The 72,089-nt window shown below is 44.0% G+C and overlaps 1 protein-coding gene across 10 annotated transcripts; it reads right to left on the bottom strand.

The window, feature by feature from the left end:
- Positions 1 to 1,916: 1,916 nt before the first annotated feature.
- Positions 1,917 to 60,044, bottom strand: AP1S2 (adaptor related protein complex 1 subunit sigma 2). Of its 10 annotated transcripts, none has more exons than XR_012800412.1 (7): positions 42,355 to 42,541; positions 42,029 to 42,207; positions 35,753 to 35,861; positions 34,538 to 34,675; positions 25,096 to 25,191; positions 24,011 to 24,062; positions 18,967 to 22,416 (listed from the first exon to the last, which is right to left on the bottom strand). XR_012800412.1 is itself a non-coding variant. In XM_075594126.1 (6 exons), the coding sequence occupies exons 1-5, from the start codon at positions 42,370 to 42,372 to the stop codon at positions 34,075 to 34,077; spliced, it is 465 nt and encodes a 154-aa protein (XP_075450241.1). In that variant the 5' UTR covers positions 42,373 to 42,540; the 3' UTR covers positions 18,967 to 22,477; positions 34,063 to 34,074. The 10 variants fall into 10 exon arrangements, 5 of the variants coding, with proteins under 5 accessions (XP_075450240.1, XP_075450238.1, XP_075450241.1 ...); XR_012800409.1 differs by having other exon boundaries at positions 18,967 to 22,477; XR_012800410.1 differs by having other exon boundaries at positions 24,011 to 24,077.
- Between the last annotated feature and the right edge of the window lie 12,045 nt (positions 60,045 to 72,089).

Genomic DNA, 72,089 nt, shown 5'->3' on the forward strand with positions numbered 1-72,089 from the left:
GGAGGAAAGGAAATTTCACCAGCAACAAAGGAAAGGGTTCTTTACAGTAAGGGCAGTTAAAATGTGGAATTCATTACCCATGGAGACTGTGATGGCAGATACAATAGATTTGTTCAAAAAAAGGTTGGACATCTTTTTAGATGGGAAAGGTATACAGGGATATACCAAATAAGTATACATGGGAAGGATGTTGATCCAGGGATTAATCCGATTGCCAATTCTTGGAGTAAGGAAGGAATTAATTTTTCTCCTTAATGGGGTTTTTTGTTTGCCTTCCTCTGGATCAATAAGTAAGTATAGATATAGGATAAAGTATCTGTTGTCTAAATTTAGCATAGGTTGAACTTGATGGTCCTACGTCTTTTTTCAACCTCATCTACTATGTAACTATGTAAGGCCTCCAACAGGTCAGGTTTTAAGGATATCCCAGCTTCAGCACAGGTGGCTGTCGAAGACTGAGTCACCTGTGCTGAAGATGCGATAGCCTTAAATCCTGGCCTGTTGGAGGATCTTGAGGACTGGAGTTGAGTACCACTGCTATATATTGGTAGTGAAACTAGGAAAATGGTTTAAATGAGTTTGCCACATCACAGCTGGACTTATACAATGAAATAGCGTATTCCAACATTATGCAAATACTTGCAGTTTAAAGTAGCAAAACGTCATCTTATTTTTTATTTTATTTTTTAAATCTATTGGTGTGTGCATTTTTTGTTTTTTTTATTATTATTAGGTACTGGTTATCCTTTTGGTTGCTTCAGCAACCATTTAGAAAGTCACATCCACTTCTGCCTTTTGGTAACAAAGTATCACAGGCAGTCTGCTATCTATTACTCTAAAAGCTGTAACAATAATGGGTTACTTAGTAATATGGAACATTATATCAGCTGCAGCATTTCACTGACTGTAGCACAAAGTTATAAGGCGACCATTTCGTTAGGCACACAATCAGGATTTTTACAGATGTATCACAGGAGCACCAAACTATTGCCAGCTTAGGTAAGAATGTAGAATTATACATTGTCAGATGCTTTAAATATAAACATAATTAAAAAAAAAGTGTGTGTGTGGGCCGAGCATACGCATTTTAAGTGAAACTTCTTTGTCGTTTGTCACAGAAATTTTATTTGTAATGGTGATGTTTCTAATTAAGAATCAAAACGCAAAGAAGTTTGCCTTAGAATGCGTGTTTAAGCTATATTCACTTCTATATTTATTTTGTGTGTGTTGTCTCCGTGTCCTGCTGCTGGTGCGCCGATGCTTTCTGCGCATGCGCGAGAATGGGGGCAGTACCTATTAGGCTTGTGCACAATGATTCTGCCGTAGCAGCTCCCCCCCTCTTTCCTTTGCCTCCCCCCCCCCCCCCGGCGGGGACAAGGCCAGTCCCCGTCGCAACTCCCAGCTGAAGAGGACATTTCGGGGGAGCCAGGGCACAAAATCAGCTTTATAGCGCATGTGTGAGGGTGACAATTGGCTTCAGCGCATGCGCACCGCGGCTCACAACCCCTTCTGCACATGCAAGTTTAGTGTAAGGTCCGTGCAGCTTAGAATGCTGTTTTTGTGCGCATGCGCGTGCACGCCGGTCACGCGCGACGGGTGCATTCATTAGTACCGTGACGTCACTTGCGTTACGGTTTTTCATTACAAGGTAAGGATTTTTTCTGTAGGCGCCAGCAAAGAAGTTTCACTTAAAAAAAAAAAAAGGGGGGGGGGGGGCTGGGATATTGCTGTTTTATTACAAAGTGTCTTATTTTGGGGTTAACAGAATGTTGTTGGATTTTGGGAACTCATAATTAGCATGTAGTTGTGCTTGTGGCATAGTGCTGGTTAATAAGCATGGCACACTATATTTTATTTAATAAAAAGACAGATTCACCTTAAGCAAACTATTATATAGTAAAAATTGGGAGACATGGGACGTAAAAACCTACATTTATTACAAATGAATGGACATGTAAACACTTGGACAATGATTATGTGGAATATTCATGTCACAGTTACAACGAAGCTTAGTGCAGCAAAGCACACATGAAAAAATCCAAACGAATAAAGGCTTCCAAAACCAAATTTAGAGGTATAACACAAATTGCTGTATTCACATTTCAAAATGAGTGCCTGCTATGCTGCTAATACAGAACTGACATGATCAATATTTATCATTGTGCCTTCATTACGGTTTGAATAATGAACAGTTTTCCGAAGACAACATTATAGAGATGCTCATAAGGGCTGTGTAGAGATACTTATAGTACTACTAATAATGTCCTGAGGTTAATCAACCCCTTTCACTGGTGGAAGGAAGTGCAATCTACTGCTCTATAATGTACTGCACACTCATGGTCATTTAAAGTTTACTAATTTATGCACTTCCCTTAACACTTTCGGAAGATCTCACTACAAACTGCGTACACCCATTGTACAACTACTGATGACATCATATGGTACAGTATAAGTGGGTATAACTAATTCAAAGCACTACTTCTATTTAACGCCTTTGCTGACAATAAAGGAGTTAAGCCATTGAAAATGATCCCCACATTTTTTCTTTCCTATACACATTACATAGCTTTTTTTTGTTATGCTGGTTTAGCGATGTGTTTCAGATATTATCAAACTGGATATAATTGCAGGGACATGTAGATTTGAAGCTATGAATATGTACATCTACTTTACAATCCGTTGTATCACTTTCCTAGACAAAAAAAAGAGAAGCATGGATTTCTTATTACTGGTCCAGTATATGCAATTGTGCTATTCAGTTTCTGGGCTTTGTTTCTTGTCCCTTCCTTTCCACATGCACCATGCTAAGAAGATTAAGGACCATATTTCATAAGCGATGCTTTCCCAAAAAAACTCTTTATGGCTTATTCACTTGAATGGGTTGTAAGGGGCCTTCTGTTCCCATGCCGTGGGTGCATTACGTGATTGCACCAGACACTCTGGGGTTGCAGGACACCCGGCACTGGAAAGGTCAGTTATTATTTTTAATTTGTTTTACTAAGACAAGGGGAGATCTTTTTCTAGAAGTTTTCACTGTTCTAATGTTCACGTGGCAGCCTGAAGCTTGGAAGGGGTTTCAAACACATAGCTTCTTCCTTTCGTGTGATGTCCCAGTTCTTTCAGATCTTCCAACACAGTGTGCCTGCACAATTATGATGTTATAATTTCGCATTTTACTCTAAATCCAAGTGTACCTTAAGGTCTGCAGTCCGTATAAAAACCACACAAGTCATACGTAAGTGTGGGTGCAAGTATTAATTTTTTTTTTCCCCTCTAAAAACACGGAAACCAGTATTTAGTACATACATCTTTCTTTACACAAAGTACGATTCACTGTTTCTCTACAATGTAAAAAAAGAAACAATAGAGTAGACACATTTAGGGTAAGGAAGTACTGTATATATTGAAAGTTGTGGTGTTACAAACTCCATTTAAAGCCAACAATATATACCAGTCTTGCCACTCCTGTATTACATGCTCCTACAATGATTTGGTGTGTGACATTTTCCCCTAGATAACACAACATATACTCTCCGAATGTCAAAGCTCCAATAGGATTATGTGGCAGTGATGAGTGCAGAATATCATTACATTTCCCAACAGAGGGAACATCCCCAGCATCTGCATATTGAAACATCTCTGAAAGATTATTCAGCATTGGAGAAACATCGGGGAGGTTGTCATGTTTTTGATTTTAGGAATGACTGAAGCTTTAGTATGAAAACATCAATAAAAAAAAATTATGGTTCCATGCTGGACCTCTGTACTTTGAAGCTTTTCTTGTACTCAATGTACAGTAGCAACCCTATTAAGTAATAATAATAAGCCTTAAAGAATCACGCCCTATCAGTCTTTGCTGTGCAGTTTCACACACATTCTTTGGTTTGTTGGAAAAAAACAAAATCTGTGGTAAACAGTATCTGAATCCCTTTTTTTTTTTTTGTCAAACTAAAAATTGTCTCGTAAAGTACTGTACACAGGAATACTCTTATCTTTGGTGGCAAAAAAAACCCCAGATATTAAATTCTCCATTTAGCTGAAAAACAAAAGAAATGTTTAACCCTTTCGCTCCTGGAGTTTACAGGCAGTACTGAAGGCGTTAAAGAGCAGTAGATGTACTGTAGATTTTCCCTCATGTTATCAGTTTAGAATACCTAAATCACCTTGAAATAAACAGAAATGCAAATAGCAGTCACAATACACTAGTTTTCCTTGAAATGCACCACGGACATGCTTAAATTGAAATGTTTAACTCCCTTTATGTTACAGTTGTCTAATACTTATGTTTACTTCTAATTTAGTATGTTTCTTTGTAGATGATTTAACTAAAGCCGTTTAGCAGTACAGTAATACTGACAGACAGCATCTTACACTATTCGTTTAACACTGAGATGAAGGCAGTGAACATTGATTTGACAACAATGTGGCGTCCTTGACACGGGAGGAAGTTTATGTCAGCCCAATTTCTTCAAGCACACTCCGTGGTGTCTCTGCTTCCTGTGGAGGTAAAATAAGATACAGTGGTAATCAGTGCCAGTAATTTATAGAATGACAGTGTTTAATATGAAGACTTTGTATTTTCAGATTAAGAGAAAACCAGCAAGGGCCCTGTTAATGTCCGTAACCATACGGACAGATGCAAAGTTGAGGGGCACCTCCTCTCCTTCACCATGGCCCACCCAAACACTATGGGGGTGCCATGTCTGTACCTAGACACAACTCATGTTGTTATGAATGTTTGTGGATGCAAAATTCATTGTGCAGAAGTAAACAAGCTAAACACAATGAAAGAAAGCACTCGGAGCTACAACATTAGACAGTCATTCTCTGCCTCAAAAGCTTAGCATTGTAGAACTTCCCTAGAGTAGTCTAATCCTTCCAGGATACCTGGCACAGTTAGCGTTTGCAAGGGCCAATAGCAAACATTGCTACACACCAGCCAAACCAACTCCAAAGCAATGATGTCATAATGACCCAGGCTGCTCTTTTCAGATCATACTCTGTTTAATCAGTGTTGCCAACAAACCATTCAAAACCAGGGCTGGGTGACATTACTGACCTGGGAGTAATTGGCAGGTATGGTAACTATGAAAAAAAAAATCCCTTTCATTGTAAAATTAATTTCAATAATATGGAATCTGAATGGCAGAATGAAACATTACCCAGTTGCAGATGGATAAGCGGATGAACAGGCTCACTCAGAGTGGCATTGGGGAGGTGTGAATCAAATTAAACACTAGAACCGCTATTATGCAGTGTTTTGGTGGCCAGACAGTCTAAATATTAGGTACAGAACACCGTGGGTGACTGCAAGGTAATTACAAATTGTCCAGACTTGCCATCTGCTGACTAACAGAGAATGTGTAGTATGCTTAATCTCTTGGAGAAGGAGTTGCAGATTTGCAGTGTACTCAAATGAGGCAGCCACTAAAGGTCTACAATTTCCCAAACACTGGCTAGTTTTCCCATTTAACAAGTTATATTTTATGTTGGTTAAAACAGTACACCCCGGTATACTTTGTCAGTATTGCTCTTTCAGTTATGTACTGTACTCTTCTCCCGGTTATTGAGACATAGGCAGCAGATCAGTAGTTCAGTACATAGATGAATCTGAAGATTTAAAAAGTATATTTATTTCAAAGATTAAAGATGTAATCCAAAGGAATGGGTGCAGTACAGTGATACCAAAATACTTGAATGGTCTCAACACACAAATATTTAAGTAATAATTATTAGTAGGGAGTCTACAATTACCTCCTAGAAGAAATAGGCAAGAGTAGCGTAGAGTAGACTGCAAACAAGGTTCATTCTTTAACCCTCTACAGTAGTAACCGAAGCTACATTTCGGGTTGCTTTCCATTTTATTAACATTGTGTTGGAACAAAACTACGTTCCGCTAAAAAATGTCTGTGCACTGTAAAAATTATTATTTAATGCAGATATTTTTGCATTTGCTTCAGGTTTGAAAAAATTAAAAAATAGCAATTCTTGTATAATGCCAAGCTTAAAATTGGAGAATCTCTAACCTTACGGGATGTTATAAAATGAGGACAATATCCCTTTTAATGAGATACACCTGCTTTAGTGCTTTATTTATATTAAAAAAAAAACGTTTTTGCAATGGCTTCTAAAAGCAAAGGGCCGACAATGAATTTAATTCTCATAGTTCTACGAGGATATTAATAGCAGTGAATCACGTAGAAGAGGGTTTGCTGCAATGATTGTGGAGAGGATGGTGTTCCCATTTGGTTGAAAGTTGTGGGTCCCTCTCTCCTACATTGCTTGGTCTTTGTGTTTTGCCAGGGAAGATGTAATAAGAAAACAGAAGTCAAACTATTCTGCTTTAACGATGGCTAAAACTAGAAGTTGAATAGTTGTCAGTCTCCAAGTCAAATGCAATACAGCTCAACCCCCTTATAACGCTGTGCTTGGGGTCCAAAGAATCACATTGCGATATAAGCGGATCGCGTTAGAAATAATGTACAATTGTATGCATTGCACAATAATGTATTTAAGATACCAATAATCGTGTTGTAAAGTATTCATAAATACGAAAATTGGGAGCCATGCTTGCATCGCGTCATAAGCGGATTCGCGTTGTAACGGATCATGTTATAACGGGGTTGAGCTGTATTTGGCGGCTCGCAACGTATCGAATAAGGGCCGGAGAGAAAAATGGGTCAGTGAGACCAATTTGTTACACTAAGATAAGTATGAAGTTATATTCATGTATTACTTGGAAAGTGTTGGGTACAATAAAATTCAGTTGTTTTTCCCCATTCAATAACAATGTACAGTATATACACACACAAAAATAATTTCTTCTTACACTCTATTCCATACAGCTTTTATCCAAAGGGACAAAACTATAACCAACATGTTAATATGCACTGAAAAGGTACAACCCCACGTAATAGCAATTTGAACTACTGTAATCGCAGTAGTAGGCTTAAAAAGGTTAAACAAAAACAGGTGACTATAGCCTTTAAAAGAACAAAGTTTACAATGGAATCATTATAACCTGCAGTTTGTAGTGGGCTTCCCAGCCATGTTCATGGGCTTACCCTGCATCCTTTCCTAATGGGCCCTATTAAAATATGTAGATTTGCATCAATACTCTTTACTTTTATAACAATCCCCCACTGAGACTCATTGCTGTAAAGTCAAATAAGAAGAAAATGTTCCAGACTTTGAAAAGTTATTTAAAATGCTTGTGCCTTTTAAAAATGGCACAAATCACCTAATTCAATTGATAAATCAGTTGCGTATTCAATGTGGTCCCAAGTAGCACTGCACAATTAACCAATTTACTTGCAATTGAGTTTCTAGGCCCCAATGGCACTGAAAGGGTTATACCAAAAGTCATTGGTTTTAATACGTTTTTGTATTTGTTTGTTATAAGGGCCATATTATTTAACAAAACATTTTAAAACTGGATGATAAGCAGATGGAATATAAAAGGAATCAACAGGAATCAAAGGAATCAACAGAAACAGTACAGGAGAACAAGAATATACCATGGACAACACGATATGACAAAGACCATAATCAGACAAACACATTTCTATGCGAGTATGCTGCGCTATGCAGTTTAACCTGATAATACAGTGGTGTGAAAAAGAAAGTACACCCTCTTTGAATTCTATGGTTTTACATATCAGGACATAATAAAAATCATCTGTTCCTTAGCAGGTCTAAAAATTAGGTAAATACAACCTCAGATGAACAACAACACATGACATATTACACCGTGTCATGATTTAACAAAAATAAAGCCAAAATGGAGAAGCCATGTGTGAAAAACTAAGTATACCTTATGATTCAATAGATTATAGAACCACCTTTAGCAGCAATAATTTGATGTAATCGTTTTCTGTATGACTATCAGTCTCTCACATCGTTGTGGAGGAATTTTGGCCCACTCTTCTTTACAACATTGCTTCAGTTCATTGAGGTTTGCAGGCATTTGTTTATACACAGCTCTCTTAAGGTCCAGCCACAGCATTTCAATCGGGTTGAGGTCTGGACTTTGACTGGGCCATTGCAACACCTTGATTCTTTCCTTTTTCAGCCATTCTGTTGTAGATTTGCTGGTGTGCTTGGGATCATTGTCCTGTTGCATGACCCAATTTCAGCCAAGCTTTAGCTGTCGGACCGATGGCCTCACATTTGACTCTAGAATACTTTGGTATACAGAGGAGTTCATGGTCGACTCAATGACTGCAAGGTTCCCATATCCTGTGGCTGCAAAACAAGCCCAAATCATCACCCCTCCACCACCGTGCTTGACAGTTGGTATGAGGTGTTTGTGCTGATATGCTATGTTTGGTTTTCACCAAACGTGGCGCTGTGCATTATGGCCAAACATCTCCACCTTGGTCTCATCTGTCCAAAGGACATTGTTCCAGAAGTCTTGTGGTTTGTTCAGATGCAACTTTGCAAACCTAAGCCATGCTGCCATGTTCTTTTAAGAGAGAAGAGGCTTTCTCCTGGCAACCCTTCCAAACAAACCATACTTGTTCGGTCTTTTTCTAATTGTTCTTTAATGAACTTTAACATTTAACATGCTAACTGAGGCCTGTAGAGTCTGAGATGTAACTCTTGTTTTTTTTGCAATTTCTCTGAGCATTGCATGATCTGACCTTGGGGTGAATTTGCTGGGACATCCACTCCTGGGAAGATTGGCAACTGTCTTGTATGTTTTCCACTTTTGAATAATCTTTCTCACTGTAGAATGAAGGACTTTAAATTGTTTGGAAATGGCCTTATAACCCTTCCCAGATTGATGGGCATCAACAATTGCTTCTCTAAGATCATTGCTGATGTCTTTCCTCCTTGGCATTGTATTAACACACACCTGAATGCTCCAGACCAGCAAACTGCTAAAACTTCAGCTTTTATAGAGGTGGTCACACTTGCTGATGATCATTTAATCAAGGGCATTTGATTAGCAGCACCTGTCTGCTACTTAGCATCTTAATTCCTACGGAATCAGTAAGGGTGTACTTAGTTTTCACACATAGCTTCTCCATTTTGGCTTTATTTTTGTTAAATAAATCATGACACGGTGTAATATGTCATGTGTTGTTCAGCTGAGGTTGTATTTACCTAATTTTTAGACCTACTAAGGAACAGATGATTGTTATTATGTCCTGATATGTAAAACCATAGAATAAAAAGAGGGTGTACTTTCTTTTTCACACAACTGTATATTGGATACCTTTACACATTGGATAGGTTATAAAAAATAAATAAATAACGAAGATGTGTGTGTTTTTAAAAAGATCAGATAACATTGAGAAAAATACTTACTTTAGCATCCTAAAACAAGGAAAGACATACAGAAAAGGAAAGGGAAAAAAGAATATATTAAAGCAGTAATTTTGTAGACAAACAATTTTAGAATAATTGCTATAAACCTGTTCCAAAGACAGTTGAATTGTGTTGAGTAGAGTAAAATGCTTTTGCTGAATTTATAGACTAATTGCTATACTAGCAAAAATTGAAATCTAGGGCTGAAGGAGCGGTTCAGTGAGTGAAGACACTGACCTATAATAACAACACTAAGTTTGAAGCAGAGGAACCTGATTCAATTCCCTGTGTCAGCTCCTTGCGACCTTGGGTAAGTCACTTCATCTCCCTGTGCCACAGGCGCCAAAAACATAGATTGTAAACTCATCTGGGCAGGGACAGTGTCTGTAACAATTCCTATGTGCTGCTTGCTGTGCACTATACTATCATTGTGAAGCGCTTTGAGTTGCATTGGGAGAAAGGCACTATGTGAACCAGTTATTATTAAAAGTGCTATGAAATATATTTATTCCTGCTTCACAGGTCCATAATGGATACTTTCAATAGAAACCTATACATATCATTAGCAAAAGAAAGATAACTGCAAATCATTTTTTCCCTGTTATATGCATATACTAGCAGATAGTACAACATAGTAGTGAGGTGTGCAGAGTCAGGTGCCAAGAATTCAAATGACAAAACTAAATATGGAGCAGTGCATTACAGTACAGAGAAGTTTACTTAATCTCACGCAGTCACATTTTTGATCCTTAGAAAAATGTTAATCTGTCCGGCTATAGTAACGAAAAGTCTTTCATTATTTCCTTCAGGGTTACAGGAACCGCAATGAATGCACAAGCGATTAAAACTTTGAGGCTTCTGAAGATTTTAGCGGAATAGCAATAAGGTACTGCAGGAGTTTGGTCACCATAAAATAATCCAGCTAAGAAAACTCTGAGAATACTGTGTTATGTTTAGTGTGTAAGATTTCAATAACATGCTGTGCAAAATAAAGATGGAACATTAACTTAATATATATATCGATACGTACACACGTCAGGAACCGTGAAACAGCAATTCGTGCAGCTCGGTTATTTTCCGGGTGTATATATCTTTTTTGAGCGAAACCTTGACACTCCAAAGGAGTGAAACAGTATAGCCACTGGTGGCGAACTGAAAGCGGTGACATCATTGTCATAGGATATTGCAGATTCAGATTGGGTTCCCCCTAAACCATCTTTGTTTTCCATTGCAAGTATTGGGCAAATTTTTTTTTCCATTATTTACGTTCTTTAAAGTACCTTAATCATTTTTTTTTTTTAAACAGAAAAGAAAATATAGGACCCTTTCAGTGTAAAATTGGCAGGCTGATTATTGGAGATAAGGAAAAAGCAGAAGCATTAAATAAATTATTTGCCTCTGTGTTTACCAGGGAAGAATCAATTTCAATAGTAGCGCCGCAGGAGGAAGCCACAACCTATATATTAACTAACAATTGGTTAACTGAGGAAGAAGTTCAAAGGTGGCTTGATAAAATTAAAAGTAAATAAGGCACCTGGTCCCGATTGCATACATCCAACAATTCTTAAGGAGTTGAGTTCAGTAATAGCCAAACCATTGCATTTAATATGCAAGGACTCCATTTCCACAGGCTCAGTACCACAAGATTGGGCTAAAGCAGATGTGGTGCCTATATTTAAAAAGGGAGCTAGATCACAACTGGGGAATTACAGACCTTTAAGCCTTCAAGTAGCTTCAATAGTGAGGAAGCTACTTGAAGGTTTAATATGGGATAATATTCAGGAATACCTAATGGATAACAAAATTATTAGTAATAGTCAGCATGGATTTATGAAGGATAGATTATGCCAAACTAACTTTATTTGTTTCTTTGAGGCGGTAAGTAGGAATTTAGACCAGGGTAATGCAGTTAATGTGATCTACTTAGATTTTGTAAAGGCTTTTGATATGGTTCCACACAAGAAGTTGGTTTACAAATTAAAGCAAATTGGACTCAGTAAAAATATATGCACCTGGATAGAAAACTGGTTGAAGGAAATACAACAGAGAGTTGTCATAAATGGAACTTTTTCAGGTTGGGCTAAAGACGTGAGTGGAGTACCTCAGGGATTAACTTTTTTTATTAATGACCTTGAGGTTGGCATGGAGAGCAAAGTCTCCATCTTTGCTGACGACACTAAATTGTGTAAGGTAGTAGAATCAGAGCAGAATGTAATTTCTCTCCAGAAGGACTTGGAGAGACTGGAAACTTAGGCAGGTAAATGGCAGATGAGGTTTAATACAGATAAATGTAAGGTTATGCATTTGGGAAGCAAGAACAAACAGGCGACTTACAAATTTAATGGGGATAAATTAGGGGAATCCTTGATGGAGAAGGACCTAGGAGTGCTTGTAGACAGCAGGCTTAGCAAGAGCCCAAAGTCAAGCAGTAGCTGCAAAGGCAAACAAGATCTTATCTTGCATCAAACGGGCAATGGATGGAAGGGAAGTTGACATAATTATGTCCCTTTATAAAACATTAGTAAGACCACACCTAGAATATGGAGTATAATTTTGGGCACCACTCCTTAGAAAAGACATTATGGAACTAGAGAGAGTGCAGAGAAGAGCCACCAAATTAATAAAGGGGTTGGAAAATCTAATTTATGAGAGGCTCGCTAAATTAGATTTATTTACATTAGAAAAGAGGTGTCTAAGAGGGGATATAATGACTATATACAAATATATTCGGGGACAGTACAAGGAGCTTTCAAAAGACCTATTCATCCCAAGGGCAGTACAAAAGGACTCATGGTCATGGGTTGGAGGAAAGGAGATTTCACCAGCAACAAAGTAAAGGGTTATTTACAGTAAGGGCAGTTAAAATGTGACATTCATTACCCATGGAGACTGTGATGGCAGATTACAATAGATTTTTTCCAGAAAAGGTTGGACATCTTTTTTAGAAAGGAAAGGTATACAGGGATATACCAAATAAGTAAACATGGGAAGGATGTTGAGCCAGGGAGTAATCTGATTGCCAATTCTTGGAGTCGAGAAGGAATTTATTTTTCCATTTATGAGATATCACTGGATTATATGTCACTTGGGTTTTTGTTTGCCTTCCTATGGATCTATGTACTGTAAGTACTGATATAAGATAAAGTATCTGTAGTCTAAATTTAGCATAGGTTGAACTTAATGGACGCATGTCTTTTTTTCAACCTCATCTACTATGTAGCTATTCCAATTACCCATGTGTCTATCACAGATAGGCAGAGCACAGGGAAATGTCACAAGGTGAAAAGGGGTTATAGCTCTTGTACAGGTAGATGGTTAAAGTCAGTTTGGGCATTTAGATCAACCATCCCAATTTCAAAACCTGATTCTGAATGGACCTTTCAGTGTTATCACTAGGTATATCGCAACCTTACCTGTTGCTAAGTGGGCAAAAACTATGCAAGACTTCTGCTTGCTTATGTACCATACACATGTTAACACCAGTTTACTGTATTCACTCTGCCCACCGCATCTACTATTAATATACTTTACACTTCTCTGAAATTCTAACAATTGGCTTTAGAGCACCAATCCGTTGCTGCTCGTTTTGTGCGTGTGTTATTCATATTGGAGGCTCTGAGAGGTCCCAAGAGCTCAATCGTGTTGCACTGGTTCCCAGAGACTCCCCCAGTTACCCATCATTAGGAAAAATAGAGAACTACAAATTATTATCATTATCATCTTACTCTTAAAGAAGTAATTCATGCAATATCCTACTTGTGCATTTGTCTAAATAAATCAGTTCTGTCGTATTAGATAATACTACTTTTTTTTTAATTCAACAATTAATACAATTTTTAATGAGTTTTAATATACTGCACATCCTTTGATTTCAATAGCAGGTTTTAGCAGCCTTCCCTAGCAATGCAAGATATTTGCAACTTTCCTATATGTGATAATTTGTTGCCAATATTCCCTGCAGTTTTGAGCCGCTTTATGTAACAATAGATAATGTTACCGTGGTAATATAAGAATACATTGTAGCTGCTGAGTTACACTGACTGAACGGTTGATTGAAACTGAAAAGCAGCCATTAAGTGAACCCTGGGAAGCAGGATCTTTGCTTATCGATCTTGGGAGAACGAATCGATCTGGAGCTTAAGTAATTCGTTTTCAATCAAAGTTAATCAAAGGGTGCATGTACAGTATAAAAAGTAAAAAATAAACATTTTCTGTTGTGCCACTTCAACTGCCTATTTAATACTGAAAACATATTCGTGAGCTGTGCAAAGCCTGAAAATATTCAGCCACTGTGTTTCAAATGACAAAACTATGTATGGAGCAATGCATTACAGCACAGACGTTTGCTTCATCTCACACAAATCTTTGATCCTTAGAAAAATGTTTATCTGGCCGCTACAGTAACGAAAAGTCCTTCATTATTTCCTTCATGGTTACAGGAACCGCAATGCATGCACAAGTGGCTAAAACTTCGGAGCGTGTGAAAATGTTTATTGCTGTGCCACTAAGTACTGCAGGAGTTTGGTTACTAAAAAATAATCCTGCTAAAAAAGCTGATAATACCGTGTTATGTTCAGTTCAGACGTGTTAGATTTGAATACCATACTGTGCAAAATAAAGATGGAACATATATATAAAAATAGGAATTCCTTACCAGGCAGACCGGTGAATCCAAGACCACGCAGCAAGAAAAAAGCACTGCCTTGAGAAAGGTCCTGTTTAAGGACCGAAACGTCGGTTGTATGTGCCTGTCTTCAATACATCTTTTGATATTTATACTGAGTGCTGTCTTTTTTTCTTGCTGCGTGGTCTTGGATTCGCCGGTCTGCCTGGTAAGGAATTCCTATTTTTATTCATTGCTTTATGGGACTAGCACCTATCTTCAACATTTCTGCAAGTGCCATCTGACTCTGTATACTAATATATAATATATATATATAATCACATACACACACATACATACACACACAGAATAAATGATTACTTCAGTATTAGGTGATACCTTTTTTATTTGGACTAACACTTTATATCATAGGACAAGCTTTCGAGAGTTCTCCTCTCTTCCTCAGGTCAGCAATACTTGTTTACAAAGGAATCTATGGCTAAAACAGGTGTTAAGAGAGCAGAAGAAAAAAAAAACAGGTGTACTGTAGATAAGGTAGGGTGAGAAAGTGATGTTTGAAGATATATATACACTATATATAATACTTTGCTGTGGAGATTTTGTGTCCCTTTTTTACCCACCATAACTTAACTAGGTGTGGTGAAACCTATCCCTGCTTCATTTTGCAAAGCCAGTATAACCAACCCCACTGAGGAGACCCATTAAGGTCGAAACAGCTGTCTGTGGGTAGGTTTACTGGCTATGCATCTTAACCCAGGTTGTGCTCAAAGCTGTGACCATGCAGCAAGCCTAAGCTTTTAGAGGACCATGTTCAATGGTTTTGAAGCAAAAGGTGGCACTGTGTGCTCATGTGAATGTCATTTCCCAGAATCCCTTGCTGCAGTGGAAGTGGTGTGATAATGGTGAAAGGCAGGGTTGCAGACCTGTCTAAGACATGCAAATGAGCATACAGTAATATTTCCATTTTCTATATGCTTTGCTGTGGAGGGGTTTTGTCACTTTTTTTACCCACCATAACTTAACTAAGTATGGTAAAACCTATCCCTGCTTCATTTGGGAAAGCCAGTATAAGCAACCCCACACTGAGGATCTCCATTAAGGTCGAAACAACTGTCTGTGGGTGGGTTTACTGGCTATGCATCTTAACCCAGGCTGTGCTCAAAGCTGTGAAATGCAGCAAGCTTAAGTTTATAGGGAACCATGTTAAATGGTTTTGAAGCAAAAAGATGGCACTGTGATCATTTGCATGTAATTTCCCAGAATCCCTTGCTGCAGTGGAAGTGCTGTGTGATAATGGTGAAAGACAGGGTTGCAGACCTGAGCATACAGTAATATTTCCATTTGACACACACAATTTTTTTTTTTTTTTTTTTAAGACATGCCGGTATATATTTGTTTATCTTGGGACTCCAAGATACGGGATCCAGAGAGGTTTCGTTTTGAAAATTCCTTATAAGAAATTATTTTAAAATCGGAGAAACAATATGGCCACTGGGGCACGGCTCACCCCAGCATCAACAGACAACCATGACATTATCGTGAGATAACAATGCAGGTTTCGATTCGACAATGCCACAGCCATCTTTGTTTCTCCACGCAACTACAGTACTGCCAGAAGTAAAAAAAATGTAATATCTCAGCAATCAGAAACTTCCCGGATCTTGGTGTCGTGGTTCATCGCATAGGAACCCCTGGTTCATGCAAGAAACAAAAACCCTTTCTTTTTGGGGGAGGACTTGCTGCTTTAAAACTTTTTCGGTTTTATTTTTACTTAAGTGTGACTGATATTTTCTATACAAAATGTAAATATAATTAGCATTTATCAGGGCTTCCTTATTCTTATATAAAATATCATCCAGATGTTGGCAAGGTCATCAGAATTGCCCTCTCCGATAGTCACCTTTGCTGCTTACACAGTATGCATCCGTTAACTAATGAGGACAGAGCTATCATTTATTAGTATTTCATGCAAACTCAGCACGAACTCACGGTGAGGAGCCAACAGTATATAAAAAAAAAATGTGCCAGTCACTTAAGCACCTGTATTATTGTATTTTAGTCCTATGAGACGTTCCAATAAGTAGAACTCGGAGTCAGCAAGCTCCGTAAGTGTAATGAATATGTAGTAAAATAGCTTGCCTAATGGAATGGCAGTTTAATCTTTTTATTGAGGCTGTTTAGCTGTAAGAACAATCCCTTCAAACTCAAGCTGTGAAAGGATTCAACATGCAAGAAATCTGCAAAGCTTTGACATACAGTAGTGATGCTGTTTTGCAATGGATTGTGTTTACTGCTCCGAGTCAAAATCACCCCAATTAAATATTTTTCATACATAAGGGATTGTTTATTCACAATTATTGGCATAGTGTAAGCTGTATACAAACAACACAAAGGCACAGAATGAGACAAAAAGTACTGTGTAATGAATGGAGACAGAAGGGGAGCGCAAATAAATCCCTGGTATATGAAAAAATAAAAATACAATATAGTGCAACAATGTTTATGATGATATTTTTTTGTGTTGAAGATTTCTTTGAACTCGGGACTCACATTCTTTCAAATAACATAATGCATCTCCAAAACTGTGGCAAAATCAATGGTGCGGGATGTCCTGTGGCTCAGTCCTCTCTCAATGGTGTGGTGTCCCTCAGATCGGTGTATGGACAGTGGTACATAGATGTAAAACAAGAGCCCAAGCATAGTGCAACCCAATAGTGATAATATCTGCTTTATCTAGTAAGGCATATGGACGTACACTTGCATCATAAAAACATATCATGGACACGTACGTGATAAAAGCGAATACTCTCCGATTCTCACCGCCACCCTCCGCTCAGATCTCTCTCCCGTCGTGTCACTTCCGGTTTCGTGGCGCGCTTCTGGTCTACGATGCAGGAGGATCACGGGTGTGATCAGGTGCAGGTGGGGTCAGCAGGATTCTAGCAACGACCCTACTAGTTTCGCAGGGTTTTGCTTCGTCAGGAGAGATCTGAGCTGAGGAGGGCGGTGAGAATCGGAGAGCAGTGCTGTATTCGCTTTTATCACGTGCCCACGATATGTTTTTATGATGTAAGTGTACATCCATATGCCTAATTAGATACACCATTGAGAGAGGACTGAGCCACAGGACATCCCGCACCATTAATTTTGCCACAGTTTTGGAGATGCATTATATTATTTGAAAGAATGCGAGTCCCGAGTTCAAAGAAATCTTCAACACAAAAAAATATTATCATAAACATCGTTACACTATATTGTATTTTAATTTTTTCATATACCACCGATTAATTTGCGCTCCCTTTCTGTCTGCAAACACCTTACCAAGAGGAAACACCGCGGGACCTTTCCTAAAGGGTTTTGAGCTGCGTTTCTTTATTCACTTTTGCACTTATTCAGTCACTTGCATATTTGTATATATTCATTGAATGAAATCACCCCTGCCGAGGAGGAGGGTGAATCAGCAGGCCCGACCACGCAGCAAAAAGTTGCAAAGGCTGGACTGGGCTATAAAAAATCTTTATTAAAGCATGGATTAAAAAACAAGAGGAGGGGTAACAGCCCCCCGCGCTTCTAACGCGTTTCACCCAATATGGGCTTTCTTTGAGAAAGCCCATACTGGGTGAAACGCGTTAGAGGTGCGGGGGGCTGTTACCCCTCCTCTTGTTTTTTAATCCATGCTTTAATAAAGATTTTTTATAGCCCAGTCCAGCCTTTGCAACTTTTTGCTGCGTGGTCGTGCCCGCTGATTCATCCTTCTCCTCGGCAGGGGTGATTTCTTCCTGTGTCTGCATACAGCGAGGAGCACACACACCCGGATGAAACAAGGACTTATGTGAGTACTTTGTTACTATTATTCAAGTGGGAGCTTCCCCAGGTGCACTGGTTTATCAAGTTGCTGGATTTATGTAAGGGGTCTGGGTGGGTCTCAGGACTTCCCCCAGACAACCCTTCACATCCTTGCCGGACCGTGTTCCAACTAGGGGTTAATCTACACAGCTCCACACAGCACTTCATTACAATATTATGTGATCCGGATGCAGCAATTTATTTGAACAAGTGGATATAATGCTCTGTAGGACTCGTTAATTGAGGGGACCTTACCTCAATATTCCTTTAGTATATTCATTGAATGTTCACTGTTTTCACTAGTACTGTATATCACTTTCACTGGCATTACTTCCTCTGGGGAGCGCTGTTTAACGGTTTTCTTTCATTTTAATGAATGGAGAGACTGAATAATAAATGAAGTGAGATCCATGGTCTTGGACTGAGCCACCTGTGCTGAAGCAGGGATAGCCTGACAACCTGACCTGTTGGTGGTCCTTGAGAACTTGAGTTGTCCACCCCTGGTCTTAGGACAATCACTCCAGGTCTTTATCCGTGTATAAAGCAAACGACAATGACAGAACATACTGTCACAGCCCTCTGGCACTCTATGTGACATTACATATAGTCAAGATTAGGTCGGTGTGGGCGTTTGAGCTGGCTGGGATTGTGTGTGCTACTTTATCCATGTATATACCCCATGTCTATATTGAACCAATACTCTCAACTGGCTTGTGCTCTTGTTGAATCTTTTGAACAAAAATAGATCTTTAATTACTCTCTTTTCTGGGGTATTGAATGTACATGTCTCCTTTCAGTCTATAAAGTTATAATGTAACCCCTGCCAGAAGGGACTGCAGCAGATTACAAAAGGTGTATGGGTGATGGGGGCAGCCTCTCCAAAGACCAATAGAAAAGCATGGTAGTTATAGGTTTCACTTTCATGACAGGGAGCATGTGATTGCATGTGTAGTGATCACGGTCAGGCCTGCAATCTCGGGCAAACACAGACACAATCCCCCCCACCTACACACAGTGGAATAGCTGGCCCGGCAATCCTATGGGAGACTCATTATTACACTATTTTAAAAAACATTTTAGCCCACTTCTTGCGCTTGCCCCATTTCCCAAGGCAAACGTATGTAGTCGAATATTGCACCTCAACATGAACCACAACGAAAAGGCATTCAACTGAAACAGAAAAGCATGCACAAACAAAACTTTATTTTAGACATGCCAACAAAAAGTACCATATATTATTTGAAAGCAAGCAAGATGCAGATAACAAAGACGTCTTGCAAAGCTTAGCACATAGCACTGAAAGCAGGAAAATAGCCCAACAGGGTATTATATTAGTCATTTGGTTTTATATCCCTCTTAGTAGACACAGTATTATAAATGGCTAAAGGCTTTATAAACAGCAATAATGAAGTTATAAACTGTTAGTTTGTACAAGGAGTGGCCAACTCCAGTCCTCAAGAGATTCGAAACGTTCAGGGTGTCAGAATATCCCCGCTGAGCCACCTGTGCTGAAGCGGGAATATCCTGAAAACCTGACGGTAGCTCGAGGACTGGAGTTAGCTACCCTTGGTTTATACCGTTTGGATATAGACCTAGCTGTTACCATTGCAATAATCTCGTTTTAATGTGTGGATGGCAGTGGCCATTTTAACTTCATTGGATATATAATTTGCTGAAAATTTGCCTCCCGAGTGCAACTACAGAATTTAAAAAGGGTAACATTGCCAATTACAGCTGCGATAGGACTTTGCAATGATAACAAAACAATTGTATTATTAGAGTAGAGAGGATTGCTGCTTTATACGGTCAAGTTTTGTTGGCACCGCAATACTAGGTTGTGGGTACACACATGGATCAAACTAACCAAACCTGCGCACCACAGGTCAAAAGTTACGTATTCCCAATTTCTCTACAACCACACACAAAACAATTCAAAATACACCTGTGAACGTTAAAGCAATGTATCTGCACATGGGCAGTAGTGGTTTTTAAAGTGTTGATTTACCAAGATAAGATGGTGCTTTACTTCCAAACTCATTATGATGTTGCCTTAGGTATTTTTTCCTTAATATGAACTTCTTTGGATGGCTAAATATGGCCCATCACATACTATCAAATTATATACATATACATATACACACACACACACACACACACACACACACACACACACACACACGCACACACGTACAATACCGTTCGCACGGGAATCAGCAGACAGCACTCAGGTTTTGATTTGTAGAACAAATATTGTGGAAAAGAAAGACACAAATCACCAACGTTTCGTACCCACTAACGGGACCTTCCTCAGGGTTTTTTTTTTAACGAGGTCAAATAATTGTAACTACAACAACAAATTGCTCCAAGCTGATAGATGTTAAGTTAATTAAATTTACAGTTTACTATAATTCTTATGCATGCGTGTGTGCAGATGTAGCCATTGTTATTGCAGCCTGTGGCGTGCTGCAGTGAGACATACACAACGCTCCATGGTTAGAAGCGGCCATGGTTTTGAATCAGCCAAATGCAAGTCCATCACATTATTTCACCCACGCGAGAGCACCACGGGTTGCAGTAACGTTTGGTTTGTTTGTTTGTTTGTATGCATGTGCGCGCACACACACACACACACACACACACACACGAGACCTGAGCGTTGGATCACATGGGATTTGTTCATAACATACTGTACAATTAATGGCTTCAGTCTCAGAGGACTATAGCCTCCAGGTAATAAAATGGTTCAGTAAGGGTACAGTATCTTATCACTACCTCAGTGGTGCTTAATTCCACTTCTCTAACTGAAGAGGTCAACTCCAGTCCTCAAGCCCCCCCAACAGGTCAGGTTTTCAGGATATCTCTGCTTCAGCACAGCGTGGCTCAATCAGCCCCAGCATCAGCACAGGTGGCTCAATCAGAGGCTCAGTCTGATTGAGCCACCCTGTGCTGAAGCTGGGATATCCTAAGAACCTGACCTGTTGGTGAGGTGGGGGGGGGGGGGAAGGGGACTTGAAGACTGGAGCTGCCCCCCTCTTGGGTTAGTACATCGGCTCACACATGCAGAGGTTAAAATGAGAGGGGGGGGGGTGGTCTTGAGGACTGGCGTTGAGCTCCCCTGCTCTACCTCACACATATTCCAAGGCCTCACTACTCTTTTTTATTGGTGTGTGAATGGTGGCTGTGGTAATGTTTCATGTCAGACCTTGTAGGTGGACGTCTAACTGTAGTGCAAATGCCACTCGACAAAACCATACATAAAGGAATCTTCTTTGAAAAACATTACACGCCAGAGACCAGACTACGAGGACTTATTTCTCACGCTAGTACAGCTGCTTTAAATTCCAAACATTGTGTAGTAAGCAGCTAAGGTAAGAAGGTGTTAATAGACCTGGCTGGTGCACACTTAAAATGCATTGCCTCATGCATAATTATGTCAGGATCATATGCCTACAGATACAGACTGCCATTTAGTGCAGTGGTGCTCAACTCGAGTACTCAAAACCCTCCAACAGGTTTTAAGGATATCCCAGCTTCAGCAGAGGAGGCTCAATCAGCGGCTCAGAGGTGTGGGGTCTTGAGGACTGGAGTTGAGCACCTCTGATTTTGTGCATTGTTAACCAAAGCCACTTAGGATGCAGAACCGTGTTGTCACACAGACCAAGATCTGTCAGAGAAATTTGGCGAAATAGAGAACTAATTATTAAAAAGTCAAATTGTAAAATGAATTATAAATCAGTTCAAATCAATAGCAGTTAAGACTGGATCAGGTGCATTACCCTGACCTTACTGAATTTACATTGCTAAAACCAAGTCCCTACACCTAAAGCTAATAATTGTTTTTGTGACAATACTTTTCATTGAAGCCAACACATACAAACAATATATAGATCTCCCCGCAGATTGCCTGAAACCGTTTGCATAACTTCATATACGGAATCCCCTGAAATGAGCAAACGTCATCCTTCGCTTTACTAACAGGACAGATGTGGTATTCACGCCGATGTAAAGTGTTGCGTGACATTTAATACATGTGAAAATCAGACAAAACAGGCATTAGCTCCTAGGGGAAAGCTATCCTATGGCAGAAACTGAATTAATACAAGAATAAAATAAACCCCTTTCCTGGCCACTGTGACTTTGCCATTCTCTCTCTCATTGAAACACTTTTGTTTATTTTAAAGAAGCAGCACTGTACTTACTCAGAAATGCATACTAGAGAACCAATGAGCTGAAATAACTTAATATCACATTTTTTAAATGTTCAGTTTGTTTTTCACAACAGAAGGATAGTTACAAATGGCAATGAAGCCATTACATAATTAAATAGTACTTTGGCATAACAACTTGCTCTCTAAACACAAGCAACAGCAATCCTAAAACCAGTAATGTCTATTTGGGTTTTAAAAGGAAATAAAAAAAATCAACTCTGCAATAAAGCTGAGCTGCAATAAAAGCTTTAACAGTGGGCTAGACTCATGCATGAAACAGATAAGACGGAATACATACATACTATGAATGAAACACAGAACATTTAACAGTTATGATAAATACTGCTATAAAGCGAGATGGACGGTTTCACCAATTCAAGGCCTTTTTTCCGCCATGTTGAATCCAAGTCAAACTCCTTTGATATTCTGCATGCATGGAGAGCGGAGTCATTTAATACACGGGCACATTAAAGTATTCATGACGTGGCTACAAAAGAAATGCATACGTTCACATACAATACAAATGAATGGACGTTTTCAAGACTACTCCAGAGATTCAAGTCCTGCTCGAAGCAAAACACACAGGTAATCTTATTATGAATCAACAGTTGTCTATGGACAAGTAAGCAACACTTTGTAAGTGGAATCAAAGAGGAGGATTACAATTCATTATATTGATTTTTGGTAAAATGGGTTGGTTAATAAGATTAATAGATTTGCTAAACGCTCTCCCTCTCTCAAGAAGTGTAAACTTGTTTTCCATATTTTTAAAACTATTGCCAACATTTATTCTTATATTATATAATGGATCGAACTACTGAAAAATAAATCTAACTTGCCGATTTATACCCCAAAAAACACACTGAACAAATACCCCCGCTTCAGCTTAAATGATGTGGTAGGTGTTGGTGCTTAAAATGGGCTAAATACATAGAAACCAGAGAGAAAAGACCCCTGTGTAGCACTATCACCTTGTGAGATGATTGATTAAATAAAACATATTTTTTATTTTTATTAGGAACAAGTTAAAACAATGGGGTTTAAAACAAGAATGAAATAAATTGTCAATTGTTTTAACTTGTTCCTAATAAAAATAAAAAATATGTTTTAATTAATCAATCATCTCACAAGGTGATAGTGCTACACAGGGGTCTTTTCTCTCTGGTTTCGGTTTATACCCCAGTAAATAGTATGATGCAATAAAGAGACAATACATTTTTTTAAAAATCATAACTTTTATATTATTATTATTATGCACCTCATCCAATCCACAGAAATGGCAAAGTGTGACAGGATAATACGTCTGATATTGTACAGTGGGAATTTCTTTATATGCTCAGACTAGATCAAAAATATGTATTTGAATCTCTAAAGAAAATCTGAAACTCATTCAATTTCTAAATATAGAATTAAAGAAAATATAGGTATCTAATATTATATCATCTTAATTCACTATATTATGTGGCTGACGCAAAAGCAAATGCCTATTGATAGCAAGTAGGATCATCAAAACAGAGATATGACAGATTATGCTATACAGGACCGTGATGGTAGCAGAAATTCTTCAGAACCAAAAAACAGCTATTTATTGGATACAAGTTCTGGTGAGTGACAAATTCCACCCGAATTATCCCCTAACTATTCATATTTAACAGCTTAAAGTGTGAAATCCCTACCAAATGCATATACTTAAATAGGCCTACATATAGTATAGTACATAATATACAGTACATGTCTACATAAAAGTTTTTTTTGTTTCCAAACTACAGTATTTTTCTAGATTCAAGATAACAAGTAACCTCCCAAATAATAGTGTTTCGAAAGTTGATGCTACTAAAAAATATTATGTAACCCAGATGCATAATGAATTAAAGGAGAGATCATGTATTTTAATTAGAAATAAGCAATATGACAGACCATTCTCTGCTACCGACTGCAACTAATGGCAGAAAACTCATCTGAATTGAGCTACAACCAAATACATTACAGTGAAGAGATTCCTAGTGGTCTCATATCTTACCTTTGAGGCTTCTGCACCTTTGCATACTGTATGTTTTCTTCAATATGCATTACTTAAGAAAAAAGTGCTAGAGAAATTCAATTATTTTCATTTGTCATGCAACATCCATCACCATTGGAAAAGAGCACCCAATAAAGCAAGTACATTTTTCAAGTATGCCACCTGCTTGCAGATTTTCTATTTTAAGATGCATTAAACAACAAAAAGTTTATTGATTTAAAAAAAAATATATATATTTTTTTTACACACACACACACACACACACACACACACACACACACACACACACACACACACACACACACACACACACACACACACACACACACACACACACACACACACACACACACACACACACACACACACACACACCAAAATGGAGAAGTCAAACATTAAAGCGGTTAGTGGTAGGCCCTGTCCACACCAGGATTTTTGTAAACCTTACAGGAGAAAAAACAGCTTTCAGGCTGGTAACGTTACACAAACATGTTTCAAACCAGTGCTTACACAAGGCGTGGGCAACTCCAGCCCTCAAGGGCCACCGAGAGCTCAGGTTCTTCAGGATATCCCTGCTTCAGCACAAGTGGCTGAGACTGAGCCACCTGTGCTGAAGCTGGGATATCCTTAACACCTGGCCTGTTGGTGGCCCTTGAGGACTGGAGTTTCCCACCCCTCACCTACACCCATATAGACCTGAAGGCGTATATCTCCGTTCTGACTACAATGTTTTTAATTTGTGTGCATGGGGGGGGGGGGGGGGAGATTCAAGCTATGTTTCCTATTCATGACATTCGTAACAAACTCCAGGAAATTGGAGTAGTAGAGTAATTGCTTGAGGGATGGAAGGAGAGAAGAGAGGCTTTGCTTTAAATCCAAGTGTGGACAGGTCTTATTTGGAATACGGAAAGTCCCACTCGCCAAATATTGCCATGCCAATGTTAGGCCCGGTTTCCCATATGCCCATTTTATTGTTACTTCTTTTCAACAGGAAAAGAGCAGTACTGTATAACTTTCACATGCAGCAATCTCTGCACGCCACCCAATAGTATCCATGCCACCAAAGCGGTACGTTTTGTAGTTACCGATCGTTTAGAAGGTGGTTGAACAAGGCTAAACCTTCCGAGTGTTCTTTATCATATGATATCCTCTGACAAACCTCCCCAGTCTTCATTCTGAGTCTATAAACACAAAACCAAGCAGCACGTTGAAAACGGTTCCTCATTAGATTTATGGTTCATCGTCCTCTCAAAAGATTGTGAACACCACAAGATAGAAAAAGAAATCGCGTTGCAAATTTAAAACCAGCGACCTTGACGTTACTGTGGACTGGAAGAATGTGTTAACGCCTTCGCTGCCAGAGGACCCAGCAACGTATGTTTTATGGCATCTCGGAGTCCGGAAGTCAAAACGAAGGTAAACGTGATCTGGTAAGAGATGGCCTCTTACCAAATTATCCTGCCAAATACCCGTGTTCAAACAAACATGTTCTCTTGTGAATTAATTAGTACCGGGGTGCTCAAGTCCAGTCCTCAAGACCCCCAATCAGTCCCTGCTTCAGCACAGGTGGCTCAATCATAGCCTCAATTAAGCCACCTTTGCTGAAGCTGAGATATCCTGAAAAATTGACCTGTTGGGGGAGGGGCTTGAGGCCTGGAGTAGAGCACCCTTTGAATTAGTACATGTACATTAATTTCAAAACTTCAATATATTAACTGCTTAAAGCAAGATATTAGGCTTTTTCCAAACTTTGTCACTAATTTTTCATTATATTGCATTAGCGCTGTTCCCACTGCCCTTCCCCTTTTTCCAAACTTTGTTTTTTTTAACCTTAAATAGCATCCACAAGTATTTGTTCCTTAAATCAGAGATTTTGGACTAAGTAACCAAGAGGCCTTTAATTTATGACAATTAGCAGCACAGCAGACATACTGTATATGCTGGGAGTAAATTGGTTTTAGGCCAGATCAACACACAACCACAAAGCAATAAAAATCGAAAAGTACAAGTCCCACATGTTCATTTTTATAAAACTAACTTACAGTACTTGGCAACCTAAATCAGAGATCCATTAAACCAGTAATACTATTTAGGCACTTGCAAAGGAGCAACACTTTTATGAATTAGTTGAAATATATTAAAATATATATATAATTTTCAAGTATGCCCTGGCATGGAGGGAACGTGTAAGAGAGCTGTGAGGACATCACAGGATGGGGTCAAAATGTGACACCAAACATCAGCAGAGATACCGCACGCATTTATGCTCAGTCATTTCCACAGGGAAGACAAGTATTACATCAAGTTGAAATATCTTTTTGAGGGCTGACAAAAATACAAGCTGGGTTCTGTGAGACTTGCGGGCCACCTAGAGAATAACGGCACTGCAGTTCGTTCTAAAACTATACAGTAGTGACTTAATGGTAACAAATGCCATTTCCTGTCACACCTCTGATTACTCATCGTAAAGGACATTGGAAGCAAGCTGGGATCATCGAAAAAAAAGCTTGAATTCTTTCGTGTCAAAATCACTGCTCTTTTTTGTTCTAGTGGAGTTCTAATGATTAGAAAAGTAGCAATATAAGCTGTTATATGAATATTTATGTTAGTCTAATAAAAACTGGCAAGCCACCAGTACAAAGACTTAATTACCTGGCATCACACCAGAAAATGTCTTTGTATCTCATACACAAATCGGAAAATAGAAATTAGGGGCAAACAAGTATAATCTGGCCCTTCTAGTTTGTCTATCCAACCAATTTATTCATAAATAGTTGGTGTAATTCCCCCCTCTGCTCATCTCAAATTGTCTGTGTGTCCTGCAATCCTCATACCCTGCTGTCTATTTAGCTAATTTTACTTCAATTTAGGTAAAACATCTCAAATTGTCTGTGTAGAAATCATCCCCCTATTGCCTTAATGTAATTCATCTTTCACACTTGTGCAAGACAACACCCACCTTTGAAAAACAATTTGGTTTAACTACGCTCACATGTGCTAATTAAGTTTGTTGTACCAACCAGGTGACTTTCTAAATGTATATAAGTAAACTTACAACAGCCATTGCTGCTAGCAGCCTTTGCTCTTAAGCAGAAATGCTTTTAAGTAGTGGAAGTTTAAAAAAGGAAGTTGTGGAAAAAGTGGACACACTCTACTGCTTCTGATTCCTGCATTTGAACTACGCTGGAAAGAAGGTTATCATCCCACACTGCACATCTCAACACATTACTATTGCTGTGATGCCACCTTTACTTTTTATATTTACTGTAACCTCACTTATTTTCAAATTATGCACTTCCTTCCACCAGCCTCATGTCTCTAACTCTATTCATATTTCGCCATCTCTCCTTACTTCACCACTTCTCAGTTCACATGAACTCCTCTCTTACCTGCGCCCTCTGTCACCACACAGTTATGCCGCCTGCACTAAAACACACCCCTACAAATCATCCTCACACATTCTCTTTCTGTCCATGCTTCTCCTCCTTGCTTCTGGGGATATCTCTCCCAATCCTGGTCCCTGCCTTATTTCTACTTGCTCTCGTCCTCGCCTTCCACATGCAACTTCTACTCCTTCTGGTGTCAACCCCTCTAACCTCATACCCATCCCCTGCCACCCTCCCTCCTCTCTCCCTTTCTCCTGTGCACTTTGGAATGCTCGCTCCCTCTCTAACAAGTTCCTCTCTGTGCATGACTTCTTTCTCTCTCACTCCCTGCTTCTCTTTGCTATAACTGAGACCTGGCTCACTCAGTCTGACTCTGCTCTGGAAGCTGCCCTCTCCTACGGTGGCCTTTCCTTCTCCCACACTCCACGCCCTGATGGCAGGGGTGGAGGCGTGGGGCTCCTGTTCTCCTCTCTCTGCCGTTACAGAACAGTTTCTATTCCCCCCTCTCTTGCTTTTCCCTCCTTCGAGGCTCACACAGTCCAGATCTTCTCTCCTCTCCCGGTTCATGTGGCGGTCATCTATCGCCCACCTTCCTCTACTCATCCCCCTTCTGCCTTTCTCTCTCACTTTGAATCCTGGCTCTCTTTCTTTCTCTCCTCAGACTCCCCTGTTCTTCTCCTTGGGGACTTCAATTGCCACATTGATGACCCCTCTCTCCCTTGGGCTTCCCGCTTTCTTTCTCTAACCTCTTCTTTTGGCCTTCAACAGTGGACTGCAGCCAGCACCCACAAGGATGGCCACTACTTAGACCTGGTTTTCACTAAAAACTTCTCTCTCTCCGACTTCTCCATTTCCCCTTTTCCTCTCTCTGACCATCACCTCATCTCATTTTCTCTCTCTCGCTTCTCTCCATCTCCATCTCCATCTCGCCCTCGTTTTTGCAGAAACCTGCGCTCTATTAACCTACCAGCTCTTGATTCCACTTTACGCTCCTCCCTCTCCTCTCTCAGTTCCGCTTCAGACCCTGACAACCTGGTCAGGAACTACAACTCTGCCTTATCTTCCTCTCTTGATCTTCATGCCCCACTTTCTCTCTGCCGTCCTCGCCCTTCTAACCCCAGACCCTGGCTAAACTCCCACACACGCATGCTGCGTTCCTCCACTCGTTCCTCTGAACGCCTCTGGAGGAAATCTCATACGCTCGCAGACTTCATTCACTACAAATTTATGCTATCCTGTTTCAACTCTGCCCTCTTTCAGGCTAAACAAACCTACTTTTCATCACTAATCAACACACACAAGTCTAACCCACGCCGTCTCTTTTCTGTCTTTGACTCTCTACTCAGACCACCCTCAGCTGCCTCCTCTTCTTCATCCATCTCACCTCAGGACTTTGCTGACTTTTTTAAGAAAAAGGTGGAGTCCATACGGCAGAACATCCCATCTGTTGCCTCCTCCCATCCCACAATGCTTCCCAACTCTCCTCCTGTCTTTCTTGACTCTTTTTCTGCTATCTCGGAGGAGGATGTATCACTGCTGATCTCCTCTTCGCCCTCTACCACTTGCCCACTTGACCCCATTCCCTCCCATCTCCTAAAACCTCTTGCTCCTTCTATAATCCCTATGCTCACACAGATCTTTAACTCTTCCCTCTACTCTGGTACCTTTCCTTCATCCTTCAAGCATGCAACCGTTATACCATTACTCAAAAACAGCAAGCTTGATCCTACCTGTCCTTCTAACTATCGACCTGTCTCCCTCCTGCCTTTTGCCTCCAAACTCCTTGAACGTCTTGTATTCTCTCGATTGCTACACTTTCTCAACACCTATTCTGTACTAGACCCTCTACAATCTGGCTTCCGCACTGCTCACTCTACTGAAACAGCCCTCACTAAAATAACTGACGACCTCCACGCTGCCAAAGACAGAGGTCATTACACTCTGCTCCTATTACTCGACCTCTCTGCAGCATTCGACACCGTGGACCACCCTCTTCTCCTTCACATTCTCCATACTCTTGGTATTCGGAACAAAGCTTTATCCTGGATCTCCTCTTACCTCTCCCATCGTACCTTCAGTGTCTCTTTTGCTAACACCTCCTCCTCCTCTATTGATCTCTCTGTGGGGGTACCCCAAGGCTCTGTCCTGGGACCCCTTCTCTTTTCTCTCTACACACTCTCTCTAGGTGACCTAATCACATCTTTTGGGTTTAAATATCACCTCTATGCTGACGACACACAAATTTACCTTTCAACCCCTGACCTTACACCTGCTATACAGACCAAAGTTTCTGAATGCCTCTCTGGAATATCATCCTGGATGGCCATCCGCCGACTGAAACTTAACATGGCAAAAACAGAGCTCCTTATACTACCTCCCAAACCTGGCCCTACTACATCCTTCCACATTGCTATTGGAAATACGATCATTCACCCAGTAGCCCAAGCACGCTGCCTAGGGGTCACACTTGATTCCTCTCTCTCATTCTCCTCTCATATTCAAAACGTTTCTAAAACTTGTCGCTTTTTCCTCCGCAATATCACAAAGATACGCCCTTTCCTCTGTTACTCAACTGCTAAAACTCTGACTCAGGCCCTCATTCTCTCACGTCTCGATTACTGCAACCTCCTGCTGTCCGGCCTTCCTACCTCTCACCTGTCTCCCCTACAATCTATCCTAAACACTGCTGCCAGGATCACTCTACTCTTTCCTAAATCTGTCTCAGCGTCTCCCCTGCTGAAATCCCTCTCCTGGCTTCCGATTAAATCGCGTATCTCACACTCAATTCTACTGCTCACTTTTAAAGCTTTACATTCTTCTGCCCCTCATTACATCTCAGCCCTAATTTCTCGCTATGCACCATCACGACTCTTGCGTTCTTCTCAAGGATGTCTTCTTTCTACCCCCTTTGTATCTAAAGCTCTCTCCCGCCTTAAACCTTTCTCACTTTCTGCCCCACACCTCTGGAATGCTCTTCCCCTCAATACCCGACTAGCCCCCTCGCTATCCACCTTTAAGACCCACCTTAAGACACATCTGCTTAAAGAAGCATATGAGTAGCACTGGATAATCATGGACACATGACACAAAGCTTGGCCTCCTGCAGACGCACTTACTAGTATTCCCTCCTACTGTCTCTGTACGTTCTCCCTACCTACCAATTAGATTGTAAGCTCCTCGGAGCAGGGACTCCTTCCTTAATGTTACTTTTACAGTATGTCTGAAGCACTTATTCCCATGATGTGTTATTTATATTTGTTATTTATATGACATGTATTACTACTGTGAAGCGCTATGTACATTTTATGGCGCTATACAATAAAGACATACATACATACATACATCCTGTGTATTTGTCAAATGATCTACTGTGTTTGGCCACATTGTCTTTGTGGGTAGACTTTCAATACTCTTTATACACCCGTAATATTTTCCAACTGATAAACAGCAAGTGCTTTTGTGAAAGCATCTTGTTTGTATAGGAGGAGACACAGGGCTTTGGAATTGAAGTTTGTATTGGCCAGTGTATGAAGGGGGCATATTTACTAGAAGATACTGGAGGTGCGGCTCAGTGAGTAAATGCACCAAGGACACTGACTGAAGCGGGGGAGTCCGGTTCAGATCCCACTGTCAGCCACTTGTAACCTTGGGCAAGTCACTGTTTGTGTGCAGAGGCACAGGGAGATAAGATTGTAAGCTCACTAGAGTAGGCACGGTTCCTGTAAAATTGTATGTACATCAGTGTACCGCTCGCTATATTGGAGAAAAGCGCTACATGCAATTATTACAGTTATTATAAAGTTATGATATAAAGCCCATTCACATGAATGGGCCACAAGAGGAGCTTCTGGCAGCTCCATGAGACCACATGCAGCAGCAAGAAAGAAAACAGCTTATCCCCCATGACCGGCAAAAACAAGAAGATCATGACCCCCTGCACCTCAATTCCTACCTCCTCCTGGGACTCTTAACCCCTTTCCCACCCTGGGACGACTCTCAACCCCTTGTGTCTGGGTCTGTGTCTTGTACCAGAGATACTCACTCCCCCTGCACAACACACCCCCTAAAGATCCCCCCAATCAACAATCCCCCTGCCCCAAATACTGCCCTGCTAAAAAAATTCTTGAATGCTCACCCCCCTCCAACACCTCTTCCTTTCCTCCCCCCTCCAACGCCTCTTCCTTTCCTCCCCCCTCCAACGCCACTTCCTTTCCTCCCCCCTCCAACGCCACTTCCTTTCCTCCCCTTCCAACGCCTCTTCCTTTCCTCCCCCCCTCCAACGCCTCTTCCTTTCCTCCCCCCCTCCAACGCCTCTTCCTTTCCCCCCCTCCAACGCCTCTTCCTTTCCTCCCCCCCTCCAACGCCTCTTCCTTCCCTCCCCCCTCCGCCTCCTCTTCCTTCCCTCCCCCCTCCGCCTCCTCTGCATCCCCTCCCCCTCCCGCCTCCTCTTCATCCCCTCCCGCCTCCTCTTCATCCCCTCCCGCCTCCTCTTCATCCCCTCCGCCTCCTCTTCATCCCCTCCGCCTCCTCTTCATCCCCTCCGCCTCCTCTTCATCCCCTCCGCCTCCTCTTCATCCCCTCCGCCTCCTCTTCATCCCCTCCCCCCTCCGCCTCCTCTTCATCCCCTCCCCCCTCCGCCTCCTCTTCATCCCCTCCCCCTCCTCCCCTCCAAACGCCTCTTCATCCCCTCCCCTCCAAACGCCTCTTCCTCCCCTCCAACGCCTCTTCCTCCCCTCCAACGCCTCTTCCTCCCCTCCAACGCCTCTTCCTCCCCTCCAACGCCTCTTCCTCCCCTCCAACGCCTCTTCCTTTCCTCCAACGCCTCTTCCTTTCCTCCCCCCCTCCAACGCCTCTTCCTTTCCTCCCCCCTCCAACGCCTCTTCCTTTCCTCCCCCCCTCCAACGCCTCTTCCTTTCCTCCCCCCTTCCAACGCCTCTTCCATTCCTCCCCCCTCCAACGCCTCTTCCTTCCCGCCTCCTCTTCATCCCCTCCGCCTCCTCTTCATCCCCTCCCCCTCCTCTTCATCCCCTCCCCTCCAAACGCCTCTTCATCCCCTCCCCTCCAAACGCCTCTTCCTCCCCTCCAACGCCTCTTCCTCCCCTCCAACGCCTCTTCCTCCCCTCCAACGCCTCTTCCTCCCCTCCAACGCCTCTTCCTCCCCACCAACGCCTCGTTCTTCTCCCTCCCTCTCTCCTCCCCCCTTTATCTATTTTGTTCATGCAATGCCTTTTGTTGCACATATTTGAGAAAAAAATCAGGAGCCCTTCCAGTGTACAAATATTGAAATTCTCATCACAAAATGCAAACATGCTCTGCATGATTTGCTTGTAAGTCAATTTTTCCTAAAACAATTAGCAAAACAAATAAATGGCTCAATTCTATAACAACTCAATTTCCTTTGTTGAACTGGGCATTACAACCACATCCATGTTTATATTCTGTACTGTAAGTTAGCAGCGAATGATGAATCACAAACCTTTTTATTTTTGCTGAACCAATACAAATCCAGGATGATCTATAATACAATACCTCAAGTGCTACTAAACCAGGGTTGGCAGACTCCAGTCCTGAAGAGCCACCATCAGGTCAGGTTTTCAGGATATCCCTGCTTCAGCACAGGTGCTTTTTGACCGAGCCACTGCTTTAGCCACCTGTGCCGAAGCAGGGATATCCTAAAAAAAAACCTGACCTGTTGGTGGCCCTTTAGGACTGGAGTTGGCCAACCCTGTAATAGAACAGCGGTGCGCAAACTGGGGGGCGTGGGATTTTCTAAAGGGGGCGCACAGTTGCAGAGCCCACGCGCTTTCCCCCCAGGCATGTAAATTAAAAGCCGGGGGAGGTGCGAGGCCTCTGCAACGTCACTTACCTGCTCTCAGCCAGCTCTTCCCTGACGCGTCGCCATGACAACGCGGCGTCAAATGGCAACGTGTCACATGACATTGTGACGTCATATGACGTGTGGAGCCCAAGAGCAGGTAAGGAGGGGGGGGAGGGCTTAGGCAAGGGGGAGCGCGAACTTAAATGTTTGCGCACCCCTGTAATAGACCATACTACATGAAGATACAACCAAGCAAACACAGCTATTTTCTTACTGAATCACTGCAAAAGCTGTGCACTACTTTTTGGCAGAACTTGACCTCAACATACAGCTCCTTACTGCTTCAAGTGACATTTTACTTTCAAAGGATTACACTCAACAAAAAGGCACATTTTTGCTGTATGACAATTTAACCAAGAAAATGAATACAAACTAGTCTACACAGTATTTCCTTCTCTGCAGGAGCAGAACATAAAGATGTGCTTAAGAGTTCCCAACTTAATAGGCCTGGCTATCCAATGGAAATTAAATGTGGCAGGAAACAGTCAGGACATTTGCCCACTTACACATTTCTTACAATACTCACAATTCATCCCTAATCCCTCGAAAGCTTGGCGAAAGGTTAAACTTTAGACTTATGTAAAAGTTATTCTCTTTGGACAGCACAATTTCATTGTAAACATTTAATTTATTTTAGATTCCGCTTCCTAGATTGGGAGGTCATTTGGGTTTATTTTATCATTCTGAGTCATTACAGATGAGGTTATTTGTTTTCTATCTATCATACTAGTTTAGTGTGTTAGCTGCATAGACAGAGTCTTAGAAGAGTTAGTGTTAATGAACTATACCTGGAAAAAGTCTCAAAGAAGAGAGTCTAGCTTCTGGAATTCAGCAATGGAACAGTAAAGAAGCACACACATATCAGAAGTAGACAAATACCAGACACAAAATGTAAAAAACAAACAAAACAAAAATAAAAAAAAACCCACATACTTAAAAAGGAAAGAATAATGGAAATGAACACCCCAGGATTAATGAAAAACACAAAACATTACTCTACTGTTAAAATATCTCACTGAAAAGAAACAGACACTTTAAAGCTCACATCACGAACTACATGTAATTAAACAAGTAAGCCATTTAAAACAGAACAATGGAAAGGTACAAGAGGGAACAAGTAGATGACGTTACATACTGTAGAAAAAAGCATGCAGTGCAGGCACAGTTTGGAAGGTTAGTAGAAGAGCACGGAGAGATGGTGGAGGGATCTGTATTCAGAGCACAACATGCTGCGACTCTGCTACAGCGCTCCATTTTCCTTACCTCCTGCAATAGATCAGCTTGCTCAATGGCTTTTAGAACGTTTTTCTTTGATGTCTCCTGAACTTCTCCTCCCAACAGAAATTCATCCAGAATAAAATATGCTTTTTCAAAATTAAAGATGATATCAAGCTCACATACCTGAAAAGCAGAATCCATTTATCAATGACAGAATGCATTGGAATACTTAATAAGAAGAGACTGCACAGTCTTTCACTATTATGCATGGGGAACATCTTCATTATTACAATGAAAACAGCCAAATGATTCAGAACCTTGTATCAGCTAAACAAACAGGACATCACCTACATTACAGGCCCTCTTATTAGGACTGTTTTACAACTGGTTTTATATATGTCGGATTTAGACATACTCTAAAACCTTGAATTCTACATGGGCCTGCTATGCAATGAATGCAACACAATGACTGGCTGCAGGAGCACAAACTGGACTTCTGGGCCATGCCCTGCAGCATGGGGAAACTAGGTCTCTAATCCGTTATGTTGATTTGGTGACCACAAACTACAGACTCATTAGGTGCTATGTTCGTATTACAGGCATACCCCGGTTTAAGGACACTCACTTTAAGTACACTCACGAGTAAGGACATAATCACCCAATAGGCAAACGGCATCTCACGCATGCGCCTGTCAGCACGTCCTGAACAGCAATACCAGCTCCCTACCTGTACCGAAGCTGTGCGCAAGCGGGGAGACTAAAGAGCCTGTTACAAATGCGTTATTTACCTCAGTTATGCACGTATATGACGACTGCAGTACAGTACATGAATCGATAAGTGGAAAAAAGGCAGTGCTTCCCTTTAAATACATTTTCGCTTTACATACATGCTCCGGTCCCATTGCGTACGTTAATGCGGGGTATGCCTGTATAGTGCAGACTTGTTACCCAAACAGCTTTTGATTTTATTTTGAATGCCTAAACATTAGGGTTGCTACGTTTTTTTTTTTCTTTTCTTGGGCACCTCTATTTATATGACACTATATAAACCCACAGGACAGACAGGAAAGAACCAGCATTTCCAAAAATGTGCGCAACAAAGACAAATCTCTTGTGAAAGTGAAGGGGAGCAGCCGCCTGCGGTTTTATGAGATTGAAGCGCAGGCCCCAAATGATGGGATTTACTTTCCCTCGTAGTTTTAATGAGAAAGTGATCCTTGCCATGTAACACTTAATTTGAAGGAGCAGGATATGACTCACACTGCCAAAATACTTGTCCAAAAGCTCCACGTAACGATGAATTATTTCCAGAGTAATCAGCTCATTGTCTTGATCTTCGATGGCACAGCAGAAGTACAGGCTGGCATATCTGGACAAGGACAGAAGGATTAAAAATTAATCTTCAAATTTAAATATAGCCCCTCCACATCCACGCTTAAAAACATATTTTGTTTGAAATTCCATTAAAAGGAGCAATCCAGCAATATCCTACATTTTTTTTAAAGATATCAGTTCTGTAGTATTAGATAATACTTAGAAAAGGGTTTTTTTTTTTTTGTAATTCAACTCTTAATGACATTTTTAATGAGTTTTAATATACTGAGCATCTTTTGATTTCTTTAACAGGTTTCAACACACTTCCCCAGCAGTGCAAGGTCTTTGCAATACTTTCCTATATGTAATCATTTGTTGTCAATATTCCCAACAGTTTGAGCTGCAAACTGTAACAATAGATCATGTTACTTTAGTCATTTAAGAATACATTGTAGCAGCCGAGTTACACTGACTGAAGTATTGAACTCTGGCAAGCAGGATCTTTGCTGATCAATTATGGGAGAACAAAATCGATTGGCAGCTTAGATAATTCGTTTTCAATAGAAGTAGTCAAAGGTTGCATGTATAAAAGCAGCAGTCCAAGCTGCTTTTTTATAGTTTTTTTCCCATTCAATATATGCATCAATGCAATCTACACACCGACAAGTGATTAACTAAGTTGCTGATCGATCTGCGAAGATTCGGTTCGGTGTTCACTAAATGGCTGTCAGTGCAGCAGAAGAGGACCAAAGATGTAGGGAAGATCATGTGACCAGACAGTCACTAGATACAATTGGTGCACTGCTAGAGAAGGTACAGGGCTAGAAAAGGGGTGTGCCAGAGCCCGTTTTAGAAGAGGAAGGGGATGTGACTTTGTAAATGGTTGTTATAGGAACAAAAAAATGCGTGTTACATTAGAATACATTAAAAATTTCTTTTTTTTTTTTTTTTTTTTTAAACTACTACACGTATTTTCTCGTAGTACAGAACAGATTTATTTATATAAAACACACACAAATGTAGTGAACTTTGGGAACTCTCTCTTTTTTTTGATAATTCTAACCTTCTGGGAAGTAGTGCTGTCTTTTTTGCTCCCGTTCTCTCTAATAGTGTGTCTGAGATCAGATACATTGTAAAGAACTCCAACCCTTTTTAATAGCGTATCTGAGATCAGATGCACTGTAAATTCTTCTGTATTTGGTAATATTTTCATACGACTAGACAATTGCAGGGAACCCTCTAGGGATGCCCGGGAAACCCAAGTGTTCCAAGGATCCCCTGTTAAACACTGAACTAGTTACTGTACATTCATTTTTGAGTCTCTGCCACAAAACTGTCAAATACACAGTAGCAGCAAGGTCCGTAGGGAAGTAGTTCATGGTTGGGAGGGATAAAGACAGAGGTCATTACACTCTGCTCATATTACTCGACCTCTCTGCAGCATTTGATACTGTGGATCACCCTCTTCTCCTTCACATTCTCCATACTCTTGGTATTCGGAACAAAGCTCTATCCTGGATCTCATCCTACCTCTCCCATCGTACTTTCAGTGTCTCTTCTGCTAACACCTCCTCCTCCTCTATTGATCTCTCTGTGGGGGTACCCCAGGGCTCTGTCCTGGGACCTCTTCTCTTTTCTCTGTACACACTCTCTTTAGGTGACCTAATAACATCTTTTGGGTTTAAATATCACCTCTATGCTGACGACACACAAATATACTTTTCAACACCCGACCTTACACCTGCTATACAGAGCAAAGTTTCTGAATGTCTCTCTGCTATATCATCCTGGATGGCCCTCCGTCGCCTTAAACTCAACATGGCTAAAACAGAGCTCCTCATACTTCCTCCCAAACCTGGCCCTACTACCTCCTTCCACATTACTGTTGGAACTACGATCATCCACCAGGTAGCCCAAGCACGCTGCCTAGGGGTCACACTCGACTCCTCTCTCACATTCGCCCTTCACATTCAAAACATTTCTAAAACTTGTCGCTTTTTCCTCCGCAACATAACAAAGATACGCCCTTTCCTCTGTTGCTCGACTGCTAAAACTCTGACTCAGGCCCTCATTCTCTCCCGTCTTGATTACTGTAACCTCCTGCTGTCCGGCCTTCCTGCCTCTCACCTGTCTCCCCTACAATCTATCCTAAATGCTGCTGCCAGAATCACTCTACTCTTTCCTAGATCTGTCTCAGCATCTCCCCTCCTGAAATCCCTCTCCTGGCTTCCAATCAAATCCCGCATCTCACACTCCATTCTTCTCCTGACTTTTAAAGCTTTACACTCTTCTGCCCCTCCTTACATCTCAGCCCTAATTTCTCGCTATGCACCATCGCGACTCTTGCGTTCTGCTCAAGGATGTCTTCTTTCTACCCCCTTTGTATCTAAAGCCCTCTCCCGCCTTAAACCTTTCTCACTTTCTGCCCCACACCTCTGGAATGCCCTTCCCCTCAGTACCCGACTAGCACCCTCTCTATCCACCTTTAAGACCCACCTTAAGACACACTTGCTTAAAGAAGCACTGTGGATATTCTGAACACATGATACATAAAGCTTGGCCCCCTGCAGACGCACTTACCAGAACTCCCTCCTACTGTCTCTGTACGTTCTCCCTACCTACCAATTAGATTGTAAGCTCCTCGGGGCAGGGTCTCCTCTTCCTTAATGTTATGTTTATGTCTAAAGCACTTATTCCCATGATCTGTTATTTATATTATCTGTTATTTATTCGATTACCACATGTATTACTACTGTGAAGCGCTATGTACATTAATGGCGCTATATAAATAAAGACATACAATACAATACAATAATAATTAGGAGCATTTATTTTAGCCATAGATTTAAAAATGTTGTGGTGCTTCTACATCAGATCTGCCATGCACCTACTTCTTAGGCAGAATATAACTTGTCTGACTCAGCTTTAGGATTAATAGAATTTTTAGAATTATATTTGAATAAAAAAACCGGGTGTGACATTTTGTCTCCCAATAGCTTGCCACTTATGCATCGGCAGCTGTGGTTTCGTGAGCTGGGTTGATTTCGGGAGAGAGGTGATTGCAGCAGAAGGTGTTTGTTTTCCGGCACATTGACACCAACGAATGGCGCCTGCCATCTCGCCCAGTTGCCCCACGCATCAGCTCTTCGTTATATGCTTATTGTAAGTTACCTTTTCATATCTGCATTTCTATACTATCCTCAGATGTGTGTGCACTTGATTTAGCTTAATGGTTTATAGAATTTAATATTTTGTGTTCAATTATGAGCAATACGTGTTTATATATTTGGTAAACTTTATCTAAATAAATTGCATTGATCAATAAATGTTTCTGATCCCCTGTGCGCCGTTTTTCCACTTTTTGTCTGACTTCTCTTCTGGGAGCTCTTGTATAGGAGCGGTGTGGAGCAGCAAAGGGAACAGATGTGTGAATTGTATCCTATCAGAGGGAAAGCACGAGCGCGGTCTCCATACTTTCTTTCAGCTTGCCAGTTAAACCTGGCCAGGTTACAATTTTTTCACTTTAAATAATAGAATTTTGAAATGTTTCCCATAATTTGCATCTTAGAAAATTAGATTTTTTTTTTAATACAATTTAACAATTTACTCACATAAGAATTGGAGAGGCCCTTTCTTCTCAGGCGTCTTAAACTGGAGTAAGAGAAGAGGTACGGCTTAATCTACCCCGTCCTCTGGCCGCTTTATTGGGCGGACGTCACTGGGAGGTAGCAAATCAGCTTACACTACAAAGGATCATAACTGGCGTCCTATTAGCAAATGACAGGCTGCTATTTCACAACGTGAAAACGAGTGGTTTACAAGCATGAACAGCTCCCAATTACAAGTTATTGATAGGTCAAATCAGGGCAACCAGGCTAGTTTATGCCTTATCCATCCCTCTCCCATAAAAGCTTCTATGATAACCAATGGGGTAGTTGGCACACACATTACGGACTCCCATGTTGCTACTTAGGAAGCAGCTGCAGGACAAAGCCGGAAAATATTGGAGATCAATGTATTAAAAGAGTTGAGGTTTGGAAGGTCAGAAGTCCATGGCATCGTCAATCAAAGTATTGTACAAACGCAGCTCTTGAAAAGGTGAACTGCAGTTTGAATAACTATTTCAAGCAGGCCAACTTGTTTAACCCTTTAACAATTGGATAAGCTAGTAACACACTGCATGTCTATTCTTTCAATCTCTTTTCTGCACTGAAGGAGATATCAACATTTCTACATGTATATGGAAAATTCAACCGGTGAACATGAATGTTAAACAATTATGTGAGGGAATCTCTGCAATACAACAAGTTGGAGTATTAGCTAAATATATAGTTGGATGAATTGTGTGTAATTCATTTGTAGCTATAACACACAAGTAATAGCATTTGGGGCAATTCATTGTCATCTGTTTGATCTTCATTTCACAGACTGCAGATAGAAGGATTACCAGTTGTCAGACTGGCTAATATTTGCATTATACCGTATTAAGTTTCAAAAGCCATCCAGCTGTATCTGATGAAAACCTAGGAGCTCCACGGCAAATCTGTGTTCGTATACACAACGATTGCAATTATGATGTGCCATAAATAATTTGGGCTCAGAGCAAATTCTCCCTATATTTACCAAAGATACAGAATCAAACCAATATTTGCAGGGCTGAAAAGCTGGATCGGAATCAGACTAAAAATAAATGATGTCGATGAGTAGTACTAAAAGGTAAAGTGCAACCCATAGAGGCATTACTTCTGTTGGGTAAGCAGGTGACAGGACTTCACACGGGGCATCTCAGGAAGCTTTAAAAATAATATGTTAGAGGAAAAAACTGTGCAAAAAAGATGAAGCATCTGCTGCCCAAAGTATCACAGCCAAAGTGACCACCTAATCCTAACTTCCAGGCATAGGCTCAGTTAGTCACGGTTATATACCTCCCATCCAAACAGAGTAAATAGAACTGTATGGTGTACAACAGCCGGAAAATCAGACCTGTGTTTAGCCATTCACATTGCCTAGTTTGAGCAATGCTGTTGAATTAGCTTGCATGTTTTATTACATTAATCCATTCAGACAAAAATGGATAGTAAGACCGTTTACTTGCACTTACAGTACAAAAAAAACCCCAACATCGTGCAAGTGGTTTTGTTAGAAATGCCACACCCAACTACTTCCCAAAGTTCACTAACTAACAAGTCATTGTGTACGTATGTTTTAATTCTACTCTTTTAGCACAACCATTAACATGGGGAGAAATAGCCTATGCTGAAGATTCCAATATGGAAGATCCCCGGGGTGAGACTAAATACCAGCTCTGTGTAGCATTGGGAAAGTCCCTTTCATTATATGAGACTCAAGTACCTCACAAAAACATTAACTTGTATTATCAGAGGAGGATCCCAGCTCTTTCTGAACAATATATACACTGTAATACACAAAGGTTACCAGTGTATCCTTTAAAGCTGCAGTTCAAGCAATATCCTGCATGTGTGTTTTTTTTTTTAATAAATCAGTTCTGTAGTAAGAAAAAATACTTTTAGCATTTTCTGTTTTAAAAAAAACAACTTTGAAAGACCAATTTTCTTGTATTCTATTTTAACAAGCATGCTTGTTACTATAGCAACCATTTACATTCCCCACATCTAAAGATGTCGCCAAACTTTGCCGATCAATAGACAGAGAACGAATTGACCGGCAGCTATGCAGTTCTTTAGGTAATTAGAGATTGCCCACATGAAACTATTGAAGTAAAAAAAAAAGAACTAAAAAAAAAAAAAAAAAAACGGGAGCTTGAACTGCAGCATAAAGTGTCTGTTTTATTGCCAATTATGTACCGTCAGACACAGCTTTGCATTCTAGTCCAATTAAGAGAATATACCGGTAAATTGATTAGCATAACATCCCATAGTGCATTTACTTGTGCGCACGTTATCGCAAATGTATATGAGCAATAACATTGCTGCCATAAACAGACACAAAGGCCAAGAACGTGGGGGCAGATGTTGCTAAGCGAGTGCCTTTGAAGGATAATGAAGCATTTGGAACTCAAAAGGTTATAACTACATTTTTTTAGAAAAACAAATCAGGGATCAGTGTGTTCCTGACATCAGTTTCATGCACTTCCCCCAACAAAATGCATCAAGAGGAATAGGTGCAGCAAGCAGAAGCGGTAAGGAAATCTGTGAATGCTGGCAGGGGAGCGAGGGAGAGTGAAAGGAGAGTGAGAACAACCTTTTGTAGACAATTTTCAGATCTCTCCATTCCAGGAAGCTGCACATTTTCGGCTTGCGGGCTAACACAGTCTGGACGAGCTCCCTGGTGATCTTCTTTTTCTCTTTGTCAGACAGCGGCACGTACCACTTCTGAAGCCGAAGCTTCCCCTGACGGCTGAACAGCAACATAAACTGCATCTGTGGAACAAGAAGTGAGAAAAGACACAATGTCAAACCACAGTACGGGGGAAAAAAATAGGATTGGGGAATAAGAAAGGACCCTTTGCAGGGTCATCAGCAGGTACGGTAAAAATCTATAAACAAAATCAATAAAATATTCATGACTTGTCTTCCAAGAGGCATCTCGATGCAGGCACCAATACAAGGACTGCTGCGGAATTCGATTTCGCAGAAGATCTAGGGCGTGCAGTGCGACTTTACATCACAATAGAGAGGTTATTCAGAAACAGAGGCTGATCTGCATGCATAGCTTTGGTACAATCTCAGTCACAACCCCGTGACACATGTGAGGAGAGGAATGGTTGTGGGAGTTACCAAGCAGAGAGAGGGGGGTGGAGAGGAGAATGCATCATCCAGATGGGGGTCAGGCTGGAAAACTTAACCTCTTAAGGACGTATGCACTACACTTTTCCGTATCAATGTATGCATGTATGTATATCTTTATTTGTAAAGCGCCATCCATCTGCATAGCGCTATACTGCAGTTATACACATGACATAATAATAGGAGACACAATAGAAATAAATACTACAGACATAAAAGTAACATTAAGAAAAAGAGTCACTGTCCCAAAGAGCTTACAATTGAAGTGTTAAGTAGGGAGAACTTATAGAGACAGTAGAAGGGTGTCTGAGATATATAATATCAGCCAGGGAAGCTACCCAAATGCTTCACTGAAGGTGTGTTTTAAGATGTGTTTTAAAGATGGAGAGAGAGGGTGAAGGGCCAGAACTAGTCTGAAGTTTAAAAGGAAGGACCTCTTATCCTAACAAGATCATCATCTCTCCTCAGGTAATATCCCACATCTGAATCCTGTCTCCTTCAACTCTTAATTGAATTAAGCTTTCACACCTAGGCAGGGAACACCCTGGGTGGAAAACTGTTTTAATTTGCCTCAGATGTGCTAATTAAGCAGACAGAACCAAACTGTCAGGTGACTTTTTAGGCCCATATAAACCCAGTCAGAACAGCTAGTCTGCTTGCAGCACATTGTAAGTGGCAGGACAGGACAGGGCAGGACAGGGCAGGACAGGACAGCTGAAGTTTAAAAGGCAGTTGTGAAGAAGTGGACAACACCTATTGGCCCAGATTCCTGTATTTGACCAAAGCTGGAAAGGAGGATAGTATCTATCCCAGACTGCACTTCCCAGAACTTAACTATTGCTGGGATGCTGCCTTTACAATTTATTTTTGCTGTGGCCTCACTTCTTCTCAAATTATACACTTCCTTCTACCAGGCTCATTATGTCTCTAACTCTATTCATATATCTCCATCTCTCCTTTCTTCACCACTTCTGAGTTCACATGAACTCCTTTCTTACCTGCGCCCTCTGACACTACACAGCTATATCCCCTGCACTAAAACCCAACCCTACAAATCCTCTCACATTCTCTTTCTTTGCATGCTTCTCCTCCTTGCTTCTGGGGATATCTCTCCCAATCCTGGTCCCTGTCTTATTCCTACATGCTCTCGTCCTCGCCTGTCAAATGCAAGCTCTACTCCTGGTGTCAACCCCTCCAACCTCATACCCATCCCCTGCCACCCTCCCTCTTCTCTCCCTTTCTCCTGTGCTCTTTGGAATCCACGCTCCCTTTCTAACAAGTTCCTCTCTGTGCATGACTTCTTTCTCTCTCACTCTCTGATCTTATTTGCTATAACTGAGATCTGGCTCACTCAGTCCGACTCTGCTCTGGAAGCTGCCCTCTCCTATGGTGGCCTTTCTTTCTCCCACACTCCGCGCCCTGATGGTAGGGGTGGAGGCGTGGGGCTCCTGCTCTCCCCTCTCTGCCGTTACCGAACCCTTCCTATTCCTCCCTCTCTTGCTTTTCCCTCCTTTGAGGCTCACACTGTCCAGATCTTCTCTCCTTTCCCTGTCCACGTGGCGGTCATCTATCGCCCACCTTCCTCTACTCATTCCCCTTCTGCCTTTCTCTCTCACTTTGAATCCTGGCTCTCTTTCTTTCTCTCCTCAGACTCCCCTGTTCTTCTCCTTGGGGACTTTAATTGCCACACTGATGACCCCTCTCTCCCTTGGGCTTCCCGCTTTCTCTCTCTAATCTCTTCTTTTGGCCTTCAACAGTGGACTGCAGCCAGCAACCACAAGGACGGCCACTATCTCGACCTAGTTTTCACTAAAAACTTCTCTCTCTCTGATTTCTCCATTTCCCCCTTTCCTCTCTCTGACCATCACCTCATCTCATTCTCTCTATCTCGCTTCTCCCCTTCTCCAACTCCATCTACCCCCCGGTTCTGCAGAAAACTGCGCTCTATTCACCTACCCGACTTTGAGTCCACTTTACGCTCCTCCCTCTCCTATCCCAGCTCTGCTACAGACCCCGACAACCTGGTCAGGAACTACAACTCTGCCTTATCCTCCTCTCGATCTACAAGCCCCGCTTTCTCTTTGCCGTCCTCGCCCTTCTAACCCCTGACCCTGGCTAAATTCCCACACGCGCATGCTACGTTCCTCCACTCGTTCTTCTGAACGCCTCTGGAGGAAATCTCATACTCTCGCAGACTTCCTTCACAACAAATTTATGCTATCCTGTCACAACTCTGCCCTCTCGCAAAAAAGGTGGAATCCATACGTCAGAACATCCCGTCTGTTTCTTCTTCCCATCCTACACCTCTTCCTAACTCTCCTCCTGCCTTCCTTGACTCTTTTTCCATGGTCTCAGAGGAGGATGTATCACTGTTTATCTCCTTTTCTTCCTCTACCACTTGCCCTCTTGACCCCATTCCCTCCCATCTCCTAAAAACTCTTGCTCCTACTATAATCCCTACGCTCACACACATTTTTAACTCCTCCCTCTACTCTGGTACATTTCCCTCCTCCTTCAAACATGCAACAGTTATACCATTACTCAAAAACAGCAAGCTTGACCCTACCTGTCTAACTATCGACCTATCTCCCTTCTGCCTTTTGCCTCTTAACTCCATGAAAGTCTTGTATTCTCTCGCTTGCTCCATTTTCTCAACACCTATTCTCTCCTAGACCCTCTACAATCTGGCTTCCGCACTGCTCACAACACGGAAACAGCCCTCACTAAAATAACTGACGACCTCCATGCAGCCAAAGACAGAGGTCATTACACTCTGCTCATATTACTCGACCTCTGCAGCATTTGACACCGTGGACCACCCTCTTCTGCACATTCTCCATACTCTTGGTATTTGAAACAAAGCTCTATCCTGGATCTCCTCTTACCTCTCCAATCGTACTTTGTGTCTCTTCTGCTAACACCACCTCCTCCTCTATTGATCTCTCTGTGGGGATACCCCAGGGCTCTGTCCTGGGACCTCTTCTCTTTTCTCTGTACAGACTCTCTCAAGGTTACCTAATAACATCTCTTGGGTTTAAATATCACCTCTACGCTGACGACACACATTTACTTTTCAACACCCGACCTTACACCTGCTGTACAAACCAAAGTTTCTGAATGTCTCTCTGCTATATCATCCTGGATGGCCCTCCGTCGCCTTAAACTCAACATGGCAAAAACAGAACTCCTCATATTTCCTCCCAAATCTGGCCCTACTACCTCCTTCCACATTACTGTTGGAAGTACGATCATTCACCCAGTAGCCCAAGCACGCTGCTTAGGGGTCACACTGGACTCCCCTCTCACATTCAAAACGTTTCTAAAACCTGACGCTTTTTCCTCCGCAATATCACCAAAATACGCCCGTTCCTCTGTTGCTCGACTGCTAAAACTCTGACTCAGGCCCTCATTCTCTCCCGTCTTGATTACTGTAACCTCCTGCTGTCTGGCCTTCCTGCCTCTCACCTGTCTCCCCTACAATCTATCCTAAACACTGCTGCCAGAATCACTCTACTCTTTCCTAAATCTGTCTCAGTGTCTCCCCTCCTGAAATCCCTCTCCTGGCTTCCGATCAAATCCCGCATCTCACACTCGATTCTCCTCCTCACTTTTAAACCTTTACACTCTTCTGCCCCGCCTTACATCTCAGCCCTAATTTCTCGTTATACACCATACAGACTATTGAGTTCTTCTCAAGGATGTCTTCTTTCTACCCCCTTTGTATCTAAAGCCCTCTCCCGCCTTAAACCTTTTCCACTGACTGCCCCGCACCTCTGGAATGCCTTTCCCCTCAATAACCGACTAGCACCCACTCTATCCACCTTTAAGACCCACCTTAAGACCCACTTGCTTAAACAAGCATATGAGTAGCACTGTGGATAATACTGGACACATGATACATAAAGCTTGGCCCCCTGCAGACGCACTTACCAGAACTCGAGAGAAAAAGAGAAAAAGAGAAAAAGAGAGAGAGAGAGAGAAAGAGAAAGAGAAAGAGACTGGCTAATTATAGCATATAAATAAAAGATGGATGATCAGAAAGGAAAATGCCAAACATCTACAACAATCCATTAACCCTTTGCGGTCCAATTAATTGTTTTACTAAGTGCGCCAGCAGGTCTAATTTAATTTTGAAAAAAAAAAAAAAGCCCACATATAGCTCAACCCCATTATAGCGCGTGCACACTCGCACCGCACGCACTCGCACGCACTCGCACCACACACCACACCCCTACGGTGTCAGCTGCTGGGGCATCGTTGGGCTGCCTGCGGGGATCGGTGCGGGGGGGGGGGGGAGACTGGTGCTGGGCTTGGGGGATCGGTGCCGGGCTGAGGTGCGGAGCTGGGGGGAGGGGGATTTTGTGCGGGGCTGTGGGGGGGGGTCAATGCGGCTTCTGGGAGAAATGTCCGGCTGCCAGCGACACACTCCAGCTCTTCCCCTCTCCTCCCTCCTCCGATCCGACATTGGACCGCAAGCAGAAAAATATTTTGTCGGATATATTCCGACATTCGACCGGAAAGGGTTAAAGATGTACAAGAGAGGGACAGAGAGCCCTGTGCAGAGGCAGATTTATATGGACAGACAACGAACAGTTCAGAGCTGGGTTTTTCAACCAGGGTTCCAAGTAACCCTTGGGTTCCCCGGGCATCCCTAAAAGGGTTCCCTGCAATTTTCTGGTCATTTGAAAATTGTATCAAATACAGAAGAATTTACAATGCATCTGATCACAGAATTGCTATTAGAGAGGGTTGGGGGTTCCTCAGAATTTCCCTTTGGCCTCCTTAACCAAAAAAAGGTTGGAAACCACTGGTTCAGAGAATGGACACAGTGATAAAATCTACTAGGATAGGAGCAACATTTTAATAGCATTAAGTTATGTTGGTATTTTATTTTATAGCAGTTTAAGCAATAGAAAATTATAGATTTTATTTTTTAAATTCTAATGTACATTTGATTCAAAAGTTCAATTAAATGTATGGGGGGTATAGAACAGCCACGTTATACCTACCTCCGTCTCCGGGTAAGGCCCAGCAACACAGGTAGGGCTCGGGGTTGGGGTCTGGAGGGGGGCTTTTAGATATTCCTTAATTCTGCTCTGGCACTTACTTTAGCAGCCGAACAGGGTTCCCCGCATGGAGGATGGGCCCCTAAATCTGGTGGTAGCTCCGCCACTGGGAAGGGCATTCCAGGTGTGAGGCCATAAGCGAGAGGACTTTAGATACAGAAGGGGGTAGAAAGAAGATATCCCTGAGCAGAATGCAAAGAGGTGACGGTGTATAGTAATAAATTAGGGCTTAGATGTAAGGAGGGGCAGAGGTGTGTATAGCCTTAAAAGAGACCGGGAGAGTTTTGTAAGTAATACAGGATTTAATCGGAAGCCAGGAGAGGGATTTCAGCAGGAGAGATGCGGGGACAAATTTAGGAGAGTAAAGTGATTCTAGCAGCAGTGTTTTGGATAGATTGTATGGGAGACAGGTGAGAGGCAGGAGGGCCAGACAGTAGAAGGTTACAATAGTCGAGATGGGAGAGAACAAGGTCATGTGTTCGTTTTAGCAGTAGAGCACGGGGAATTTTTTATTTACATAAAAACCATTGGCAGGTTTTAGCAACATTGAGAATGTGAGGGAGGAGTCAAATGTGACACCTAGGCAGCCTGCTTGTGATACTGGGTGTATAATAGGGCTACCAACAGTAATGGAGAAGGGGGCAGTAGGGCCAGGCTTGGACAGAAGTATGAGGAGCTCCATCTTTCATCTTAAAGTTTGAGCCGGCAAGGGGACATCCAGGATGATATAGTGGAGAGACATTCAGAGACTTTGGTCTGGGCAGCAGGTGTAAGGTCAGGGGTTGAAAGGCAAATGAGTGCGACGTCAGCATAGGGGTGATTATTTGAAACCAAGAGATGTGATATGGTCACAGAGAGTGTGTAGAGAAAAGAAAAGAATGAGCATCGATTGCAACCCTTAGCATTAGAAACATGTCATATGTAACCTGCCTAAATGAGAATTTCGAATGGGAATCTAATTTCTGTGGTGTATGTATGCATGTCTTTATTTATATAGCACCATTAATGTACATAGCGCTTCAAGCAGTAATACACATTACAATCATATAAATATCAAATAATACAAACAACACATAATGGGAAGACGTGCTTCAGACATAAAAGTAACATTTAGGAAAAGGAGTCCTTGCTCCGAAGAGCTTACAATCTAATTGGAAGGTAGGAAGAACGTACAGACAGTGGGAGGGTGTTCTGGTAAGTGCATCTGCAAGGGGCCATGGTTTATGTATGAGGTGTAAAGTATAAGCCATGGAGCTACTCGTATGCCTCGTTAAGTAGGTGTGTTTTAAGGTGGGTCGTAAAAAGGTGGACAGAGAGGGTGCTAGTCGGATATTGAGGGGAAGGGCATTCCAGAGGTGTGGAGCACTCAGTGCGAAAGGTTTAAGGCGGGAGAGGCTTTAGATACAAACGGGGTAGAGAGACGACATCCATGAGCAGAACGCAAGAGTCGGGATGGTGTATAGCGAGAAAATAGGGCTGAGAAGTAAGGAGGAGCAGAAGAGTGTAAAGCTTTAAAAGTTATGAGGAGAATTTAGTGTGTGATACGGGATTTGATATGAAGCCAGGAGAGGGATTTCAGCAGGGGAGACGCCGAGACAGATTTTGGAAAGAGTAGAGTGATTCTGGCAGCAACGTTTAGGATAGATTGTAGGGGAGACACGTGAGATGCAGGAAGACCGGACAGCAGGAGGTTACAGTAATCGAGAGGGGAGAGAATGAGGGTCTGTGTCAGAGGTATAGCAGTCAAGCAACAGAGGAAAGGGCGTATTTTTGTAATTCTGCGGAGGAAAAAACGACAGGTTTTAGCTACTGTAGCTTTCGAATGTGAGAGAGGAGTCGAGTGTGACCCCCAGACAGCATGCTTGTGCTACTGGGTGTATGATAGTGCTTCCAACAGTTATGTGGAAAGAGGCAGTAGGGCCAGATGTGAGGAAATATGAGCTCCGTTTTTGACATGTTAAGATTTAGTCGGCGGAGGGCCATCCAGGACGATCTAGTGGAGAGACATTCAGAAACTTTAGTCTGTTCAGCAGGTGTAAGGTCAGGGGTTGAAAAGTAAATGTGTGTCATCAGCATACTGGTGATATTTGAGCCCAAGAGATGTGATTATGCCACCTAGAGAAAGTGTGTACAGAGAAAAGAGAAGGAGGTGTAAGTAGGCTATGTTTATAAACAACAGCCAGCGAGTCTAAAGAAAAAGAAGTGCACAACAGGGGGTTCTCAAACATTGAACTTCTCATTTACAGAACACAAGAGAGAACATGAAACAGGATCTGATCATTGCATTATCAAAGCAGCATGAAAAGCAAAGGAAGAAAAAGAAGAAGCAGATATGTCCTTTTTTTGAGCAGGCTGAGAGGCGGCATATAAAATGGGGGTTAAAAGGCAATGCCGGGACTGAAAAAAGTGGGGCTGACAGAAGGCTTCAGGACAAGAAGACATTAGCAGAGGTTAAAAAGATAAGGATTACGAAGAAGAAAGTGGAAGAAATAGGCAATCACAAGTTGGGTGGAGTGGAAGAAAAATAGAATGTGAGTATTTGAGCAGAAAAGACTGAGTCCTTCAGGTCTGGCTAGTTAACAAGGAATAAGGGAAAGGAGAATCAAGAGGAGCGGCATAGAGAGGCAAGGTTAGCACAGAGGTGATGTATACTGATGTACAGTATACATCACACGGGAGGCACTTCTGATATACAGATGTAGCAGCTATTACGGTCTTCGACACCACGACAGAAACTCGGCACAAACGTGGCGCTGGGCGAGGTGGCAGCCGCAACGGCACTGCATGGGGTCCATTCCTTTCAATGGTACCCTGCGCAGCGCTAACCCTCCTGGGCTGCAATCGCTGAGGTCACAGGACGACACGCTGCTTCATCTTTACACAGTACAGATGTAGCCAGCCTTTCCCCGGATTAAAGCTGCTGGGAGAACCGATACAGAAGAATGGACCCCGTAGGAAGCTTGGTTTTTAACTTTCCTGAAGCAGCAACATTTTGTTTGTTTTGCTGCGGCTCAGAGGAAGGAAAATCTGGCTACATGTGCATGTCATTTCCACTTTGAACCTTTACTGGTACAGATCACTATTTAAATGTCATTGCCTTCGTTAGAAAATATTCAAATCATCTCAAGTACATGTTTTACTCATTTATATCTTGCAAAAATATATATATAATATTTTTCATTTCAGCACTCACTCAAGCACAACAGCTACACATGTCTGTCTGACTAATGATAGCATCCAAATTACTGTGAAAAAGAACAGAGCAGGTAGAATAATTTATCTATCTTTGGGGTAGATCATTAAAAGCGTTAAATATGGGCCACTAACGTGATGTGACCTAAAAAGGTATCCCCAAAGCTAAATACATGCAAAAAAAACAACAGATTTAACGTCATGTTCAGTTAGCACAGCCTTGCGTAAGTTTCAAATAACATGCCGTTAAGTCGGTCTTATGCAAAGATGGCGTTACTTCTGTCAGGGCCCAGAATAGGTTCTATAGGAGATCTAGATATATTGTATATAAAATAATTGAACATAGGTCGCAACCAGGTGGACAGATTGTAAATCAAATTATACAAATAAGCAGTGCCTCGAATGAAGGTAAATCGAGAAAGCAATAAAGTCCCAACTTCTGTTAATATTATATCGAAGCAGATAGCAAACGTTTTCCTAAGTGGTTGGAAAATATTCATTACGGCGAGTTAAGAAGGATGAGACGTAACTGGAGTGATACGAATATATTTGAAGAACAGGCTGTGGCAATTATGGAAAAATTTAACGCTAAAAATTACAGCAGTACTATTGTTAATATAGCTTTTCAAAAAGCTAAAAATCTTGACACAAGAACTATTAACGTACAAAAAAAAAAAACTGAAAAAGCGGTGTACTTTAAATCTGAAGATGGAACAATCTGTGTTCCATTCAAAACACAGTAAAATGCCTTAGCACCTAAAATACGGAAGCTGCTTAAAAAACATTGGCATTTGGTTTTGAAAGACCCCATATTGCAAAATCATTTACCTTCCAGTCCACAAATTATTTTCACTAAGGCAGACAATTTAAAACACCACAGGCGCACATACAGATGCAGCGGCCGTTATTCGAACACTTCACGCGGTGTATACCTCGGAATACCCACGTCATGGCGCGGGATTTCTTCCAACCTTACCCCTTTGCGGTCCAATTCATTTTCATTAAGAGCGCCAGCAGGTCTAATTTAATTTAAAGGGGGGGGGGGGAAACCACATATAGCGTGATCCGCACACACACTGCACACACACAGCGCACACTCACAGCCCCACCGTCCCTCCCGGTATCAGCTGCTGGGGCACCGTGGGGCTGCCTGCGGAGATCGGTGCTGGGCTCGGGGGAATCGGTGCCGGGCGGGGGAGGATTTGGTGCAGGGCTGGGGGGGGAGGGGGGTCAGCAAAGCTGCTGGGGTACGGGGCTGCTGATGGGGATGGTCCCGGGCTTCAGTGAGGCTGCTGGGGTGCGGGGCTGCTGATGGGGATCGGTGCCGGGCTGGGGCGGGAGGGTGGATCGGTGCTGCTGCTGGGGTGCTGATGGGGATTGGTGCCGGGCTGGGGGGGGAGGGGGATCAGTGCGGCTGCTGGGAGAAGTGTAAGGGGAATGCTGGGGAAATCCGACATTGTACCGCAAGTACTAAAATATTTTGTCGGATATATTCCGACATAGGACCGCAAAAGGGTTAAGACGCGAGTGCAGGAAATGACATTTTAGTGTTCTGGCTTTTAAAACACCTGAAATTGACACAGTACTGTACACATTGCAATTCATTCATTTCATTGCACCCAAAGAAACAGAATCTATGAAATTCAAACAAAGCAACCGCGATAAACACGTGTGCCTGGGGCGATTGGCCGCGTTAATGCCGCGTGGAATACAGCAGCGCACACGAAAACGGCACCGTGATTTGTTCGAATAACGGCCGCTGCATCTGTACTTTTTTAGATGGGAAAGGGTTTCATAAATGTTTGAGATGCAAAATGTGTAAAATGAACCCACATGAGAACAAACAGGTCAAAAGTTTTTCATTTACTACAACAAAAGCTCAATTTATTATAAAGAGCTTTATTAGTTGCAATACAAGTAATGTAGTGTATTTAATCCAGTGTCCTTGCAACAAACAATATATTGGTAGAACTAGGAAAAAAAACAAATAAAAAAAAACAAACACTTAGGTTCGCCTAGCATATCACCAATATACCAAAAGGACTGCTTCAGCACAGTCTTTCCAAACACTTTAAAGAATGTCATCACCAAAAATCCTATGGGAGTGTTATGTATAGGAATTCAAAAACTTGCTCCAAACTGGAGAGGAGGAGATACAATTAATGACATTTCAAGATTAGAAACAAAGTGGATACACTATGAAAACCGGCCCAAGTCCCTTTTGGATTAAATGCTGAAATCGATTTAGGTGCGTTTCTAAATGAATACAGTAGTGTGAATTAGCTTACTCCCCACTGATTCATTTCAACTAGTTTGCATATTCCTTATTTTAAATTAGTTACATATAATTCCCATATGATGAGTTGTTATAGCTGGTCTTTCTATGATTATGTTGCATTTTCTTTTCTTATTTATATATATTAAACATGCCTTTATATTTTATTTGGAAATCTATATTTGTTCTATTGTATTGTATAAAAATATTACATATATTAAAATTGTTAGGCTTTTTTAGTACCTTTGTATAAATTGTGTTTGTTTATGTGTCTTCATGCAGGTTTGAAGTCATGTTTGGTTAATTGAGCATTATAACAAACCTGAAAATTTAGGTGTGCTTGTTCTCAATTTGCCAATGGCGATGTGACTAGATGTGTATTTATCTTGAGTGCACATAGAATATTTTATTGCTCTTGATGAAGTTCCCACGCTAGGAACGAAACGCGTAGAGCTATACATCTTTTATCTTAATGCTTTTATATGCTATATCTATTTACAGATCAAATGTTTGGCTCCAGAGAACATTATACAGTGCAATAGTCCGTGTGTTACGAATGCGCAGTTACTGCTGTGGACATTGGCATCTGACGTCACAGCCACGTGATCGTGGTAGTCACACAGGGAATCCCAACACCGGAGAGGTGACTACACTGCTGAAGCAGCACCCAACCAAGCACCGCAAAACAACTCTGCAGGAGTTAAAAACTCCAGGCACTGAGGATGACAAACAGAGAGGGAGCCAGCTGATCAGTACACTGGTTGTCTGTGAGGTGACACACACCCACACTGCCTGATTTTATCAGCTATGTTATAAGTAGCCAATTTGCTATTTCCATATAAAAAGTTGCTGTTTCATACTTCACTATTGTGACCCTTTTTTCATTCTCTTTAGGACCAAGAAAATTGGGACTTGGTTACTACCCTGAACACCTTGCGTGACACATTGTGTATTATTTTATTAATTACTGATATTTGTATCTGCGCCCATTATTCATTTTGTCTGTTTTATATATGTTAACCTGATTGTGAGGTTAGGGAGGGAGAAAGAGACGGGACGGGGCGGGGGAGAAAGAGACGGGACGGGAGAGAAAGAGACGGGACGGGAGAGAAAGAGACGGGACGGGAGAGAAAGAGACGGGACGGGAGAGAAAGAGACGAGACGGGACGAGGGAGAAAGAGACGAGACGGGGGAGAAAGAGACGAGACGGGAGAGAAAGAGACGGGACGGGGCGGGGGAGAAAGAGACGGGACGGGAGAGAAAGAGACGGGACGGGAGAGAAAGAGACGGGACGGGAGAGAAAGAGACGAGACGGGACGAGGGAGAAAGAGACGAGACGGGGGAGAAAGAGACGAGACGGGAGAGAAAGAGACGGGACGGGGCGGGGGAGAAAGAGACGAGACGGGGGAGAAAGAGACGGGACGGGAGAGAAAGAGATGGGACGGGAGAGAAAGAGACGGGACGGGAGAGAAAGAGACGAGACGGGACGAGGGAGAAAGAGACGAGACGGGGGAGAAAGAGACGAGACGGGGGAGAAAGAGACGGGACGGGAGAGAAAGAGACGGGACGGGAGAGAAATAGACGAGACGGGACGGGGGAGAAAGAGACGAGACGGGGGAGAAAGAGAAGAGACGGGACGGGGGAGAAAGAGACGGGACGGGAGAGAAAGAGACGAGACGGGACGGGGGAGAAAGAGACGGGACGGGGCGGGGGAGAAAGAGACGAGACGGGAGAGAAAGAGACGGGACGGGAGAGAAAGAGACGGGACGGGGGAGAAAAAGACGAGACGGGAGAAAAAGAGACGAGACGGGAGAGAAAGAGACGGGACGGGGCGGGGGAGAAAGAGACGAGACGGGGGAGAAAGAGACGGGACGGGGGAGAAAGAGACGGGACGGGAGAGAAAGACGGGAAGGGAGAGAAAGAGACGAGACGGGACGGGGGAGAAAGAGACGAGACGGGACGGGGGAGAAAGAGAAGAGACGGGGCGGGGGAGAAAGAGACGGGACGGGACGGGGGAGAAAGAGACGAGACGGGACGGGGGAGAAAGAGACGAGACGGGACGGGGGAGAAAGAGAAGAGACGGGGCGGGGGAGAAAGAGACGGGACGGGACGGGGGAGAAAGAGACGAGACGGGACGGGGGAGAAAGAGACGAGACGGGACGGGGGAGAAGGAGACGAGACGGGGGAGAAAGAGACGGGACGGGGGAGAATGAGACGGGACGGGACGGGGGAGAAAGAGACGGGACAGGACGGGGGAGAAAGAGACGGGACGGGACGGGACGGGGGAGAAAGAGACGGGACGGGACGGGGGAGAAAGAGACGAGACGGGACGGGGAGAAAGAGACGAGACGGGGGAGAAAGAGACGGGACGGGGGAGAAAGACGAGACGGGACAGGGGAGAAAGAGACGGGATGGGGAGAAAGAGACGGGACGTGGGAGAAAGAGACGGGACGGGGGAGAAAGAGACGGGACGGGACGGGGGAGAAAGAGACGGGACGGGGGAGAAAGAGACGGGACGGGGGAGAAAGAGACGGGACGGGGGAGAAAGAGACGGGACGGGGGAGAAAGAGACGGGACGGGGGAGAAAGAGGCGGGACGGGGGAGAAAGAGACGGGACGGGGGAGAAAGAGACGGGACGGGGGAGAAAGAGACGGGACGGGGGAGAAAGAGACGGGACGGGGGAGAAAGAGACGGGACGGGGGAGAAAGAGGCGGGACGGGGGAGAAAGAGACGGGACGGGGGAGAAAGAGACAGGACGGGGGAGAAAGAGACGGGACGGGGGAGAGACGGGACGGGGCAGAAAGAGACGGGACGGGACGGGGGAGAAAGAGACGGGACGGGTCGGGGGAGAAAGGGACGGGGGAGAAAGAGACGAGACGGGACGGGGGAGAAAGAGACGAGACGGGACGGGGGAGAAAGAGACGAGACGGGACGGGGGAGAAAGAGACGAGACGGGACGGGGGAGAAAGAGACGAGACGGGACGGGGGAGAAAGAGACGGGACGGGACGGGGGAGAAAGAGACGGGACGGGGGAGAAAGAGACGGGACGGGGGAGAAAGAGAGGGGACGGGGGAGAAAGAGGCGGGACGGGGGAGAAAGAGACGGGACGGGGGAGAAAGGGACGGGGGAGAAAGAGACGGGACGGGGGAGAAAGAGGCGGGACGGGGGAGAAAGAGGCGGGACGGGGGAGAAAGAGACGGGACGGGGGAGAAAGAGACGGGACGGGGGAGAAAGAGACGGGACGGGCGGGGGAGAAAGAGACGGGACGGGGCGGGGGAGAAAGAGACGGGACGGGGCGGGGTGAGAAAGAGACGGGACGGGGGAGAAAGAGACGGGGAGAAAGGGACGGGACGGGGGAGAAAGAGACGGGACGGGGGAGAAAGGGACGGGACGGGGAGAAAGGGACGGGACGGGGGAGAAAGAGACGGGACGGGTCGGGGGAGAAAGGGATGGGACGGGACGGGGGAGAAAGGGACGGGACGGGGGAGAAAGGGACGGGACGGGGGAGAAAGGGACGGGACGGGGGAGAAAGAGACGGGACGGGACGGGGGAGAAAGAGACGGGGGAGAAAGAGACGGGGGAGAAAGAGACGGGGGAGAAAGGGACGGGACGGGGGAGAAAGAGACGGGACGGGGGAGAAAGAGACGGGACGGGGGAGAAAGAGACGGGACGGGGGAGAAAGAGACGGGACGGGGGAGAAAGAGACGGGACGGGGGAGAAAGAGACGGGACGGGGGAGAAAGAGACGGGGGAGAAAGAGACGGGGGAGAAAGAGACGGGGGAGAAAGAGACGGGGGAGAAAGAGACGGGGGAGAAAGAGACGGGGGAGAAAGGGACGGGGGAGAAAGGGACGGGGCAGGAGGAGGGGGGCAAAGAGAAACACGACGGGGCAGGAGGAGGGGGGCAAAGAGAGAAACGACGGGGCAGGAGGAGGGGGGGCAAAGAGAGACACGACGGGGCAGGAGGAGGGGGGCAAAGAGAGACACGACGGGGCAGGAGGAGGGGGGGCAAAGAGAGACACGACGGGGCAGGAGGAGGGGGGGCAAAGAGAGACACGACGGGGCAGGAGGAGGGGGGGCAAAGAGAGACACGGGGCAGGAGGAGGGGGGGGCAAAGAGAGACACGGGGCAGGAGGAGGGTGGGCAAAGAGAGACCCGGGGCAGGAGGAGGGGGGTCAAAGAGAGACCCAGGGGCAGGAGGAGGGGGGGCAAAGAGAGACCCGGGGCAGGAGGAGGGGGGCAAAGAGAGACCCGGGGCAGGAGGGGGGGGGCAAAGAGAGACCCGGGGCAGGAGGCGGGGGGCAAAGAGAGACACGGGGCAGGAGGAGGGGGGCATAGAGACACGGGGCAGGAGGAGGGCATAGAGAGACACGGGGCAGGAGGAGGGGGAAAAGAGGCACGGGGCAGGAGGAGGGGGAAAAGAGGGACCCGGGGCAGGAGGAGGGGGAAAAGAGGCACGGGGAAGAAGGAGGGGGCAAAGAGGCACGGGGCAGGAGGAGGAGGGGGCAAAGAGGCACGGGGAGGAGGGGGCAAAGAGGCACGGGGCAGGAGGAGGAGGGGGCAAAGAGGCACGGGGCAGGAGGAGGAGGGGGCAAAGAGGCACGGGGCAGGAGGAGGAGGGGGCAAAGAGGCACGGGGCAGGAGGAGGAGGGGGCAAAGAGGCACGGGGCAGGAGGAGGAGGGGGCAAAGAGGCACGGGGCAGGAGGAGGAGGGGGCAAAGAGGCACGGGGCAGGAGGAGGAGGGGGCAAAGAGGCACGGGGCAGGAGGAGGAGGGGGCAAAGAGGCACGGGGCAGGAGGAGGAGGGGGCAAAGAGGCACGGGGCAGGAGGAGGAGGGGGCAAAGAGGCACGGGGCAGGAGGAGGAGGGGGCAAAGAGGCACGGGGCAGGAGGAGGAGGGGGCAAAGAGGCACGGGGCAGGAGGAGGAGGGGGCAAAGAGGCACGGGGCAGGAGGAGGAGGGGGCAAAGAGGCACGGGGCAGGAGGAGGAGGGGGCAAAGAGGCACGGGGCAGGAGGAGGAGGGGGCAAAGAGGCACGGGGCAGGAGGAGGAGGGGGCAAAGAGGCACTGGGCAGGAGGAGGAGGAGGGGGCAAAGAGGCACGGGGCAGGAGGAGGAGGGGGCAAAGAGGCACGGGGCAGGAGGAGGAGGGGGCAAAGAGGCACGGGGCAGGAGGAGGAGGGGGCAAAAAGGCACGGGGCAGGAGGAGGAGGGGGCAAAGAGGCACGGGGCAGGAGGAGGAGGGGGCAAAGAGGCACGGGGCAGGAGGAGGAGGGGGCAAAGAGGCACGGGGCAGGAGGAGGAGGGGGCAAAGAGGCACGGGGCAGGAGGAGGAGGGGGCAAAGAGGCACTGGGCAGGAGGAGGAGGGGGTAAAGAGGCACGGGGCAGGAGGAGGGGCCAAAGAGGCACGGGGCAGGAGGAGGGGCCAAAGAGGCACGGGGCAGGAGGAGGGGCCAAAGAGGCACGGGGCAGGAGGAGGGGCCAAAGAGGCACGGGGCAGGAGGAGGGGCCAAAGAGGCACGGGGCAGGAGGAGGGGCCAAAGAGGCACGGGCAGGAGATGGGGGGGCAAAGAGGCACGGAGCAGGAGGAGTGGGCAAAGTGACACGGGGCAAAGTGACACGGGGCAAAGTGACACGGGGCAAGAGGAGGGGGCAAAGTGACACGGGGCAAGAGGAGGGGGCAAAGTGACACGGGGCAAGAGGAGGGGGCAAAGTGGCAGGGGGCAGGGGCAAAGTGGCACGGGGCAGGAGGAGGGCAAAGTGGCAGGGGGCAGGAGGAGGGGGCAAAGTGGCAGGGGGCAGGAGGAGGGGCAAAGAGGCAAGGGGCAAGAGGAGGGGGCAAAGTGGCACGGGGCAAGAGGAGGGGGCAAAGTGGCACGGGGCAAGAGGAGGGGGCAAAGTGGCACGGGGCAAGAGGGGGCAAAGTGGCACGGGGCAAGAGGGGCAAAGTGGCACGGGGCAAGAGGAGGGCGCAAAGTGGCACGGGGCAAGAGGAGGGCGCAAAGTGGCACGGGGCAGGAGGAGGGGGCAAAGTGGCACGGTGCAGGAGGAGGGGGCAAAGTGGCACGGTGCAGGAGGAGGGGGCAAAGTGGCACGGGGCAGGAGGAGGGGGCAAAGTGGCACGGGGCAGGAGGAGGGGGCAAAGTGTCACGGGGCAGGAGGAGGGGGCAAAGTGGCAGGGGGCAGGGGCAAAGTGGCAGGGGCAAAGTGGCACGGGGCAGGAGGAGGGCAAAGTGGCAGGGGGCAGGAGGAGGGGGCAAAGTGGCAGGGGGCAGGAGGAGGGGGCAAAGTGGCAGGGGGCAGGAGGAGGGGCAAAGAGGCAAGGGGCAGGAGGAGGGGGCAAAGAGGCAAGGGGCAGGAGGAGGGGGCAAAGAGGCAAGGGGCAGGAGGAGGGGGCAAAGAGGCAAGGGGCAGGAGGAGGGGGCAAAGAGGCACGGGGCAGGAGGAGGGGGCAAAGAGGCACGGGGCAGGAGGAGGGGGCAAAGAGGCACGGGGCAGGAGGAGGGGGGGCAGAGGCGCATGAGCGGGGGCAGAGGCGCATGAGCGGGGGCATAGAGACATGTGCAGGATGGGGAGGGAAGAAACACGGGGCAGAAGGGGACAAAGAGACACGGGAGGGGGGAGGGTATCATAAAGAGACAGCGAGTAGACGGGCAGAAGAGATACGCTGGTACATAGCAAGCAGCCGCCGATACACAGGGTCAGGTTGGGGAGATGGAGCGATGGAGCGGGTGAGCGGGTGAGCGGGTGAGCGGGTGAGCGGGTGAGCGGGTGAGCGGGTGTCACATACCCTGACGCTGCGGGGACAAGGAGCGAAGCGACCCCGACTCCTCTGACAGCGAAACAATCCGCGTCACGGCGCCGACCCACCGTACGTCATCACGTCACGTGTAAGGGCGTGGCGGAGCCGAGGGGTCCTCAGTCAGTGCAGTGTGCTTGGATGGTGTGAGTGCTGTGCTTGCATGATCTCTGCCTCTGCACACGTGACTACTCACGCATATCCAGTGACCACAATGAGCGAGGGATTCTGCAATGAAAACAAATGACATTTGCAATGGGAAAGTGCTGATTCCAATAAGTGAGACGCTATTAAACGTGCTAAAAATCAATAAGACTAACTCCAAATAATGAAGACAAACTTTTGTCTGCCCCTCCACCTTACCTTTTCTCTGCCCCTCCACCTTACCCTTTCTCTGCGTCAACCATGGCGAGAGACAAGGTAGCAGGGGCACGCAAACTTTTTTTTTGCTGCACTCCCCCCCCCCACCCCCACATCCCCCACCCCCACATCCCCCACCCCCACATCCCCCACCCCCACATCCCCCATCCCCCACCCCCACATCCCCCACCCCCACATGACCCGCGGCGTAATTTTACGTCACATTACTGTGGCAACCATGACAACCGTAATGTCACATGACCCTGCAGCGTCATTTGATGCCGTGTTGCCATGGTAACCTCAGTAAGTAGAGGTTGCAGAGCGGCCCCCCAGCATTTAATTTAAATGCCTGTAGGGAGAACGCGGGACCTCTGCAACTGCCCGTGCCCCCCCCCCCCCCCCCAAAAAAAATCTTGTGCCCCCCACTTTGCGCACCACTGAGGTAATGGACTTACAGAGGCCTCGCACTCTCCCCCGGCATTTAATTTAAATGTGGGGAAGAGTGTGGGGCCTCTGTAAGCGACGCCCTCCACCCCCCAGAAAAGTTTGCGTCCCCCAGTTTGCGCACCCCTGACTTAAGTCACCGGTCACTGCGTGTGGGGCAACAATTGGCTGCAAGGTATCTTCCAGCGTTGGAAAGTGTTTTATGGCAGAAAACTGCTTAGTGAACATGGCCCAACGTATTTCCATCAATATTAAACTTAACATTTCCATGGTGGACAAAGGCTTTGGATTGCTTTATAATGCTCCTTAATGCTCTGTACTTAATTAAACGTTACAGATTTATTCTGGCACGAGTAGAAGCCGGTGTTCCTCACCCCACTTTTCTCTTAAGGACATTGCAGCTTTTTGTGTGTTCTGTTTTGTTTTCTAAATACAGCCTTACTTATTCTTTTGATTGGTGCATCAAGTCTGTACAGTATGTGCTTTCACTAATAAATCTTTTTGCCCGTTAATATTTTAGCAGCTAGAAAAACATTTGGGATCTTGCACAGAACATTAATTTTTCATGCTTTTCATTCCAAAACACACAAAAACATATTCCAATGATGTAAGTGCGTGTCTTTCCCAGGAGTAAAGAAAAAACAAGATCACTTCCCTTCCACAAAAAGGGATAAATGCTGTATACTGTAGTCCTAATTTGTGGCCAAAATTGCCATTAAAGTCAATAGGTACTTTTGGACAAATGTCCCGGACATGTGCTTTGGAGTATATAGAATTAACCCCTAACAGAAACACTAAACATCATAATCACTATTATTTTGACAAACTAAAGCCTGTGGTGGGTCAATAGATTGGCATCTTGGAGTGATTATTATTGTTACATAATTTAATTCCAAGTTCCACTAGCTGTTGCTTCTGTCTTGCAAGAAGTTAAACATTTGAGAGGGAATTTACATTTGTACACAATATGGTCCATTTTACATCTCTTGAAGGGATAATGTAAAAATACAGGTTGGCAACTGCAAGGGCTATGCATATAGATGTCTGTCATTGTTTTTCCCACACGAAAACTATACATAGCAATCCAGCTTTCAGAAGAACAGGTCCTACAAATCCAGTGATGCTTGGGGATGTGTGTGTTAAAAAAGGCCTGTCCTTGACCATTCTGACGTTTTGTAGCTAGTTAATGTAATGCAAGATTTTCTGGGGGAAGGGGGGTGCGGCATTTACAGAGGTCCCGCACTCTCCCCCAAGGCATCTAAATTAAATGCAGGGGAACCCCGCGAGGCCTCTGTAATTATGCTTGGCTTCCAGTGTCGTGTCGTCATGGTAACCCGGCGTTAAACAACTCCGCGAGGTCACGTTGCCATGCCAATGTGACGTCATATGACCCCGTGGCATCATTTGACGCCAGAGCCGGGGGGGGGGGGGCACAGGGGGAAAAGATTGCGCACCCCTGATGTAATGTATAGATACAGAACACTAATCCACAGAGCTGATACTCTAACACAAAATATAAGAGAATGTTCCCTACCTAGTGCTGTCTATGGAGCTAGAGCTGAGGATATATGAGGGCGGGGGTGCAGCAGAGGGTGGATTGGTAGGGTGCAGCAGAGTGTTGATGGAGGGGGCTGCAGAGGGGGAGCGAAAGGATTGAAAGAGAGGGCTCAAATCATGCTATGCCATTCCCAGTTGCCGGCTCTTTGCTGCTCGCTGCCCGTGCTAGGAGTTCTGCGGCTCTTAATCTTTGTGCTTGGTGGTGAGTGACAGCTGCTGAGCACCGAGAAATCGGCCCCAGAAGTAAAGGCAGCCGCAGTGGATTGGCCTGCCGCTGAGTTCTGGGGGCTGTCAACTCTCACAAATTCCATGAGACTGTAAATGGAGGTGACTCGCGGAAAATCCACGAGAGTTGACAGTCTGCGGTTGTCCTGTCTGAGGTGATGAACGCTCTTCAAAGAGAATGCAAAATGAAAGGGACATTATTTCTTACAGTTTTCTTGCATGCATCAATAATTTTTTTAAGAGAACCGCTAATGTTACTTTATCCTTAAGCATGATATTCAATAATCTGGATTTTACATCTCCGAAAGAGGGGGGTTCTTGATGTTTCCATAACCTTGTCTTCGTATTTTGTGAGATCCTCTACATGAAGGCCAAAAAGGGCTGATTTTAGGTCCTTCGAGATAATGACAAGCAAGATATCTAATTGCAGCCTCATTTCAAATTGAACTCCCATTTAACTAGGGGAAGAGTTATACCCAGATCTCTTTCCCATCTAATCTTTTAGTCATCTGTGACACAATCATTACGAGAGGATAGGACTAATATTTATTATAGGCTAAAGCAGTAAAATTCAGGGCATTATTGAAAACCCTGCTCTCTGATTGGTTAAAATTGTGGGCATTATCCAATCAGTAATGCCCAGAATTTTAGCAGCTTGCAAAGTGTAATTTTCAATCTGTTTATTTCCAGCCAATCAGCTTTCACAACAGCTGAGACAGGGCAGGGGATTGGTCAGAATGAAGTAACAGCTCTGAGACAGGGCAGGGGATTGGTCAAGAAGTATCAGCCACGGGTTGACTCCTCCCCCTCCCGAGCTGACTGAGATTTTCTGAGCAGATTCAGTTGAATTGGGGGGGAGAGAGACGGCAAAGAAATAAGTGGCTGCATTTTTGTTTGTGGCGTATGTGTGTGTGTGTGTTTGTGTGTGTGTGTGTGTGTGTGTCAGTAGCAGTGTTTATGGGCAGTGTTCGACAAACCTATACATTTGCTCGCCCCGGGCGAGTGGATTTAACATCGTGGCGAGCTCCTATTGGCCCAAGCAGCATACGTTTGGTACTAGGTGGCGAGTAGATTTTTTTGTGTGGCGAGTAGATTTTTGGGTGATTTGTCAACCACTGTTTATGGGTATAGCAGCAGCAGTGTGTGTGTGTTGTTCAGTTGTATGTGTAGCAGCAGTTTGTGTGTGTGTTTTTGTGTGTAGAGCGGCTGTGTTGTGTGTGTACAGCTTGTGTGTGTGTATAGAGCTCCAGTGTGTGTGTGTCAGTAGCAGTGTTTATGGGTGTAGCATGTGTGTGTAGAGCTGCTGTGTTTTGTGTGTGTGTGTGTGTGTGTGTGTGTGTGTGTGTGTGTGTGTGTGTGTGTGTGTGTGTGTGTGTGTGTGTGTGTGTGTGTGTGTGTGTGTAGAGTTGCTGTATTGTGCATGCGTGTGTGTGTGTGTGTGTGTGTGTGTATAGAGCTCCAGTGTGTGTGTGTCAGTAGCAGTGTTTATGGGTGTAGCATGTGTGTGTAGAGCTGCTGTGTTGTGTGTGTGTGTGTGTGTGTGTGTGTGTGTGTGTGTGTGTGTGTGTGTGTGTGTGTGTGTGTGTGTGTGTGTGTGTGTGTGTGTGTGTGTGTGTGTGTGTGTGTGTGTAGAGTTGCTGTGTTGTGCGTGTGTGTGTGTGTGTGTGTGTGTGTGTGTGTGTGTGTGTGTGTGTGTGTGTGTGTGTGTGTGTGTGTGTGTGTGTGTGTGTGTAGCTGCTGTGTTGTGTGTGTGTGTAGAGTTGCTGTGTTGTGCGTGCGTGTGTGTGTGTGTGTGTGTGTAGAGCTGCTGTGTTGTGTTTATGGGTATAGCAGCAGCAGTGTGTGTATGTTGTGTTGTGCTGTTGTATGTGTGTGTAGCAGCAGAGTTTGTGTGTGTAGAGCTGCTGTGGTGTGTGTGTGTGTGTAGAGGTGTTGTGAGTGTAGAGTTGGTGTGTGTGTGTGTGTGTGTGTGTGTGTGTGTGTGTGTGTGTGTGTGTGTGTGTGTGTGTGTGTGTGTGTGTGTGTGTGTGTGTGTGTGTGTGTGTGTGTGTGTGTGTGTGTGTAGAGGGGCTGTGTTGTGTGTGTGTGTGTGTGTGTGTGTGTAGCAGTAGTTTGTGTGTGAGCTGCTGTGTGTGTGTGTACACAGAGAGGGCGGCAGTGTGTGGATATAGATATCTGCAGTGTAAGCGTATATAGAGGTGGATTCATGTATTTACCATTTTATTTTAATAATAAAATCTATATAACTATACAAAAGTGTCTATTATTTATGAAAAAAGCCTACATTTAGCCTATAATAGTAATAATTCCCTCAGAACAGGGCATTATTGGCCAGTAATGCACTGTTCTGAGGGGATTATTACTTAAATATAACAGAGAAGTGAGACCCTTTCTGGTTTTAGCACAAAGATTCAAAATGAGTGAGAGGACCTTGTTAAATTAACCCTTCTCGGTAACCAAATGTTTTAACTGTAAATATCCTGGTGATTTCCGATGCTTTCAGACCAAACTCCTTGCCAAGGTCAACAATGGATAGCAGAGTTGTAGAGTTCTGCCCCAGGGGTAAGAAATGGGTTAATTAAACAAGAATGACATTGGGGATTTAATAGAGGTTAGCTCTTTTTTCCAAGATATAATCGTTCCAGATTTTGCAAGTTTCTACTGTAGGTTTCTTGCGATAGCCAAATAATATCCAAATAATATCCCAGGTGGGTTAGGAGAGACATGGTCTGGGTCCAGTCCCACCCATGTCTTTAATTCCTATGGCAAGTACCAATAAATAATTTGGCTAAATTGAGCTCTCAGGTGGTATATATGTAGGTCTAGAAGTGAAAGACTGCCACTATCAATAATTCTGTGTAGAATGGACCATCTCACCCCAATTTTTTTAAATTTAATTTCAATCTAGATAGAATGCACATTTTGACAGCAGAAATTCCACCAATCGAAGAGATGGGAATTTTCCAGCTTGCAAGGTCTTTCCTTAAATAAGAGATGGAAATGAGATGGATCCAGATATGATCTAGTAATATTAATTAAGGTTAGATATTTGCACTGTTGTTAGTTGTCTCTCTCTTTCTTCCCCTCTACAGTATGATCTGGGCGCCTCTCCGCCCCTTCCCCTCTACAGTATGATCTGTGCACCTCTCCGCCCCTTCCCCTCTACAGTATGATCTGGGCGCCTCTACACCCCTATCCCCTGCTTTTTTTATTTATTTTTTATTTTTCTGCCCTTTCCTAATGTTTTGTTTCTGTTTCTCTTGATTTTTTTTAAATGTTCTTTGGTTTTGTTATTCATTAATTTTTTGTTGTGCAGTGCCTATGCCCACCAACAGCCTTCCACCACCAACACGAAATAACGGCAGGGAAAGGGAGAGGAGTGTTTATTGAGTGGGAAATGCTGCAAGATCTGATCCAAGTGCAACGGGTCTTCCCATCTGTCTGACCCACCCAATCTCACATTGGCCCGTGTGGTCTAACCGGTCCCCATTACATGATAGTGTATGGTGGTGCACCTGCAGGTAACAGGACTCCTGCGTCTCCCGCACGATGGTATTAGGGGATGTCATCAGGAACAGGTAGTTGAGGTAGTGGGTGCGAGTCCTACCTATATCATGTGCAGCGCCTCCACCTCATCAGGATCTATGGTTCCGCAGGGAGATGGTCCTGGTGAGGAACTCCTTCTCGGTGGTGACTGCCACTGCAGAGTAATCTCACACTCACACAGTGGAGGTATCTTTGAACAGGGCATCTTTATTGACGTACTCGATGTAGTAGACTGCCCCATGCAGCTGTCAGCTCTAGCCGCACATTTCTCCGTGCTGTCCCTTTGCCAGGTACTGCCCTCCTAATTGGAGTGGGATCCCCTCTCCCCGTAGGGAGATCACCCCTGTGCCAGGTCCCTGGACACTGTGGCCTTGACAGGCTTGATCTGGAAACTCGTGCCACTAGTTACAGCACTAGGGTCACAAAGCTATCCTGCAATCCCTTTCACAGGAGCCAAACACTTTAGCAACAACAACTAACTTGACAGTGTTGTGTCTTATATACCTCAGGGGGCAGGCACATCTCTGATGTCACTATCCAGGGACTCAGAGCACGCAGCCACTCCCATCCATAAATAGGGCACCTCACCAGGGTGTGAGGGAAAACCTCCATAACTACTGCTGACATTCCTGTACTTACCAGGGTTTACTGCCAACAGGGAAGATGTCTGCAGTCCAATTATTATGCATGGCTACACAAGCATGTGTGTATGTATGTATGTATCTATAGAAGAAACATAGACACAAGCGCAAATAAATCAATTGTGATGATATAAAGTATCTATAGACTAGCGAAAAAAAGCTATCTGAATGAAGCCACAAATGATGGGATAATAAATACAATGTAACATAGCAGACTATTCTGCCTGAATAAGGCCGTGATTATACAGCGAGCGATGGCGCGACCGCGTTTTGAAGAGAAACATTTCTGTCTTTTCAAGCACGGCCGCGTGACGTCCCTGTCACTTGAGTGGTTCAGCCAGTGAGGGCGAACCAGCTTTGTGACGTGTCCGCCACTCCTCCCCAATCTCCTGCAGCCAAGTTCACAGATCGCTGGGGCTGCAGGAGTGCGCAAGGCTATGTGCTCCATCGCGCAGGTAGTATAATTTTAGCCTTAAAGTCCCAGAGGTAATTATGTATGTATATCTTTATATACAGCAGGGCCCCGCTCATACAGTGGGTTCCGTTCCAGGCCGCCGCCGGATAGCATAAATCGTCAAGAAGCGGAACATAGCATTTGCTATGTCCACCGGTCGATTTTCCATGTTTCCTACCCCTTCTGTGCATGCGCGAACTCGGCCTCTCCCCCTTCTGCACATGCGCGGACATGGCGGCCCCCTTCTCGGTACCGTCGTATTTGCGGATCGCCGAGAAGCAGGGAACTACTGCAGTGCCATCCAGGTACATAGCACTTCACAACAGTTATACATTTGACATAATAATATAACACTGTGGCAATAAGCGCTTCACACATGAAAGTAATAATATGAAAAGGAGTCCCTGCCCGGAAGAGCTTACATTTTAGTACTGGAATCAAGGTTTTGGTTTCAATTTGGCTCATTTACGCAAATCTGGGTTTGCAGTTAGGTTTATTCCCGGGGTCCAGATTCAGAAAATCAGATGCAGGAGTTGGAGGGATCGGACTCTAGCATAATTGAACGTACATCCCTAATTTTAACACCTACAAATTTCAAAGAATGTCCCTTCCGTTTTACATAAAAATTCCAATAAATCAATGCTTTCATATAAGCAGACAGTAATAAGCTTAGAGGCTCACATTTGTTATCGTTTATTTATAAATCCTGACACATTTTCTATTTATACAAAAACCTATTTATTTTATGAGCCATATTGGGCACTGATGTTAGAGGGTTAGAAATTGAGCAGTATATCAGCTGCAAAATCCATGAAATTTCTAGCCGATATTCATGGGTTTTAAACATACAGTAAAGTACCAATTTTCAAAGTGTTTTTGTGAGAAAAGCTACATGGAAGAAAACAATTGCCCTAATACTGTTGTGAAATGCATTTCTCCCCAGTATACAACCTACTTGATCAGAATGATATAGGGGAGAAGTTGATTTGATCTATTGGCGTAAGGCAGGGGTAGCCAACTCCAGTCCTCAAGGGCTACCAACCGGTCAGGTTTTCAGGATATCCCTGCTTCAGATGGTGCAGTCCAACTGAGCTACTGATTGAACCACCTGTGCTGAAGCAGGGATATCCCAAAAACCTGACCTGTTGGTAGCTCTTGAGGACTGAATTTGGCTACCCCTGCACTAATCTGAAGTGCCAGTAACAGCTGCAATGTGATACAGGTGTAACAGCCATTTTTGCACCTCCTGCCACGTCTCGGAGTAAAATGGTACGTTAGCCTCGCCAACATCTCACGCTTAGATAATTCAGAACAATGGCCACTCCTCTCGCTGGTGCATTGTGTATGTACTGCTGGAACGCGCCAGTGGCAGTATAAAGTCTGCTACATCTGTAATATATAAATATATATATATATATATATATATATATATATGTATCTATATATATATATATATATATATATATATAGATACATATATATATATATATATTTATATATTACAGATGTAGCAGACTTTATACTGCCACTGGCGCGTTCCAGTGCCATATATATATATATATATATATATATATATATATATATATATATATATATATATATATATATATATATAAGGCTGTGCTCAAAGCTGTGAAATGCAGCAAGCATAAGCACCATGTTATATGGTTTTGAAGCAAAAGGTGGCGCTGTGTGCTCATTTGCCTGTCATTTCCCAGAATCCCTTGCTGCAGTGGAAGCACTGTGTGCTGGGTGATAATGGTGAAAGGCAGGGTTGCAGACCTGTCTAAGACTTGGAAATGAGCATATTCACTGGGCTTCTCCGTGTAAGGAGCATACTGCTTATGAAAAGATTGGCCATACATATGTGAAAAAACAGAAAGTTAATCCCTGCACTTCTCCTATTGGGCTAACAATAAATGGGGAAATAAATATACATAGTGAAACTTAAGTCTGGAAAACAAAGGAGACATTTGGTTACATCATTTGATCAATAATGACAAGCCTGCTAACCAACGTCAAGGTAAGTCTCAATAGCAGATCCCTATGCTAAATGCATTCAAATGTTCTGTGAAATATACCCTGAAGGGATTAATAAACGAAGCATAAGCTTATGTAATTTAGTGCAGTTAATAACTGGTATATACCAGTAAAGATACTTATATGTAGGCAAGTAAAGTGGAAAGTGAATTTACAGGGACCTTACTGGGAGATTATATACCTTGAAGGGAGGGACTAACCTCCCACAAGCCGCTCAATAAGCAGTTACAGGTGGATTGGCTAAATACATTAATCACACCCTAATAGTGGTGCCCACTGGAAGCGTTCTGCTAGGGATTTGATTCGCCTTAACAGAAAATGTAAAACAAATATATATATTCACCGCGTTTCTCTGTGTAAGGAGCATGCTGCTAGTGAAAAGATTGTCCATACATATGTGAAAAAACAGAAAGTGAATCCATGCGCTTCTCCCATTGGGCAAACAATAAATGGGGAAATAAATATACATAGTAAAACCTAAGTCTGCTACAACTGTATGCTGTCAATGCCACGTTTTGTTAAAAGATATCCAACAGCAATCTTGAGCAGAGACATCGTAGTCCAATCAGACTTTGCTCAATATTATTACAATAGCACTTAGAAGTGTACTCATTAGAGTGTGATACACTGGCGACACACTTTATTCGAGCTCGGCTAGTCCCACGAATTCGGGTATACCCGGGTGTATTGAGGTTTGTGACTGTTTTCTGCCCGAGTGCATTGAGGTATTTTCCAGGCAGGGATTGAAGCATTTTATTCCCGCTGGCTGCAATACTGCACAGTATATATATATATATATATACTGCATTACAATTCATGAATTTATGCCATCTGGTAGACACGCGAAGCATTGCAGCCTATTAAATCCTAATCATTATCATTTAACAGATCAGCCGCCAGTCAGCCAGGCATGAACCCAGGCTGGGAAGGCAAACGCAACGGGGCTTGTCAGAGGTGAGGAGCGGCGCATTCCAGGTATCTGCCAGGTACATACTGGGTATTTGCTCGAATAAAGTGTGTCGGTGCAGTAGCTATTATTACTCTTTAACATCTATTCAAGTAAATGTCCGTTAATAGGTGCCAATAGATTATACCACTTTCATAAATGTACCTGTTATAGAGCCTATTTATCATTGAAAAGTATACGTGGATTGCATGTAGAAGGTCTCTACTAATTGCAAGTGGCTAACATAATTTAATAAATAACCAACTGATATACATTACTGTTCTTTTTATTTCTTAGAGTCAGCATCTTCATCTATTTCCAGTCATTGGTTTCTTCCAGCAGTCTCTAAGGCAGATCATTGTGTCTAGCTAGTGTGAAATTGTGTGCTACTGGGGCCTCCAAGTCACACCTACGGATGACAGCCTTGTGCTGTCTAATTCGGTCCTTTATGTGGGAATGGGCCAGAAGGGGCTTATCCCCTGAAATGTTGCCCCCCCCCTTATTTGTCCACTCGCCTTTCCCCCCTCTTCCTTTTTTCTCCCTCTCCTTTCGGTAGTTCCATTGTCCCTTGTCCCCCCCCCCCTTTTTCATACCATTCAGCTTCTGGATAAGTATGATACAATTTATCTTTATTTTCGCTTGATCTATATGCAAGGTGCATTTGGCACTAGTCTATGTGCTTATTTATATATTTGGATTGACCATTCAGATCCTTGGATCCACATACGCAGACACAGAGACACACACACACACACACACACACAAGGAATTCACAGTTATTATAAATATAGAAGTGAAAATAGCTAAAACAGGGGAGTGGGGATACCGAGCACGTGCGTTCTAAGTCAAACTTCTTTGCGTCACTGAAATTGTGTTTTGATTTTTAATTAAAAACATCACAAATACAATTTCGGTGACAAAACAGTGACAAAAGACAAAGAAGTTTCACTTTAAATTTGCGTGCTTGGCGGCGCACATACTTTTGTTTTCCATCAGTTAAATATGACTTTGCGTGATATATTTTGCTTAGATTTTTTTATTACTAAGTTGAGTGCTGGGGACCATTGCTGTGCTTTGTGTGGATACTTTCCTGTGTTCGTTTTGTGACTCTAACTCATAGTTAACTAGAACATTATTTATAGTATATACAATATCTTTTTATGCAGGCTTCAGGTCTAAATATTCATATGTATTAAATATATTTTTAGTTAATGTGTTTTACTCTGAAAAGAGTTCAAAGATGAATAATGTGTGGCGTTACCCAACTTCTGCCCAACCGGAGAAGGAAGATGGGGAGTCCCCGGACCGGCAGGACTGCTAGGTACTGTAATTGAGTATGTGAGAGTGGGGTTTTACCTTCTCCGGAACGGCTCTCCAGCAGCGTTGAATTGTCATGGCGACCCGATATCAAATGACGCTGCGACGTCACATAATGATGCATTGCCACGACGTCACATGGCGCCAGGGCACTGCAGGAGGAGGGCAACTCTTCAAGGAATCATCCGGGCCGGCAGGTAAGTACAATGCGCCCCTTGGCCCATGTGTTTCAGCCATTACAAGGCATCACTTTAACTTGGGTCGATTGTGTTTTGCTTGCACCATTAAGCGAGGAAAAACCATAGTCAGAGCTTTCTCTCTGCCGCCCTCGCCCTTCTAACCCTAGACCCTGACTAAATTCCCACACGCGCATGCTGCGTTCCTCCACTCGTTCCTCTGAACGCCTCTGGAGGAAATCTCATACTCTCTCAGACTTTCTTCACTACAAATTTATGCTATCCTGTTTCAACTCTGCCCTATCGCAAGCTAAACAAGCCTACTTTTCTTCACTAATCAACATACACAAGTCTAACCCACGCCGACTGTTCTCTGTCTTTGATACTCTACTCAAACCACCCTCAGCTGTCTCTCCTTCCTCTATCTCCGCTCAGGACTTTGCTGACTATTTTAAGGAAAAGGTGGAATCCATACGTCAG

Source organism: Ascaphus truei, chromosome 3 (genome assembly GCF_040206685.1).
Source record: "Ascaphus truei isolate aAscTru1 chromosome 3, aAscTru1.hap1, whole genome shotgun sequence".
In the NCBI taxonomy this organism is placed as follows: Eukaryota; Metazoa; Chordata; class Amphibia; order Anura; family Ascaphidae; genus Ascaphus; species Ascaphus truei.

Coding starts and splice junctions, on each gene's coding strand:
- AP1S2 (XM_075594123.1), bottom strand. Junction 35,862..42,028: donor CTGAAAATTGTCTACAAAAG/GTTGTTCTCACT, acceptor GTCCTTGTCCAG/ATATGCCAGCCTGTACTTCT. Junction 4,498..34,537: donor AAGCTGATCTATTGCAGGAG/GTAAGGAAAATG, acceptor TTACCTCCACAG/GAAGCAGAGACACCACGGAG.